Source organism: Saccostrea echinata, unplaced genomic scaffold (assembly GCF_033153115.1).
Source record: "Saccostrea echinata isolate AGI-Se365-2 ecotype Australia unplaced genomic scaffold, CSIRO_AGI_Sech_v1 ptg000009l, whole genome shotgun sequence".
Classification (NCBI taxonomy): Eukaryota; Metazoa; Mollusca; class Bivalvia; order Ostreida; family Ostreidae; genus Saccostrea; species Saccostrea echinata.
In genome coordinates this window covers 40,050,418-40,122,506 of record NW_026889758.1, presented here as the reverse complement: position 1 = coordinate 40,122,506, position 72,089 = coordinate 40,050,418, and the positions used below count along the sequence as shown (strand labels likewise).

General features: G+C 32.3%; 1 protein-coding gene and 1 long non-coding RNA gene across 2 annotated transcripts; both read right to left on the bottom strand.

Moving 5' to 3' along the window:
• Positions 1–15,197: 15,197 nt before the first annotated feature.
• On the bottom strand, positions 15,198–15,680 carry LOC133183710 (uncharacterized). The gene is made up of 3 exons (XR_009720706.1): positions 15,555–15,680; positions 15,424–15,456; positions 15,198–15,249 (listed from the first exon to the last, which is right to left on the bottom strand). It is a non-coding gene; the product is annotated as an uncharacterized LOC133183710 (long non-coding RNA).
• Positions 15,681–19,554: 3,874 nt separating this feature from the next.
• On the bottom strand, positions 19,555–56,233 carry LOC133182718 (uncharacterized). The gene is made up of 29 exons (XM_061317567.1): positions 53,059–56,233; positions 50,641–50,745; positions 49,113–49,217; positions 48,685–48,747; positions 43,940–44,044; positions 43,512–43,574; positions 43,029–43,145; positions 42,786–42,845; positions 42,609–42,671; positions 42,209–42,271; positions 41,962–41,985; positions 38,804–38,863; positions 38,380–38,484; positions 37,939–38,001; positions 37,354–37,416; positions 37,044–37,106; positions 30,722–30,817; positions 30,354–30,449; positions 30,196–30,258; positions 29,574–29,636; positions 29,380–29,463; positions 27,564–27,677; positions 26,916–27,029; positions 26,339–26,464; positions 26,112–26,153; positions 25,006–25,185; positions 23,230–23,271; positions 23,091–23,135; positions 19,555–20,453 (listed from the first exon to the last, which is right to left on the bottom strand). Exons 1-29 carry the CDS (start codon positions 56,231–56,233, stop codon positions 20,422–20,424), a joined length of 5,394 nt encoding a protein of 1,797 aa, XP_061173551.1. The 3' UTR covers positions 19,555–20,421.
• Between the last annotated feature and the right edge of the window lie 15,856 nt (positions 56,234–72,089).

Sequence of the window (72,089 nt, the reverse complement as noted above, 5' to 3'; positions counted from 1 at the left end):
ATCCAGATCAAAATACAGCCCAATTTTTAAAGGATGGATTTTTAAATGGTTTTAAACTCCAATACTCGGGGCCAAGGGTTCATGTGTCTTCTAAAAACTTGCTATCATCGCAGCATCACCACGTTGAGTTGATGGAAAAAATACAAAAAGAAATAGGGTTAGGTCGGGTATTAGGACCATTTAGTCAACTTCCTATATCAAATCTTCATTTGTCACCAGTTGGTATTATTCCAAAATCTGATGGGGGTTGGAGAATGATTACTCATTTGTCATACCCAGAATCAAATAGTATAAATGATTTCATTGATCCAGAGCTATGTACAGTAAATTATTCGTCATTTGACAAGGTGGTAGACATGATTTGTGGGTTAGGGAAAGGGGCTCTTTTAGCGAAAGTTGATGTTAAGAGTGCTTTTAGATTAATACCAATATATCCAGGTGATTTTGATTTGTTAGGGTTCTCGGTAGATGGGCTTTATTACATAGACAAATGTTTACCAATGGGCTGTGCAATAAGTTGTAAGATATGGGAGACATTTGCAACATTCCTTCATTGGTTAACAAAATTTCAAACTGGTTAAGAGACTTTATATCACTACTTAGATGACTTTATTTTTGCTGGAAAAGGGGGAACGTCAGAGTGTATTCGGCTTATGGAAAATTTCAAAAGAATTACGACTGACATTGGTGTCCCATTAGCCGAGAATAAAACCGCAGGCCCTACTACAAGACTTACATATTTAGGATTAGAAATTGACACTATTGAAATGGTTGTAAGAATACCACAACCCAAAGTTATCATGTTGACAGATATGGTTAAAGACATGTTAGGAAAAAAGAAGGTTACCCTTCGAGATTTACAGTCTTTAGTAGGGATGCTTAATTTTTTTGGTAGGGCAATTAGGTCAAGCAGGGCATTTAATAGGAGATTTTATGATGCAATGAGTGGTGCGTCTAAACCTCATCACTTTATTAGAATTTCAACAGGCATGAAAAGCGACTTGGAGATGTGGTTAAAGTTCTTACAAAATTTTAATGGTGTATCATATTTTCCCGAGTCTGAGTGGACAAATTCCAATGTCTTAGAATTTTTTACTGATAGTGCAGGTGCTAATAATTTGGGATGTGGTGCATACTTTAAAGGTAATTGGAATTTTCTAGCATGGCCTGAGCAATGGAAAGATCAAGATATAATGAGAGATATAACTTTTTTAGAATTAGTGGTGCCTGTTGTATTATCAATAGAAATATGGGGAAATTGCCTTCAAAACAAGAAAGTTTTGTTTCACATTGATAACATTGCACTGGTTAGTGTTACTAACAAGCAAACCTCCAAATCAAAAAGGACAATGGATTTAGTAAGATATTTTGTTTTAAAATTAATGAATTACAATGTTATTTTTAAAGCTAAGCATATACCAGGTATATTCAATAGTATAGCAGATGCAATTTCTCGTAAACAGTGGAGGCATTTCAGGACTTGGCACCGAGTGCAAAAGAGACACCACAAAGTATACCAGAGGAATTCGTGAGAATGATCTACAGCTTGAAGTAGAAAAATTACTGGAGGCATCTTTGTCCACAAATACAAAATTGTCGTACAGTACTGGATTAGAATCATTTCAAAAGTTTCGTTACTCTTTTAATTATGAACAAATCTGGCCACCACCATTTTAAAATCATATAGTGCAGTTTGTGGCATTCTTATCATGTTCAGGCTATTCATATTCAACAGCTAGGTCATATGTTGCTGCCATCAGTTTTCAGTGTAAGTTAAAGAATCTTCAGGATGAAACAAAAAAATTTATTGTAATAAAGCTATTGGAAGGTATGAGAAGGATTAAGAGCCCTCGAGACACAAGATTACCCATTACACCCACATTATTATCAGAAATTGTGCAAGTTGTGCCCACAGTATGTTATAATACTTATGAATCAAACCTTTTCAATGCTGCATTTACATTAGCTTTTTTTGGTTTTCTACGGGTGGGAGAATTTGCTTTGTCAACAGGAAATAATGTACATAGCAATGTTCAGGTTTCTGATATCAAAATTGAACCTGACCAGAGGACATTACTCTTGAATATTCATCGATCAAAGTCTGATCAACATGGAAAAGGTGTTACACTAAGAATTCAAAGGGTGGGCAACAATATATGTCCTGTGGGATGCATGTCTAAATATTTGGCTGTTAGACCCAAAATCAAAGGGTCATTGTTTTGTCATTTTGGGGGAAAGCCTATCACTAGATATCAGTTTACTGCAATTCTGGAAAAACCTTTAAAAGTTATAGGGGTGGGGTGGGGGGGGGGGGAATTTAAAGCACATTCCTTTAGAAAAGGGGCAGCCACTGCTGCATATGAATTGGGTTGTTCTTCAGAGATAATAAGGAAGGCAGGCAGATGGAAGTCTCAAGTGTATAAGTCATACATTCAGTGTCCGCTTGTTAAACTCTTCTAAAGCTTTATCAGTGTGCAAGTCATGAAAAACATTTCATGGGTGTAAATTTAATTTGTTTAAAAAATAAGTCTGATATGCAATGGAGTATTTGTTAATGGCATATTGAGATAGTAAATACAAGGGGTTAATCCTCTAACATAAATCGACACTATTTTAGCTCCACTAAGTATTACAGAAAGATATCAAGTTTGGTGTGTAGGCTCTTCAACCCTAACCCTGTGGCAGCACGTAACCGACCAGGAGGCTTGAATCTAGGGCTGGAAAAAATAGGACAGAGAATATGGTGGCAAGGATACTCTGGGTGAAAGATTACTGACTTAAAAATGAAATTGTTTTGTTTGAAGCGAATAGAAATGCCACCACAGTTTATTCTGATTCATTGTGGAGGAAATGATTTAGGTAGGAGGGATAAAAATCTGTGTAAACTAATACATGAATCAAAAAATGACTTGAAAGCCTTTGTACATCACTTCCCAAATTCCAATTTTATATGGTCTCAGGTCCTTCCTAGGTTAGAATGGAGGTACTCCCAAAATGATCAAGCAATGGAAAGAGCCCGTGTTCGTTTTAATAGAGCTATCGCTAAACATGTCCTTAGTTTGGGAGGTTGTAATATAAAAAATCCAGAACTCCTGCGGGATATATTTCCCTTTTTGTTAAAAGATGGTGATCACCTTTCTGACCTGGGAAATTCTGTATTTCTTAACACAATTCAGGGGGGTCTAGAATACTTCCAGCTAAAATTAGGAACAGTCTATCCAGAAGGAAATAACTAAGAGGGTAGAGTATTGTCGTGGGTCAGTTGACTTGGTGCTCCCTTGCGGGGTGACTGCAAACTTTGACTTGTTTGCAGCCATTTGGCGTATGCGCACACTAAAGTCAACTGATATTTAAACTAAGTATTATTAATGTGAAATAAGTTGAATAATGGTTAACACTGAGTCAAAATTTTGTGCTGATGGGAACTGCATTGTTTGTGACTGGGTTTGATAACTTTTATAATAACTGCATTTTATATTGAGATGATTGTTGTAGGTTGTGTATGTAGTAAAGATTAAGTAACTGTCCGCGGATATTTATATAATTGCTGAATTTGATTGATGATTGATTGATTTGTTGTTGATGCTCAAGTGGGTCTGCCAGTATTGTGTTGATTTGTTCGGCGACCCACGAATATTGCCACGACAATACTCGCCACATACAAATAAATAATTGTTAACTTTAGTGTTGTTGCATTTTCTCTATATAAATAATAGCATCTATTTAATTATCAAAAATAGATGCATTTATTTTATGAGAAAAGAAGTCGGGTTTGATGAATGATGTACAGAGATTCCATAATTAACATCGGGTTCGGGCTCCCTTTTAAATCTGGTTGCTGAACGGTGAACAGACGCAGATCTATCAAGAGCATAAATTAGTAAAAATACAAATAATCGACTGGTAACAAATTGTTATTGCCAACCCACCCATCCCATTCTGTTAGGTGTAGGCTAATAAATGTATTTGAAGTTTTTGATGTTAAAAATTTTTGCAACTTCTGAAGTTCATTTGAGATAAAAATACGTTAGTAGTTTAGAATTTATTTTGTTTAGGCAATAGATACTGCTCTTTTGGTTTAATTTGTAGGAAAATTGTCATAGCCTTATTGATGTGGATGAACTGGTACAATCAAGACGATGTCCGAGAGGCAATAGCAATAAGGAATCTTAAGGAGGAAAAGATCCATTCCTGAGCGTCGTGGCGTATGCGCAAACTAAAGTCAACTGATATTTAAATTAAGTATTAATAATGTGAAATAAGTTGAATTATGGTTAACACTGAGTCAAAATTTTGTGCTGATGGGAACTGCATTGTTTGTGACTGGGTTTGATAACAGTCAGCATTTACTTTTATTGCAATCAAAGGAAAATATAAGGAGATGTGGCATTTTAAAGACTGAAGATAATAATCCACAGATGAACTTTGCTGTACTTAGTTGTATTGAAATTGAACAAAAGGCATTGGAGGGATAAAATTTTGAATAATTGCAGATGGAAGGACAACGTATATTTTATCGTTACGATTATCGATACAATCGTTATCATAACAAAGCTCTTCTGCTTTACGATCAGTAGATTTAAATGAACAAAGATGTACACTACCTATTCGTATATTATAATTTAAGCATTTCATATATAATGAATTAATACCAGTTTTATGATCGTTTTCTCTGGTCAGTTGTTCCATGTGTGCTTCGAAAGTTTTCATTTTTTCTGTAATTAAAATAATTTATGTAGATATACGTTAGTAAATTTAAGAAGAAAAACATATTATACTAGTACCTTTTATCATATTATGTACAAACCTTGTTGTAAGTGTATCTCATTATTCAGCTTCATTATATCCTGTTCATACGATGTAAAATCTATGAAAAAATGAACAGATTCAGAAGTAATTAAGCAGTGTTTTTATTTCTACCACGTATTTAAACTTCAATAAAATCTATTTAAATTCTACCACTCAAAATGAGTGTTGATGTTGATAAATTAATGGCATTATTGTCAACTAATTATTTATATTTACTAAAGAAGAAACAATCTTTAAGAACCTCCATTCCTAGATCCTAGCTTATGCAAATCTCTATCAAATTCATTGGATTTCAAATGTTCTGTGTCATGATTTCCTGTTTTAGTAATCTCTATAGAAACAGTTTCCTTTTTATCTGCGGAGTTCTGATTAATAGATTGCTCTTTTGTATCCTCATTTAGATTACTCTCATTTGAAAACATTTTTTCAGCATCTTGACCTTTTGAATTAACCCTCTGTGAGTTAAAATCCGTTTGGTTTGGGTATGCATAAGTTCCATTCCTACACAGATCTGGCTCTTGTACATCACTACTTGGATTATACTCATTTGAATTCATAACCATATCATTTTGACACTCTGAATTATCCTCCTGTTCAGAATCTGTTTTATTAGAGTCTGCAGAAGCTCCATTTCTCTGCTGTTCTGGCTCTTGTTTATTCTTACTCAGGTCACTCTCGTTTAACTTAATATTCTCAGTAACTTGACCCTCTGGTTTATCGTGCTGTTCCAGATCTGTATTGTTTGAGTCTTCAGAAGCTCCATTACTTGACTGCTCTGGCGTATGCATGTCTGTGTCACCCTTAGTGTCTTTCATATTCTCTTGTTGTGTTAAGGCAACCATATTTGTATTCTGGTTATCCACTCTGTACCCACCCTTCTGTAACTCCTCTGATTTTGCTTTTTCCTCCGATTTGTCATTTCTAGTGTTTATTTTTCCTCTTCCTTTTTTGTTTTTCTTCTCTCTTTGCTTTTTCGATTTCGGTGGCATTTTTTTCCGGATCAATGATAAAAAAGAAATGTCAAAATGTTCTCCTCTCCTGTAGATGATCCTGGAAAGATTATTTAAATATTGAATAAGTGGATAATGTTCCAGAATTTTATGTATTCATGATTATCTTAGAATTTAAGCACCTATATTTAACCGCAAAGATTTACTTTTCTATACATTAAAATATCGACCACTGTAAAACTATTTCTTGGCTTATAGAATATCAAAGTAAGTCTCCAAACAAACAGATAAGTGCGTTTGTAAATGAGATACTTTTCACTTCAGGATACATAGAGCACAAGCTTGCCTATCTGAGATTTTTATACACAAGATGCATATGATACTAGAAAATGAAATATATAAAGGACTACATTCGGTTAATGACCAATATTTGCCCAAAATCAAACTTTGACGGAGAAATATATAATTATGTTCTAAAACAGGGGAATATCTGCAGACTTCAAAGCACTGAATATTTTCATAAGCCATGCCGCCATATGTTAGATATGACGTCAGAAAGATGACGTAAATTCAAAATTTCCATGATTTATACAGAAAAAGTGTATATTACGTTGATAATTTGAGTAAAAGTCATCGAGCGCAGGTCTGCTCCAACTCAATATTTTGATATAATGTATAGAATGATAATATCAATGAAATATGTTAATATTGTTCTTGAGCAGGCCTGTGCTCTATAAATTTTATTGTAAAAATTGAACAAATTTTGTCTATTTTTTTTCTTTTTTCTGAAAAATAACACAAAATCCGAATAGTTTGTGACGTCATAGAAACAAAAGTTGGCGATAATCTACTTCGAAACTATAATATTTTTTGTTAATTTAGATTTCTCACACAATATATACAATTCAGCACATTTCAAGAAATTTTCAAAATATGACTTTTGTGGGGGCAAAAATCTGCATATACCGCATATAGTTCTTTGACAAAATTCCACCAGAATTGAGGAAATTCGGGAAAATGTCCCACTTCTGCACCCTGTTTTGGCCTCCGTGTAAGCTTTGAATCAAAATTAGGGCTGGTTTTAAAACAAACATCATCTTAAGTTATTAACTACAAACTATCATAGTTTTAACTGTGTTGATTTTTACATCAAATAAGGGGCCAAATTCGGCCGTTACCATATCTTGTCCTTTGAACACACATTTAATTGGCAGATTTCAAACGATCGATGGTATACCCTAGGATATAAAATAAATAAAAATTCAAATATGGTCCGGAAAGGTTTTTATCCCAAAAATGCAAAAAAGCCTAATAAACTGACCTGAGATCAATTGATTATTTATTAAATACTTCCATCATGTATTTTATCCATCGTCAAAAATACATCACATCATCAACAGATTTGTACCAAGCAGATAATGTTGGGTCTCAGCTTTTTAACCTTTTCTTTCTGGATACTTTGCTCCAATTGAACGATTAGGAACTATACGCCATTATACTGACAATATGTATATTTATCTTCCTGTTTTTATGTTAATCACGACGAGATTAAAATATTGTCTTATTGCAAACTGCATGTCAGTTCATGCTAAAAAAGAGGACATTTTAAATGATACGAATAACTTTCACACATCTCATAAAACAGAGGAGTTTAAACCTCACAGAAAAACTTAAAATTAATACCGAACAAAACAATGTAATACAGTGGATAGAAATGGATCAAATGATCTATAGTTTTCCTCACAGCTTTTGATGTATTTTTATCTTTAATGTGTATCGTACTAAAACAATGTTCAATACAATGAAAGGAAGATTTTTATTGTATATACGATCATCCTCTGTATTTTTGTCCGGAGTTCAGATTGTACTTTACAAGAAAAAGGAAATCTGACTATCTTTATGATTATCGTATTACCATTACACCTGAAACATTTGAATGACATCACACGAGATTTAGCGGGACTTCTTGAAGTTCCGGCAAAACTAACAGGAAGCGGTTTGAAGAAAATATCAAAATACATACAAACATCTGACATGTTATTGTCAAATCACCAACAAAAGCTTTCAAAGTCACGATGTGTTTTTATAAACTTTAGAGTATAAAATAGGCAAATTGATCCTTGACCAATTAATTGTATTGGTACGGTTTATAAATTTTAGTAGACTGATTCTATCTTATGAATTACATTTGGGCCTGGGTAAATAACATCTTTGTTTTGCGTCTCTTAATTTTTCTAAAATAAACCCTCTGTTCGACTGCCCCCCCCCCCCCCAAATCAAAAACATCAACAACGAAAGCAAACACATTCCAAAGAATACAATCAATAATAACCAAAATATCGACTAATTAATTGGAAATACAGTTGATATGTGTCTTCTTAAATTTCCAATATTTCATCAAGTAAAAAAAAAAAGAGATTTCACACAATGGACTCGATCGATCACATGCAATAAAACATTGAATTGGGGTTTAATATTTCAGAAGTCTAGCATTCAAACACTTATGAGTAGGAGACATTAGCAAGCCTTTAAACTTCAACAATATATCGATTTTTATGATATTTTTTCTAACTCGAACTAATCTTAGATACGAACATTCTTTGTGTATTAATATTGTGCTTTGTTGGTATTTATATATCCGAACTCCGTACTCCGAGTACCCGAACTCCGTATTCAAACACTCACCGAATTATTTTTGATTTTTTTTTATTTCGATTGTAATATTTAAATATGACCTTTAATATCGTTTTAAGTACAGTTGACAAAAAGATCCCTAGATATGTTTCATGATATAATACAAATACTGACTAGGGTTGAGGGCAACATTGATTATGTTAGCCGCAAAGGGATGTAATATTGCCCGACGGGGAGCGGGGGGGGGGGTGGTAATATTTTCGTCCCGAGGGGGCTAACATAATCAACATTGCCAAAACCATAGTCAATTGTTTTGTAATATAAAAGCAAAACGAATATATAAAATAGTATTTTTATTTCATTCATCAGAGTTCATCAACTCATTTTCATCCAATGCTTTATTCTAGAAGTTGATTGTAGTGCTAGCGAATCTTCAAGCCATTCTTTTTTTTTTTTTTTTTTTTTTTTTTTTTTTTTTTTTGTGAGGTTATGTTTTTTGGATGTCGCGACAATATCATTACGTCACAGTAAATCAATCTACTAATTAGAATCAAATATTTTGGGAAAACTCTCCTTGCCGGTCAGTAGTATACAGTATGGAATGGATATGAGGGAAATAATTTGGGTTTATTTTGTTTTAAACACTGTTAAATCTAAGAGTCAGTTAAAGATAAATTATACAAACAAACTTTTTCCGGAAATCAGCAATATATCTCATAAATTTATATTCAAATTGATAATTTGAAAAATATTTGCCAGGTAAAGTGGGGGAAGATTTTGTCACAATGTTAAAAATTTGTGCAAAACTTTGTATATAGAATTACATAGAAAACGAAACAAAGTTGCATGTCTAAGCACCAGAGGAAACTTACCATTTCTTTATATTTCAGGGATTTATCATTTATGTCATTTCTAATCAAAATCAGTCAAAAGTCAAAAAATATATATGCATCATTTTTTTGTGTGTTATATATCCTTAAATGGCGCTAATTTCAATTTATTTTACAGATCCGCAACGGTTTCAGAATGGGGGGGGGGGGGGGGGGCAACCTAACAAAAAAATAATCTGACAAGCAAAAAACAAACAAACAAAAACATAAAAAAAAAAAAATGAATAAATAAATAAATAAATGTAAAAAAAAAAAGGGGGGGGGGCAACTTCCCAAAATATCTGACAAGCAAAAAAAATAAATAAATAAATAAATAAATAAAATAGATAATAATAATAAAATAAATGAACTGTCCAGATCATGGAATTTGCCAGTACTCGACCTTACAGCAACATAAAGTGGGGGAGGGAGCAACCAGCAATTAATTAAAATTTACTATATATAGGATCTCCCATGATTTGTAGTTGGATATGATTTTTATCCAACGAGTTGTGTGTTATTTATCTCCGAGCCTTGGCGAGGGGATAAAAAAACACACAACGAGTTGGATAAAAGTCATATCCAACTACAAATCATGGGAGATTCTTTTTATCCCATGTTTAATACTTCACAACCAATGTTTTACACTGTTTTATATAGGACTCCACTTTATTTTACTTCATCACGCTAACGCAAAAACCATTGTGACGTCACAACTGTGGGTTATGAAAAATTTAGCCAATGAGTCATATCCACGGGATAAAGGGGTAAACATGGGATAAAGCAAAATACTATACTTAGAAAAAAATACCCCCCCCCTCCCCCCCCCGCGTTCTACGGACCCGTTTTATTTTAGCAATTGCCTACCACTGTATTCGTTTTAACTTGGCGATGTACTAATCAAAATCTTCGAAAAGGCTATGACGTACCATTCTATATATTATTTATCTTAAATTCATATCAAAACCTTCCAAATGCAAGTTCAGCATCTTGTGAAAACAACGTTTTTAAGATATTAGGTTATATATAGATCTTTCAATATCATATGTTATTTCCTCCCTGTTACTGATTGAAAGAAATGTTGTACAGAAAATGAAACTTTAGTTTTGCTTACCTTCTTACCTGTTTAAAGTCGATACGAAACTGGAACAGCTTATATCCTGTGGAGTGTCAAGAAAAAGAAACGAAAGTAGACAAAACAATTTCAGGAAATGGACAGGATTTAGAACACTCTACAAAGTCATTATTATCGGCTGATGAAGATCCTATCATACAGATTTTTTTCCCAATTTCTCATTTACAATGTATTTATATCTTTAAATCCCGATTTCAAAAAACACATATATATTATATAATATATTTTTTGACGCTAACAGAGGGAACTGGCGTAAGTTGCATATTTCCAGTCCTGCCAGTTAATAAATGTTCCGTTGTCTTATCACCTAATCTTTGTTATTAAAAAAAAATAATAATAAATAAATAAATAAATAAATAAATAAAAAAATCACCACCAACAAACTTTTTTAGGTTCTGTGTGACATTTAAAGGTCATTATTTTTTTCTACATCTCTTCCTTTTGTTTCCCGTTTCATTCTTTTTACAAAACAAAAATGCCGTTGCAAGGGAGATTAAATGAAAGAATAATCAATTTATTTTTTATAAACTTTCTGTACTGTTACAATACAGACCCCACTTCACTCAAAATTTTACCCCAAGCCTAACCTCGAGTTCAGTAATCAACCTGTTTCCCAGGCCCTAGATACTTTAACGAGGTTGGATCCTGATATTTAAAGTCTTAAACTTTTTTTTCTCAAGTATATTTTTAGTTTCTACACACAAAACTTAATTAAAAATCAAAACAAAAAATGGGGGTCAATATGCTTCTTCTGGCGCTACAGTACATTTAATATGACCTTTTTGCACTAAAATTTGTGTCTAAATTAAAAGTCACATCTTCGACATTTTCCCTCCAATGTATTTATCCAAATAAATCATGGGACAAAACAAACTATATCAGCCTGTTTTAAAAAAAAAGACACATTAAAATTGTGACTAAGAAAAAGTTTCAAATTGCTTAGCATAATCAATTGTTTGACCTTTCTGACTCACTAAATGTGATTTTTCTGGCATTAAAAATTTAACAAGCAAGAAAATTATTTTAAAGTCTTAAACTTTTGCTGAATTTAAACAGACTGATCAAAGTTATCTTATATATTCAAAAAAGGAAATCAAAAGTGGGGATCTATGATGTAAATTATTGGATATTACTAAAAACAGGTTTATGATAATAAAACATTTATGGGTATTGATCCTTGCTATTTTGTATTTGCCACATTTTCTTTAAATAGAAAAGTCGTATGTGTCCTCTGCGCATGCGCAGTTTCTAGCGTCAGTCGCCATTTTTATTAATTCACAGAGGAATTCCCCAAGAAAATAAGTAACCACCACCCACCCCACCTCCTTATTTTTTGAATATTGTGTAAATTTATCCAATAACATGTAACTTTGATTGTATTAGTATTGCGGATGTGCCCCATCTTTTCAATCACATTCTGTATATTATGTAAGAATATTGAGCCTACTTCAGAGAAATACTTTATTATGTACATCACATTTTTGATAAATATTGCATAATGGTTTGAGAACTATGTTTAGTATGTTTTGCTTTGTCATAATTGTTGAGAACTATGTTTAGTATGTTTTGCATTGTCTTATTTGTGTTTACATATACATGACTTGTTTGATTATCCTGTCATTTATTTGACTAAATAAATGACCTCTTCTATTCCTATACAGAATGTTATGTGTTGTCTTTATTAAGGAGGTTATGTGTAATCAGGTACCCATAAAAAGTGTTAAATGTTAATATTGGCTCAATTTTTTCCTGGACTTTCAGAATATACATGTATTAACTATATATTTGTCACAATATGATGAAAAAATTCATAAGAAATAATTTAATAGATATTTCAAAACCAGCATAAAACATTTCACTGCAAAAAACAGCTCTGTGTGCAACCAGCATAGAAAAATAGGAATCTAAACTTAACAATACTGTATATATTTCAAAAGGGAAAAATTGATCATTTTCTTCTAAAAAAAACCTTCCGCCACAAAATATAGTTCCTGGCTTAATCCTATTTGAATGGAATTTAATCGCAGTTTTTTCATTGGATATAGTTTAATTTGCATTGTAGAATCCAGATTTAGTGTTAGAATTTAAAAATGATGCAGAATTTTAGAAATAAAGGTCCAGATCAAAATCTGCTCAAAGCTCAGGATCGAACCTCCTTAAGGTCAGACTATGGAACGCCATTATCACATTACAAAAGTACATTACTTGGTGTGCAGCTAATTTTACATGATTTAAAAAAAAATACATGATGACTTAAATGGTGTCTTTGGAAAGTTTAAATTCCACACTTTTTTTTGATATTCTTATTTTAATTTTGTGTGTGTGTAGGGAGGGGTACCCAAACTAATGGAACGCCTTGCTGTCTTAAGGTGTGGTACATCATATTACATGGTGTGTTGTATATTATAAAGGGTTGATTCAATATAATTAAATGGTCACCACTACTTGTTCAAGGGTGAAGGACACATAATACATGGTGCTTTCTATATAATAAAGGGTCGGTTCATTATCATGTTGAATGATCACCGCTACTTGTTATAGGGTGACAACATAAATGGTGCGTTCAATATAATGAAGGGTCGGTGTACTATGTTAAATGATCACCACTACTTGTTATACGGTGATTGGTGTGTTCAGCATAATAAAAGGTCCGTTTAGTATGTTAAATGGTCATCAGTCCTTGTTGTGGGGTGAAAGGTACATAATTTAAATGGTGCGTTCAATATAATAAGGGGTCATTTAACCACCGCTATATATTTGTTATAGGGTGAAAGGCACAAAATACATGGTGCGTTCAATATAATAAAGGATCGGTTCATTATGTTAAATGGTCACCGCTACATTTTATACGGTGAAGGGTGTATAATTAATTGTGTTCCACAGAATGAAGGTTTAGTATGTTAAATGGTCACCACTCCTTGTAATAGGATGAAAGGTACATAAATGGTGAGTTCAATATAATAAAGGGTCGGTTTACTATGTTAAATGGTCACCGCTATTTGTTGTAGGATGAAAGGCACATAACAAATGGTAATTAACACATTTAAAAATGCGTCAAGTACATTAATCAATGTGCAGCTAATTTCACATGGTTTTAAAAAACCACAGTTCTCTTTCAGTATTCTTATTTTAATTTTAATTTATTGATTTTCCAATTTTATTTTAATATTTCATTTATTTTTTATCTTAGTTCTAACTTCGTGTTTTTCCAATTCAATTTTTCATTTCATTTTGACCTTTTTACAGACGTTCCAATTTTGATTCTTTTAGAATTAACCTTAAAAAATTTATTTCACTATATACACCTGCTTTTATTTCAGTAAAAAAAATGTGTAAAAATACGAATGTTGGAGTTAGAAAGTAAGAGTAAGTAAGTTAATAAAAAGTTAAAATATAAAAGTTAAAATGCATACTCCCGATGAAATTTTCTAAGCAAATTAGGACGAGAGGGGGCGCTGCGACCTCTTATGCACAAGTTGAATATACATTGAGGTCTTGTGCAAACTATCAACGAAACGTACCGTAAAAAATATTTTCCCGGAACATTTTAGGAGTCGGCCATTTAATTCTGAAAGGGAAGCTGGCAAATTTTTCAGTCTCAGATTATTTATTTTTATATCAGTATCGGACAAATTAATTATTTCAAAGATGATCTGGGACAGATTTAATTTTCCTGTTCATGTTAAGTTAAAAAAATCTATTTCAGGGAGGTATCCAAACTCTTTATTTTCTGGGGGACACAACAAGATAAATTTATTTATTTTCTTCCCAATGGGGAACTATTATTTATTTCTAGAATCTCCCAGCAATATTAGATAGGTATTTGACGTCACAGTTGCATCATTGGAAACGTGGATTCAACCTGAATAATAAAGCAAATTTTAAACTAAATTTATGTTTGGAGGTGAAATATTAACCCTGTTTTTGAATAACCATATCATTATATAAACCAATCATTATTTGTTGAATAATATTCTTTAGTGTATCAGTTCTAAATATTTCACAAGGGTTCTTAGCCGATATCCAGATGCTACGGGAGATAACTCTTGAGTCACAAAATTTCATAAAAATGGCGGTCTGTTTTGCAAGAAAACTACTATTGAAAATATTTTTCGCACTGATTTTATTTTTTAAATTGAAAGATGAAAATTTTTTTGAATTAGTTCGGAGTGAATTATAGATTTGTTGAAAATGTATTAGAATTTACAGTTCTTTGTTTCCGACCTACATTCAATGGTTTATATAGGGGAATTCAAGAACACAAAACAAAACGATATTTTAGTAAATAAACTATTTTCAAACAAATCTTCAATTACATTATTTCACATGGACTACATTGATATCGTTTTCAATAAAATATCAAATATTTGTCACATTTGATGTGCCGCCTATTAATACAATTCTGCCTGGTTTTCTGATGGACTGCCTCTTAATAGATCTATTCAAAACCTCTGGTAATGCATGCTGATTTTTTTGTCTGCGAACATCTGATGGTACTATAATTTTAAATTTTAAGAATATCTTGAAAAATTATCAGTAGGTAAGGTACGTTGCGTATGTCCTTAACATCAGTATTTCAATGGTTTACTTTTGTTGTATATCGATTTCTTTTAAATCTCATTATGTACAGGATCAGAATATTGAGTTGTTTAATAAATAAGCTGAGAACCCGGACTTCTCTCTTAGCCTCAACCCAATAAAACCCCTCAGTATCAATTTTCCCTTCGAGACTTAAGCCCAGTTCACATGCGCTTAGAGGTGTAAATATTACATTGCTTATTAATATTATTTGAATAAAATCACCTGCATAAAGCCTTGCTCTCACCAAAAGACTCAGCAGATGTTCATATATCTGGAAATTTTTTTTTTAAAAAATTAACAAACATTTTAGAAGGAGATGATAATTTCTTGTGTCTTTAAAATGCTTTCCAAGAACATACAAGTGCAACTTTAACTGTTTATGATCAATTTATGGTTATGAGAGTACATTTGGATATATATACAAATCAGGAAACTTCATCATTACCTGATGGAGAACAATAATGGCCTCAGTTGACATCTGAAATTAAAAGAAATGATAATTAACATGAACAAAAAAGGACAACAGAAAAAAAACCCATTCATTTCTTTAAAAAAAATGTCTGAAGACACACATACAGTCATTTCTTTATGTGGACTGAGGAGGTTCCTGGTCTGCCTGAAGGTGTTTCTGAAGTGAGTGCTGGGTACAAGAGATGTCAGTAGGCAGGCCGCAGCACTCCTCACTCTAGCACTGTTATTGGCCAGGAGATGTCCATCTGACTCAGGACCCACTGACTGGCCAGTCTGTTTCCGGTCACTCGTACAGACATGCTGAGAACAACACTTTGTCAGCTGAAACATAATATATAGAGAATTAGGTCATGATTGTCCTTACATTCAAAGTACAAGTATGTCCAATAACAAAACTCTAAAATCAACTTCACAATCATTTTGTCTGTGTAATACTAATACAGTTTACTATAGTTTACAACAGTTTGCTACATACCTCCCAGAATTTCTGCAGTACATATTGAGTGAAGGGAGGGAGGCCTGGGGGACCAACCTCCAAATTCCACCAACATCGATATTAGCTTGAAAAATGGCTGCGAGTGCTGGACATTGAAAATCTTTCATGCATTAAGACTCAAAATCTCAGATAAAGTTGAACTGAAAGCAGTAAATTGAATTTAAAATTAAAAAATGTTTACTTTAAATTATTGATTGGTACATCTCCACAGCTAGTTACTTGTTTGACTCTAATAATCATTGATATTGAACAACATATTATATAAAGATGTGAAAGTTATGGAATGAAACTTTGAGTTCCTTACCTCGAAATTTAATTTCTTAATAGCATTGAAAACCATCTGAACCAACTGAAAAAGTATATATGAATCAAGTAAGAAAGAGCATGACGACTTCATTAATTTCAAGCTTTAGTGCTGTAAATCTCATATTTCATGTGACTTTAATTTAACAAGACAATTATTTGCGATACATGATTTGTACTGAAATACCTGGGGTAGAGTGGGGCCACAAAGGGGAATCATTTTTTTCATTGAAATATAATGGAAAAATCTTTAAAAATCCTCTTCTCTAGAACCACTGGGCAACAAAAGCTGAAACATATTTCGAAGCATCCTGGGATAGTGTAAAATCTTTATTGTTCAATTCATGGCCTCTAGGATAGGGTGGGGCCACAATAGCGAATCAAAGTTTAGCATTGAAATATATTGGAAAAATCTTTAAAAATATTCTTCTCAGGAACCACTGGGCCAGAAAAGCTGAAACTTATATGGAAGCATCCTGGGGTAGTGTAGATTTTAAATTGTTCAATCATGACCCCTGGGGGTAGGTTGGTGCCACAATAAGTATCACAAGGGAGAAAATCTTGTGAAGGACAGTAGGGCCAAAGTTACTCAGGTAAGCGTTGTGGCACATGGGCCTCTTGTTAAGTTAACCCTTGGTTTAGACCACGAAGGGTACATTCTATTCCGTAGACAACATCAGATAATTTGCAGTTCAGATTTTCCTAAGTTTTGGTATAAAAGCTTTCTCCAGTATGATTGCTACTAAAAGAACAACTTGTAATCAAAAGATCACAATTTTTACGATTTTTGGCAAAAAATCTCAAATTTTGAATAAATACAAACTGCGCTTAAAATGTGATTTGATTGATTCTTATGTTTATACCATTTAAGCAACGGATTCAGTTTTCCGTCATTGCTAAAAATAAACCGTACTGTATCGTTGATATTTTGCAGATAATGTACAATTTCTGTACATTTTCATAAGAAACGCCCGCTAAAAGTGTTCTGTATCGCAGTTATTTTTTGGTTGCCTTCAAAGGAAAACTCGCCGGGTCATGTCACAAAAGTTACTTCCTATGGTGTTTGGATAGGGCCATTTGCAAAAGCTCAACAGCGCGTTCAGAAAAACACGACATCGCGCTAACACACAACACGCCATCACGCTAACACAATTATACAAAACACGTCATTGCGCTTATACACAACACGCTGTAGAGCTAACACGCTTTCAAACAACACGCTGTTGCGCTAACACAACTTTACACAACATGCCGTCGTGCTGTCACACAACACGTCGTCGCGATAACGCAACTCTACACAACACGCTATATCCTCATTGTGATGCCACTTTAGCGCGAGTTTCTCCGTGTATATTTACACAAAAATGGCTTTCAAACCAATTTCCCCGCCTGGCGAAGTGGTTAGAGCGTCTGCTCTAGAGTCGCAAAGTAAGACGTTGATTCTTACGTCGCGGGTTCGAATCCCACTGTGGGACGTGGAGACCGGTCCTTCGGATGAGACCGTATAAACCGAGGTCCCGTGTCGCAGTAGGTGCTGGCACGAAACAGATCCCTCACTGCTCAATGGCCGTAAGTGCCGAGTATAGGACAAAATTTGCAGCTCTCCACCGGCAAGTGGTGGCGTCTCCATATGAGTGAAAAATTCTCGAGAGGGACGTTAAACAACATACAAACAAACAAACAAACCAATTTCACAGTTGGCTTAGTAGAGAAACACAGCAAATGTAAATATTCAATGATGTGTTAGCGCGATGGCGTGTTGTGTGTTAGCATCACGACGTGTTGTGTGTCAGCGCGACGGCGTGTTTTCCTAAACGCGCTGTTGAGCGTTTGCAAATGTCCCTATCCGGACACCATAACTTCCACTCATATGTCGACTCGATGTATCCCACTGAACTTGAAATAAAAGACACTGCAGAATCTGCCACATCTGTCTCATATTTGGAGGTATTACTGAATATTGACGACAACGGCCAACTATTAACTAAATTGTATAATAACCGAGATGATTTCAGCTTTTCCATCGTCAATTTTCCTTATTTATGTTGTAATATTCAACTATCACCTGCATTTGGTGTTTACATCTCTCAACTTATTCGATACTCAAGAGCATGCTTCGAGTACGAACAATTTTTAAACCGATTAAGGCTTCTGACAGATAAGTTGATATAACAGTGATTTTAACAACCAAAATTGTGAAATTCCTAGCCCCAGGGTCATGGTGTTAGGGCGGGGCTCTATTGATCATATAGTGAAAATGCATAAATTCTTTAAAAAATCCTCCCCTGTACATAATGCAGATAAACTAGGTGCATGGTTATAATGATCAAGGGTGCCTCTTCCAAAATAGTGAAATTTGTGGCCCCAGCGTGAGGGGTTCTGTGGAAGGGGGGCTCAATTGATTATTTAGTGAAAGTGCATTATTTCCTAGAGAAATCATCATCTCCTTCTTGGTATTTAGCAGATAAACCAGGTATATTGTTATGATGAGCAAGAGCACCTCTTCCAAAATTATGAACATATTGGCCCCTGGGGCAGGGATTCTGGTGTTAGGGCGGGGCTCTATTGATTATATATTGAAATTGCATTCTTTGAAAATCTTCTCTGTCCCTGGGTATTTAGCAGATAAACCAAGTATATAGTTATGATGAGCAAGGGGAACTCTTCCAAAATTGTAAAATTTGTTATCCCAGCGTGAGGGGTTCTGTGGAAGGGGGGTTCTATTGATTATATAGTGAAATGGGACAAAATTTTAATAATAATCTACAAAGATTAAGAGAGGCAAATGTGAGGGGGAATGAAATGTGTTAACTAATAGTACTCTAGAATTATTGTACTGTTTAGTCCGCTTGAGGATAGTGACAAAGGGGAAAAGTACAGGCAAATAAATAGATCAACTTTAAGTTTTGTTACTGAGAACTAAATTAATATTTTGCTGATCCCTGATCATCCTATTTCTTTTGCTTTTGGTCGACATAGCTTTATTTATCAGCTTATTTTGTTTTAATCTATGGGTCTTTACATTATATCAGGTGACCATTAAGGCCCTTGGGCCTCTTGTTTATTGTATATTTCATTTTTCCACTGTGTCATATTGTATCAATCAAAACATATTAATATCACTGTTATACTTTCACTTTATTAGTGAGAAAAATAAGAATCTAAACACCGCCAAAAATGCGTACATAAAATACAATTTATTTTTTGAAAAAAGTATCTTTTTTGACAGTAGGAATATTAAAAATTCAGTCGAAGCTGCCACGTTTATTAAAATGAACGTAAAAAATTGGCAGTAATGGAATAAAAGTAAACATTATAATCTACATGTATGTAAACAATCACAAAAAACACCTCTAAACTTTGTATAAATTGAATTAAATGCACAGGAATAAAAATTAAAATTAAATAAAAGCATAAAATATTTCTTTTCAGTAAACTTTTAAAAAACTGAGCACACATAGGAAAAATATGCCTAAACACGTACATTCAAATCAAAATTTATGTTCTCTCTCGCCATATAATAGCTTGAATGAAAAATTACTACCTGAAACATTATCATGAGTTTTGCCAGTCTTGTGGACATTGTTTTTACATAATGATTTCGGACATGTCTAAAAAAAAAACAACGCCTTTAATCACCCTCCTTGCTTGATAAAAAATGCTAAAGAATTATATAAACTAAATCCAGATTTCATTTTTTCTTTTTTTTTTCTTTCTTTCTTTTTTTTGGGGGGGGGGGGTGTTTTTGTACAAAATTATTGCTGATCGTTTCATAGACAAGACGGCGGAACATTAACTGGGAAAATAAGGAAATGGGTGGGTACGATTCGGTCCGGGTGAATGAGAAAAATGAGAAAAATGGATAGAAATTCAAGTTTGACATTTTGACTTTAAGAGATGGAAATGACATTTATAAGTTGCATATTTCCAATCTTGCCAGTTAATGTTCCATGGTCTTAAGGTTCACTGTAACTAGAGTTAACATAATGAATAAAAATAACATGCGAATTATTACATTTGTCACATAATGGTTATTATTTTTTCTTTATTTATTTTATAAGTTAACTTTTTTCAGAGTTCATTGTACACAATTAAACAATACAACAATAATGTGTAAAGCCAAGTTATGGAGGCAGGGAGGCATCAGATGAATACATTATATTACATCCGCATCTATTTTCTTCGGGATCCAGAGCCACCACTTCCTGTAAAAATTTTTAAAAATATTTTAAGAGAGCTCTGAAAAATAGTCTCTGTACCAGTATGGTTATTTTAAATTCGTAAAGCAATATGAAAAAGTCAACTTGATTCCCCGTTTGACAGCCAGTTTTTTAAGTTATTGTACCAGCATTACTCTTCGGTTCTGCAGACTGGGGCCTTGACAATTTCAATATTTATTTGAAAATATCCTTATTAAAGTATATGGTCTATTGCGAAAAAAAGCGGTCTTCCTTTATATCTTGTAGTATTCATACTGCTTTAAGGTATCCGATCCATAATAGCCTCAGATTCAATGAATCTGAATGCATAACAGATATATTTGGCTGAATACTCAGTATATGTAGACATAATCTTCATGTTTTAGTGTCAATATGTAAGAGCGGAATGTGTCCTAATTTTTGACCTTGTCCTGTCCTTGGAGAGTTATCCCCCTTTGCTTTTAATCAATAAAAATCAATTCTAACAAAAAATCTATCGGGTAAAAAATTAGTTTTCAATCGTTTTTCTATTCCTAATAATTGAATAAATCTTTCCACCACAGCATTTTTTTGATATTCTTAGTATTTAAATTTTTATTTTCAAAAATTTACTTGTCCCCATAGACCTCAATGCATACTTCATTAATTGATTACTGCTTAGTTAATTATATTTTTGAAAATTTCTCCTGGTAAATCCTTTTCTACTCTAAAATGCTTTGAATTAATTTCCGAGTATTTAATACAGGATGGATATTTAAGGTTAGAAAATGAAATGGTTTATTGAATGCCGAAGCTTTCCGCACAATTTATAAAGAAAATATATGACTCAGGTGATTCAAGGTATTGATATTACATTATATCACCTTGTAAAACCTGATATCTTTGTATATCTCCACCCTGCTCCGGGGACAAATTTGAACAAACCTAAATCAACTCTTCACAAAATGCCTGCAATTAATTTTGTCATTTTGATTATTTACAATCTATTTTAACCTTTTTGCTGTGATGTATCATCAATTTAACCATCAAAAGTATTTGTCAGTATTTTGAAATGAATTCATTTTTATTTTAATTAAAGTTCTTAATAAAATTTGCTAATGTCGTTTAAACTAGTAAAGTTATGTGAAGAACTTGGGCTGGTCTGACATCAGTATTGCCTGCCCAATGATTGTCAGAGTAATGAAACTGATCATATATGCCATGCCTGTCAATAAAGAACAAGGTTCACTTGGGGCCTTTTTTGGCCCTGTGAATTTACGAAAAATCAAAACCGCTCATATCTAGTTGAAAATACAATAAAGAAGATGGGTGAACAAGGCGTGCAGAATGCCTATAGCTTCAGATATTTTAAAAAACATCAATTTGTAAATTAAGTATTTAAAGTAAAGTTCTCATTATTGAAATTTATGAAATTATGATCAACAAAACTTTTCTGAGAAAAGAAAGATCTCGGAAAAAAATATTCTTTTATTAAAAAAATAAAATGGTATTCGTGGAATTAAAAAACAATAAAAATCTGGAGTATCATTTTGCTTTAAGACTAACACGCTAACCACTACGCTACACAGCTTCTGATGAATAGTGGCATTTAAATCATGTTTGTGATATGACCCTTAATGGACTTCAAGTATTTCTCGGAAAGATGCGAATGCCCTGTCATAAGAGTGTACTTTTAAGGTTAAGTGGGCCTTTGCTCCATGTTTTTTAAACCAAAAAATGTATATTTTTATGTAAACTTTTAGGATTAACTTTCAATTTGTTTAAGTATGAGAAAATGATCCTTTTTGCCCTCTTTAATATGTGTATGCTATTTCGTAGGCAAATAATTTCAGTCACTATGAGATTTTTGTAAATTGTAAGAATTTTACATAAAGTATACTTTAATGTTAGATGAAATATCAAAGAAAATTTCGATATAATTGAGATTTTATTTTTTACTTCATGTTTTTCGCACTATAGGCACTTCGCCCGCCTTGTTCACCCATCTTCTTTCACTTGGACTCTTGGTAACTGCATATCTATTAAAATTGGCGTAATTTTCTCACTAGTCCATGTATTATGGCATCATTAATTTCGTAATTATCCCCAAATTCTGAATTTATTTTTAAAAATGGCCACAAATATAACCTGTTTTTCAATATTTTGCATATACCCCAACCTCTGATCTAACATGTTTAATTATATAATGAAAGAACTGTTTCAGAAGATTATAATCCATCTTTTATTTTTTGGATCACAGGGTGGACACATATTTTAATTCTTTATTGAAGGTGCTCAAATACACCCATTTTCTTCAAAATTAAAAAAAAACCATAGCAATTTCACAAAGCCTGTTTTCCAATACCTGGACTCTCAGGGGAAACTTTTTTTATAGGAGATGAGAGGACTAAGTCTCTACATAATATTGATATTTGAAAGGGGACATTGGGACTTAGTCAGTTAATCGGTATATGGGCAGGGCCATTCTATGGATGAAGTGAACCTAGCTTTTTGTCGATAATTACATGCAGAGTCACGACCAAAACAACAAAAGCTAGTAGATACATAAATGAGGATGGAATGTCGAAATACCCCAACATTTGTTTGCAGATGTTTAAAAGTGCACTATGTCCTGTAACCGTGATTGTATGAAAGTAAACATACCTTGTACAAAATATCCGGTGCCTTGAAAACTTACATTCGGAGGACCTGTATAATGTAATAGAATTATCAAAACCAAACTTAAACATTAGCAATGAACAATGCAAAGTTGTAATTCATTAAACAGAGTCAATTCACTTACCTGCACCTGCTGGAGTACTAGTTAAAAGATTTGGAAAATGAACTGAAACAAGAAAGTTTTATCTTGTTAGCATTAATAAAAGATTTACCAAGTAAATCCTATCACATTATTTTCTCTTTTTTCCCCCTAAAACAGTGATATTTATCGGCGGTAGTCATTCCATTCGATGCGTAAGATTAAAGTATCAAAATATATATAAACCTCATATTACTTCCCATTCATAACATGCGTCCAACAGAAAGTAGCTTCTAAAAAGAATAAGTAGGAAATAGCAAAGACTTTACTTTTAACTGAGTACATGTCGTTCAGTAGACTAAAAGTTACTTGGGAAATTATTAAGGCGCATCATTAAGTTGATTGCTGACCGACGTGTTTATACTAATTATGGGTTCTATTAACTCAATTTATAATTTAGCAATGTTTTGCCAGTGATAAAAACTACCTTAATTGAGAGTTCTGAAACAGCAATTTTTACGCCATAAAAAATCCCCTGGTTCACTGAAACAAATTTTGTCTGGAAATTGTAATCTTTACAGCCGGTGACCCTTAACTTGATAAATTATTTTAAATCAAGATATACTTTAGTAGATCGAGATCATATGCAATTGCTGACTTCTACAAGACGGCTAGACATAAAAGTCTCATATAAGCTTTTCTCAGTCACCTCATCCTGAACCTACTTCCAATATTTGTTTAATGTAAATCATATACGGTACCAATTTTTATGCACTAGATGCGTATTTCAACAAATTATGTCTCTTCAGTGATGCTCATGCCGAGACGTTGGAAATCCGAATTATTTGAATAAAAAAGACTTTGAAGAGCTGAAAAAAGGTGCCAAAAACTGGAGACAAATACGTAGAAGGATCAGAGGTATGCATGAAGGAGATAACCATTTAAATACTATATAATGATTGAAAAAAAAGAGACAATTTACATTTTTCACGTTTAATTCTATACAAAAGACCTTTTCATTCCATAGGTCCTTGCACACTCATAGTTTTTGTACAGTTAGTGAGTAACATATTTCCCCCCTTGATAGTCAGTAATTTTACTGACCTTAATTTGGGATTGATCTACTTTTACAAACCTTAATTTGGGATTGATCTATTTTTACAAACCTTAATTTGGGATTGATTTATTTTTACTAACATTAATTGGGGTATTTTTACTGACCTTGATTTGGGATTAATCTATTTTACTGACCTTGATTTGGGATTGATCTATTTTTACTGACCTTGATTTGGGAATGATCTATTTTTCCTAACATTAATTGGGGTATTTTTATTGACCTTGAATTGGGATTGATCTATTTGACCTTGATTTGGGGATGATCTATTTTACTGACCTTGACTTGGGATTGATCTATTTTTACTGACCTTAATTTGGGATTGATCTATTTTTACTGACCTTTTTTGGGTATGATCTATTTTACTGACCTTGATTTGGGATTGATCTATTCTACTGACAATGATTTGAGATTGATCTATTTTGACTGACCTTGATTTGGGATTGATCGCTTTTTACTGACCTTTTCTGGGAATGATCTATTTTACTGACCTTGATATGGGATTGATCTATTTTAACTGACCTTGATTTGAGATTGATCTATTTTTACTGACCTTGATATGGGATTGATCTATTTTAACTGACCTTGATTTGAGATTGATCTATTTTTACTGACCTTGATTTGGGATTGATCTATTTTAACTGACCTTGATTTGAGATTGATCTATTTTTACTGACCTTTTTAGGGATTGATCTCTTTTTACTTACCTTGATTTGGGAATGATCTATTTTCAATCGTACCATCAGCAGCATCAACTTGTTCCCTCAGTTCTCTACTTTCATTTCTTGTCTGTTCTAGCTCTTCACTCAAATGTTGGCATTTGTCCTTTAGGTCAAAGCTTTCCTGGTGATATTTGTCACGTTCTCCTTTTAATTTTTCATTTTCATCTATAAAATTAAAAATATTATCTTCTATATAAAGAAAAGAAGTGGCGATATAATTTTTTACTAAAAAATTTCCACCCTGCCATATCATTCAACGGGTAATTTTTAGCATTTTAATACAGTCTGTATCAAAACAATGCAATTTGCGATTGTACATGTTTTATACGGCAAATCCCCATGCTAATCGATGGAATTTTACTAAGCATACTTTTTTAAAAGTTATAAACGCCTTTAAAAAGTTATAAGCACCTTTTGAACATAACTTGATATAGTAAACAAAAATTTCTAGCGTTTGCATAAATATTTTCGCAATGTCTTTGCGTTTACATTCATCAAATTAGTTTAAACAGGACTTAATCATTTGATCATTAATCAAAGCGGATGTGAGTGAATTTCCAACTAGGGGGAATATGGTAATCATTCTATTGTGTAAAAGTTGAACCAAAGGATATGTAAAAAGATCCCTCACTGCTCAATTGCCCTGAGTGCCGAGTATAGGTCAAAAATTTGCAGCTCTCCACCGGCAAGTGGCGGCATCTCCATATGAGTGAAACATTCTCGAGAAGGACGTTAAACAACAAACAAATTTGCAGGATGGGACATAAAAAAACCGAGGCCCCGTGTCACGGCAGGCGTTGGCACTATAAAAATTCCTTACTTCTCCACAGCTCTAAATGGCAAGTTGAATCAGTGAAGAATTCTCGAATGGGACATTAAACAATATACAAGCATTAAATCAATCTCGGTAGACTTGTAAAAAATGGGACTTTAAATCAACAATAAATTATCAATCGATCAATCTCGGTAAAGACTTTTAAAATGAGTCTGAAAAGTAATCAGTATAAATTAAAAAAATATATTTCCTGAAAACAATTTGAACCTTATTCATATACCTTAAAAACTGTTTCCACATTACATATTATACTTACAAGTAAGCCGATCTACCTGCCGTTGAAGATCATGTGCACAATCTTTAAAAATAAGTAGTAAATTGATGAACATATTTTATTGAACTTAAAAATTATTTTTTGTGGGGAATTTGACGTCTTTTATTAACATATCACATCAACAATTCTTTAAATGGAGATGATCTTAAAATAAAAAAGAGAATTTGAATCATATTTTCATCCTACATTGAAAATTGTTTTTGTTTTACCTTTTTTCTCTTCCAGCAATCTCCTGTTGCTCTCCGCGAGAGAACGGTAATTTCTTACATCTGCTGTCATGTTTTCTAAACGGTGGCCATTAGAAGACAATAATTCATTGATATGTCTGTTTTTCTCTAGATAATAAAATATAGTAAAGGTATTTAATTTAGCAATGGTATTTAAGAGTATTTACTTTCAAATATGGTAATAGGCTTTATTATTTTTCAAAAAAATTTTATATCTTACGCCAAAATACAATATCGGTCGGCAATAAACCCGTTTGTCTATACATTTTTTTAATATTTTTGTTGGTATATTTCGTACAATTTATTCTATCTTTCACTGCACTGCAGCTGAAGTCAGATTATTCTTAATACACTTTTCATGATACTTGCTATTAATTCGATAGAATTTGGCATTCCATACAAAATTAAGCTTTGTTTGATATATTACATTACAATGTTATGCAATTGACAGCAAAAAGTAATCGAGTAAAAACTTTACCTTCGTTTCACTTTGATCAAGAGGTAAAGTATTTAGATTAGTGACACGTATGTTCTAACTTATCGTTCGCGAGGATCTTACCTTTTTCCCTCTGTAACTCTAAATTTGTGTCTTGCAAAACTTTATAGTATTCCTGCAAATGATCGCGTACGTAGCCTGATTCTTCCAGACATGCACGCAGACGGGTGTTTTCATCTGAAATGGAGTTTTATCTTTTAAGTTTGGTGACATAAATTTTATGCATATTTGTTTTGCAGTTAAGACACTTATCATAATATCTCTTTGTCCATAAAACATAGATTTCAAAACTATTGCATATATATCATTAAGGGAAAAAAGTGCAAGTTCAGCAATAAATTTTTATTCACAATTGATTTTTTATATTGAATAGATCATGTCAGCATCAACAATTTGTCTGTAGCTTTCGATCAGTCTTATATAAATCCTATTATATCCAACAGAGTATCAGAATAAACGACAAGTGTTTTATGATTTATAAATGGATTAATTAGTGGAGTTTATCAAGTAAAGCATGAAATCGAAGCTAAAAAAAATGATATATACTCAGTATTTCCTTCAGTGCTGCCCCCTAAACTTTAAAATTGTATGGTTATTAGTTTTTTAAAAGATATGACTTTTCCCCAATAAATAAAAAAGGTCCCATGTTGAGCATTAGTTCGCTCTAATTTTATCAAATGTAACCTTTGATATATATAAAAACATAATCACCTAAAAGAGACCGCCTGTCTTCTTCTGCTTGACGTTTCTCCATTTCCACTCTTTGTAAATTTAATATTCGATACGCCATTTCCTGTTGACTTTGAATGGCCTTTTGCATGCATTCTGAAAATGCAATATCTCTATTCAGTATAGCAAATGAACAAAATAAGCTAAAAACTATTCAAATTTATTAAAAGTATATTTCTGAATCTTAAGAGCGATCTTTTCTATCAATATGGTTTGAATTCGAAGAACTTTAAGAACAGATTCAAGAATTATTTTGCAAAACGAAAAACATATTCTAAGTTATAGCGTATCGCCATTGCAATTAACGTTCATGGACGTCATTATTTTAAAACGTTATTTCTGAACCATTAAGGAAAGTTAAAATCACACAACTTAGTTTATTTCAATCATAAGTTGTGTCATTTACTTTTAAAAGCATTACATACTTTTATTCTTAACAGAAACTGACAAACAATAGGCCCATGGGCCACAACATTCATCTGATTCACATTGGTCCTGTTGCTCTTAGAAGAATATTATCTAAAAGATTAAAAGGTTTTCTTTCCTTTAAAAGATTTGTTTTTATACTAAAGTTGAATAATGAATATTCAGTCTACCTGATCAATACGCAGGGCTCACTGAGGGTTAAACCGGTCAACGGGGGATTCTTACGCCTCCTAGGCATCTGATCCCACCTTTGGATTTTCCAGGATTCCGTGTTTTATGCCATGTTCACAGATTTGTATGGTTTGAAGTTTTATTTTTGAGATATCACTTTCGATATCTTTACCTTTTTTATTGTGGTTCAATCCTACCCCCTTGGGGTCATGATTTGAACAAACTAAAATACTTGCATATTTTAAATATCACAAATCATGGCTCTGGTATTCTTGAAAAAATTTAAAAGATTTTTTTTCTTCTGTGACTCTAACCTTCCCAAGACAGGGAATTGTACAAATCTGAATCTGAAATTCTAAGGATGATTGCATATCAATATCACTAATTATTGCCCTACTGATCTTGAGAAGAAGAATTATAAATAAATATATTTTTTCCTATATATTTCTATGTAAAATTTTGAAATCTTATTGTTGCCCAACCTTATCCAAGAGGCAATGATTTTAACGTATCTGAATCTGTACAACCTGAAGATGCTTATAATATCAATATGACTGATCAAGATCCAGAAGTTCTTCGAGAATTTCTTTAAAAGACTTTTTCCTAAACATTTTCATGTAAAATTGTTGTCAACTTTACTCTCAGGAGTCATGCTTTGAACAAACCTGAAATCTCTATTACTGGAAGATGTTTGAAAATTAAAATGGCTGATCATGGCTCTGCTGTTCTTGAAAAAAGTTTTTTCTCTATTTATTCTTATAAAACAGATTTGAGCCTCTTATGGGGTTCCCCCGAATACCCTATACAGCATCCTATTTTCACTATATCTCAATTACTTTCTCTTGAAAGATTGTGTACCTCATCGTTTTAACACTGAATACCTTTTAATAATAATGGTTTTTGGCAAGTTTGATTGAAATTGACCCAGTAGTTCTGGAGCAGCTGAAATTATGAAAAGTTTACAGACAACAGCCGTCAGGAAAAATACTGATCAGAAAAGCTCACATGAGCCTTTGGTACAGTTGAGTTAAAATGTGAGGACACTAGATATAAAAGTTCTCTGACAACAAGTCTTGTACTATATCCTGTTTTAGATAAGCAGAAAAGAAAAGAATAAACTTAAAATTTTATAAGGACGGACAGTAAATGTCCTTTCTTGTTTATGCAAAATTTAATTATGCTAAAGTCAACATATTCGTACCATTGGCATATGTTTTTTCGGCCTCCTTCATTGCTAAATCGGCGTTAAGCTCCATTATCTTCTTATCACGCTTATTTAAGTCTCCTGTTGATACAGTAATATATAAAGAACAAGTTAACAATGAATTCTTCCTCTGATTCATGTAAATTTATGCTGGATAAATTTGCTTTTGTAAGTACATATAACAGATTTACCACTTAAATGAAGAATGTGGTCTTCAACCTGTTTCTTCTCATTCATTATGTCCTCCAGTTCTCCTGACAATGAGAAATGATAGAAAAATACGTCTATATTTCTCTTGAAAACAAAGAGTTTATATACTAGTTTACAATGATAATTATTAATTATGATTAAATATATCTTGAAATCCATTTTTTACACCCTGTCCCCTTTCCTTGTCTTTACATTATTCTAAAACAGAGCAAATAATTTCTCTGAAATCCTTAACTGATTTCTCAACGGAAAGTAAGTAAGTGTCAGTCAAAATGGCTCCAATTTAAATATTCATTTAGCTTTTAGACAGCCTTGACTTGGTATACTAGTATTCTGATTTTTTCAATTAGATCTAGTAACTAAATTCATTTACACACACTAAACAGACTTTTCTTACTTATATTAAAATATCTAATAATTTACACTCACAAACGTTTCCTTTCTTTAAATTTGTTCATAATATGATTACTGATAAATATCCAGCATCTTGGGCTCTCGTTTAACATATCGTTATTTTATTTATATATATACTAATCGTCATTAGATGTATTTAAATCAATAACACTTATACTAATAAACAGCCATTACAAGGTAATAACTTACGCTTAGTTCGGGTGAGTTTAGATTCCAAACTTTTATTTTCTACTTTTTTTCCTTCCAACTCACCTGCAAAATTTATATTGCATCATATGTATTAGATAAAATATATGCAAACTTATTATTATAATGAATAATGATAGGATATATACAGAATTACACACTTATTGTTTGCGCATTTTGGTTCCGTAAACGCCGAATATCATCCGTCAGTTTATTTATTTGTTGGTGTTGGTTTTCTTTTTCTTGATTTGATTGAGCTGAAAAATGAAATTAAAATGTTTAAATGCAAATGCATTTTCTTAAAAGGAAGAAAATATAAAAGTGAAAGCAATGGTAATGTTAGAAAATACAAAACAATTCGTTTAATCTACCACTGTAGTGCTCATTAAGTTCTGTTAAAAAATTCAATATTTAAGTGCATAATTGACGACTAAATCAAGTCATAATTTTCTCTTTTTGAATAGGTCTACTTGATATTTGTTACTAATGTGTTATTGATTAAGAGCATGTTTTTATTAGTAAGCTTTACCTGTCAGCATTTGTAATGCTTCGTGTAGTTTTGATTTTTCTCCTTCGTGCTGTTCTTTCGTTGCTGTCAGCTCACTTTCTGTTTGAGCAAGTTTTTCTATGACATAAACAAAACATTTTTATATTTCCATCCCTTTTCTCTGTGATAACTCTGAGCAAGTTTAAGTGTGTTGATTTCTCGATAATTACAACAGAACGTTAATCGCCGAGTGAAAGGTCAACTGCCTAATATGAATGTTAATTTCCCGCGGTTGCTACTGTGTTCGACATCAGTGGGCAGTGACTTTGGAAATTAATATTGAATGCCTTCTGTACTTCATATCTATTACCCATCTGATACCTTTTGTATTTATATTTAATTTTTAATTCACATATAATTTTAAATATATATTTGATGGAAATGCCATTTACGATAGTTGGAAACAAGGGATAATTTATGAATAACGGGCTTCGACTATTTTGCAAATTATCCAATTTTTCAACTGTCGTTGATGCCTTAGCATACCTAACAAAGTAAACAATGATTCCTTAAACATTTTCAAACAAATTCTATATAAAGCAGTGTAAAATTTAATTGTTCTCTTTCTTCTTATCTCTCTGAATCACGAATAATACTGGCATTATATTTGTAGGAACTCATATTTTACTTTGAATACTTCAACTTAGAAAAAAATTAACCCCTCCCCCCTTCCAATCCCCAAAATGAAAGAGTAAAGAAAAAACAAAGCAAACAAACAAAAACAAAACCAACAATCTTTCCTCTTGGAAATCCCCATACACAGGTCTTTTATCTAAGGTTTACAAACCTTTGGATAAATGGAACTGTCTTTCTAATTGCTCTTTCTCTTGTCCCAATTTCTCCAAAGAAACTTTCGATAGAAAAAAACGAATCAGAATTAATAACATAAAAAGAGATGTCAGTAAGTATTATAAAATGAATAAAAACTGGGAAAAAAATTATTAGCAAATTTGAAAATAGTTTTTAGTTTAGAAGTCTCTGATGGAATACTGATGACAATGTGGGAAACTAAGAAATGTAATAAAGAAAAAAAGTTGTTTTTTTTTTTAAATAAAAATCATTTTGCTTAGTTATTTTATTTAAGAACAAAAATCATACCTTTAATTTTTTTTGCCGCCTCTTCTTCTTCCAAATATTTGTGAAGAATACCACCGTTGTCTGCTGTAATCATCAACAGAACAATACCTTCATGCATTATTATTAAGAAATCCCAATCCCAGCTCTTGAGAAATTCAAAGCATTAGCTATTTACTTCAAAGGAACACGTCAATTAAAAAAGTTCATTTGTTGTAATAATATTGTATCTTTGGACTCTCTTGAAATTGTTAATACGTTTATGATGCAGTACACCATGACATTATATCGAAACAATTAATAAAACTTAAGAAGTACTAGTAGATGATAGGACATACAGATCTATCAAATCAATCCTTGGAAAAAAATCCTTCGGGAAAAATATTTTTAACAGTGATGGAAGACGGAAAATCCAAGAGGATCAAGTGTATAATACTCGAAATTTTAAAACAAATTCTTCATTCTACCTTCAAATTTTAGTAGTACGGTATGCAATTATAATATGAAATTCCTCACCACATTGTTTCTCAATCTGACTTTTCAAATTTTCCATTTCTTCATTAGCCTCCTCTAGTCTCTCTAGAAATTATAATCAACTTGGGAGATTAAATAAACTAGAAAACTCCTTTTCTTCATCAAAGAATTTCACTTCTACTTATGGTAATATAAATCAAATACTAATTGAAGAACACTTTAAAATAAGTATTTATATTCCATATTTTCTTTGTATTCAAATGTACTCAGTCTTTGAGATTTTATTACTCGATATGGTTCAAAACATCTTGAAGGCGTAAAAAATGAGTAGAAAACCCAAAAGAGACTAACACACAAAGAAGTACTCAAACGTGGCTTTTTTGCCTTTAAAACAGGTTAAATTAGACATAAAAATTGTAATTTATGAAGGCAGCAAAATATTCTAAAGCAAATTTAAAATATCATTTAAAGCGAAAACATACGCTGAAAATTTTCTTCTCTTGTTTTATGATTATGTAAATCCTCCTTCATCTTCTGAATTTCTGTTAATCTTTTTTCTCCAATGCTTCTCTCTTGGCTGAGAGTATCTGTTTGTATTGATAATTAAAAAACACAATGTAGCTATTTTGTCAAAAACAAGATTATTGTTTACTTAAAAACCTGAAGAAATATACGAGTTTATATTAATGATTAATGTATACCTGCTATTTGTCCCCCCTTCTCTCTCTCTCTCTCTCTCTCTCTCTCTCTCTCTCTCTCTCTCTCTATATATATATATATATATATATATATATTAGGGATGTCAAATCTGTCAATATTTGATAATCGGTTACTTGGACGATTTTCCGATCGAGTACCCGGGTACTCGGAAAAAGTGTTTATACATGTAAAAGTTTGAGACCTGTTTACCACATCGATGTTTTCTTTCGTTTATAACATGTTATAATGCATGTACATAAACATGAAGACCAAAGAAAACGATTTTTTTTACTTAATTTATTTATTAAACAAACACAAAAGATATGATCAATTAATACACCAATAATTACAAATGCTTTACAGTTCTTATTTATGAAGACAATTTGGTCAACGGAAGAGAAGGACGCAACTTTGTAATGATTAGACTAGCGAGAGAGAATATCTTTGGGAACAGTGGGGAATGGACTCTGTCGTGATCGCGAGTCGTATATTATTTACGTTTGCTAATGTTTTCTTTGTGATAACTCTGAAAGATAAGTACAGTTGTATGTTAATTTCTCGATATTTACATCTCCATCCGTTATGCATAAATTATTCCACGTTTCCAACTGCCGTTGATGCCCTGGTATGCACAGCAAACTAAAAAGTGATCAATTCCTTTGATTCCTTTAATATATGGTTGTTTCCACCCTATACGCTAAATTTACTATGCACATGCAGGTGCCTTTTAACATTTTTTTTTAATCTTCGGTTATTTATAAATATTTCTTCACTTTTGAACAGTCTGGTGAATTGGTAGCGGTATTTCTATGTATGTCCGATTTCGTTTCCGTATGCTAATTGAATAAGCATAGAATAATTAATAGATCATAATTAAACGATGTTCATTGAATACAAATAAAGAAAGCCATCTAAAAATTAGGGTCACAAGAGGTGAGAATGGCTGTGTGTAGTGTCTAGTGATTAATTACATGTACTGTATATACACGAACACAGCCACAGGCGATAACGGGTATTAACTGGTGTAGGTGACGGTAATTACTGTGTAGACATGGACAATGCATATTTAAATCACATTTTTTGATAGGTTTTTAATAAATATATGCACTTTGAAATATGAAAAATATACATCGGAGTAACCGAGCACCGATTTTAGTATTCGATACTCGGACGTTGACATCCCTAATATATATATTCAAGAGGCAATGATTTTAACGTATCTGAATCTGTACAACCTGAAGATGCTTATAATATCAATATGACTGATCAAGATCCAGAAGTTCTTCGAGAATTTCTTTAAAAGACTTTTTCCTAAACATTTTCATGTAAAATTGTTGTCAACTTTACTCTCAGGAGTCATGCTTTGAACAAACCTGAAATCTCTATTACTGGAAGATGTTTGAAAATTAAAATGGCTGATCATGGCTCTGCTGTTCTTGAAAAAAGTTTTTTCTCTATTTATTCTTATAAAACAGATTTGAGCCTCTTATGGGGTTCCCCCGAATACCCTATACAGCATCCTATTTTCACTATATCTCAATTACTTTCTCTTGAAAGATTGTGTACCTCATCGTTTTAACACTGAATACCTTTTAATAATAATGGTTTTTGGCAAGTTTGATTGAAATTGACCCAGTAGTTCTGGAGCAGCTGAAATTATGAAAAGTTTACAGACAACAGCCGTCAGGAAAAATACTGATCAGAAAAGCTCACATGAGCCTTTGGTACAGTTGAGTTAAAATGTGAGGACACTAGATATAAAAGTTCTCTGACAACAAGTCTTGTACTATATCCTGTTTTAGATAAGCAGAAAAGAAAAGAATAAACTTAAAATTTTATAAGGACGGACAGTAAATGTCCTTTCTTGTTTATGCAAAATTTAATTATGCTAAAGTCAACATATTCGTACCATTGGCATATGTTTTTTCGGCCTCCTTCATTGCTAAATCGGCGTTAAGCTCCATTATCTTCTTATCACGCTTATTTAAGTCTCCTGTTGATACAGTAATATATAAAGAACAAGTTAACAATGAATTCTTCCTCTGATTCATGTAAATTTATGCTGGATAAATTTGCTTTTGTAAGTACATATAACAGATTTACCACTTAAATGAAGAATGTGGTCTTCAACCTGTTTCTTCTCATTCATTATGTCCTCCAGTTCTCCTGACAATGAGAAATGATAGAAAAATACGTCTATATTTCTCTTGAAAACAAAGAGTTTATATACTAGTTTACAATGATAATTATTAATTATGATTAAATATATCTTGAAATCCATTTTTTACACCCTGTCCCCTTTCCTTGTCTTTACATTATTCTAAAACAGAGCAAATAATTTCTCTGAAATCCTTAACTGATTTCTCAACGGAAAGTAAGTAAGTGTCAGTCAAAATGGCTCCAATTTAAATATTCATTTAGCTTTTAGACAGCCTTGACTTGGTATACTAGTATTCTGATTTTTTCAATTAGATCTAGTAACTAAATTCATTTACACACACTAAACAGACTTTTCTTACTTATATTAAAATATCTAATAATTTACACTCACAAACGTTTCCTTTCTTTAAATTTGTTCATAATATGATTACTGATAAATATCCAGCATCTTGGGCTCTCGTTTAACATATCGTTATTTTATTTATATATATACTAATCGTCATTAGATGTATTTAAATCAATAACACTTATACTAATAAACAGCCATTACAAGGTAATAACTTACGCTTAGTTCGGGTGAGTTTAGATTCCAAACTTTTATTTTCTACTTTTTTTCCTTCCAACTCACCTGCAAAATTTATATTGCATCATATGTATTAGATAAAATATATGCAAACTTATTATTATAATGAATAATGATAGGATATATACAGAATTACACACTTATTGTTTGCGCATTTTGGTTCCGTAAACGCCGAATATCATCCGTCAGTTTATTTATTTGTTGGTGTTGGTTTTCTTTTTCTTGATTTGATTGAGCTGAAAAATGAAATTAAAATGTTTAAATGCAAATGCATTTTCTTAAAAGGAAGAAAATATAAAAGTGAAAGCAATGGTAATGTTAGAAAATACAAAACAATTCGTTTAATCTACCACTGTAGTGCTCATTAAGTTCTGTTAAAAAATTCAATATTTAAGTGCATAATTGACGACTAAATCAAGTCATAATTTTCTCTTTTTGAATAGGTCTACTTGATATTTGTTACTAATGTGTTATTGATTAAAAGCATGTTTTTATTAGTAAGCTTTACCTGTCAGCATTTGTAATGCTTCGTGTAGTTTTGATTTTTCTCCTTCGTGCTGTTCTTTTGTTGCTGTCAGCTCACGTTCTGTTTGAACAAGTTTTTCTATGACATAAACAAAACATATTTATATTTCCATCCCTTTTCTCTGTGATAACTCTGAGCAAGTTTAAGTGTGTTGATTTCTCGATAATTACAACAGAACGTAAATCGCCGAGTGAAAGGTCAACTGCCTAATATGAATGTTAATTTCCTGCGGCTGCTACTGTGTTCGACATCAGTGGGCTGTGATTTGGAAATTAATATTGAATGCCTTCTGTATTTCATCATCTATTATCTATCTGATATCTTTTGTATTAATACTTAATTTTTAATTCACATATAATTTTAATTATATATTTGATGGAAATGCCATTTACGACAGTTGGAAACATTGGATAATTTATGAATAACAGGCATCGCCTGTTATGCAAATTATTCCATGTTTTCAACTGTCGTTAATGCCTTTGCATACCCAACAAACTAACCAGTGGTTCCTTAAACATTTTCAAACAAATTCTATATAAAGCAGTGTAAAATTTAATCGTTCTCTTTCTTCTTATCTCTTATATGAATTACGAATAATACCTGCATTATATTTGTAGGAACTCAATTTTTACTTTGAATACTTTAGCTTAGAAAAAATATTACCCCCCCCCCCCCATTCCAAGAAAAGAAAGAGTAAAGAAAAAACAAAGCAAACAAAAAAAAAAAAACCAACAATCTTTTCTCTTGGAAATACCCATACACAGGTCTTTTATTTAAGGTTTACAAACCTTTCGTCAAATGGAGCTGTCTTTCTAATTGCTCTTTCTCTTGTCCCAATTTCTCCAAAGAAACTTTCATAGAAAAAAAAACGATTCACAGTTAATAACACAAACCAAACAGATATCAGTAAGTATTGTAAAATGAATAAAAAATGGGAAAAAAAATGATTAGCAGATTTGAAAATAGTTTCTAGTTTTAGAAGTCTCTGACGGGATTTTGATGACAATGTGGGAAACTAAGAAAAGAAATAAAGGAAAAAGAAGTTTTTTAATTAAAATGATTGAGCCAACTTATTTTATTTAAAAGCAAAAATCATACCTTCAAATTTTTTTGCTGCCTTTTCTTCTTCCAAATATTTGTGAAGGATACCACCGTTGTCTGCTGTAATCATCAACAGAACAATACCTTCATACATTATTATTAAGAAACGAATTTGTGTTCAATACAAAAATATCTATTGCTTCCATTAAAAAAGTATTTATTTTAAACAAATATTCAGTCAATAACCTATATTTTACTTTAATAGTGCACACAATCGCAGTTCTTAGGAAATTCAAAGCACTATTTACTTTAAAGGAACACTCAGTTAAAAAAAAAGTTCATTTGTTGTAATAATATTGCCTCTTTGGACTCCATTGAAATTGTTAATACGTTTATGATTCAGTACACCATGACATTATATCGAAACAATTAGTAAAACTTAATAAGTATTAGTAGATGATAGAGGCATACCTATCAAATCTTTGGAAAAAAAATCCTTTGGGAAAAATATTTTTAACGGTGATAAAGGACGGAAAATCCAAGGGGATCAACTGTTTAATACTCGAAATTTTAAAACAAATTCTTCATTCTACCTTCAAATTATAGTAGTACGGCATGCATTGATAATTTGAAATTCCTCACCACATTGTTTTTCAATCTGTCTTTTCAAATTTTCCATTTCTTCACTGGCCTCATCTAGTCTCTCTAGAAATTATAATCAACTTGGGAGATTAAATAAACTAGAAAACTCATTTTCTTCATCAAAGAATTTTCACTTTTACTTATGGTAATATAAATCAAATACTAATTGAAGAACACTTTAAAATAAGTATTTATATTCCATATTTTCTTTGTATTAAAATGAAATCAGTCCTTGAGATTTTATTACTCGATATGGTTCAAAACATCTTGAAGGCGTAAAAAATGAGTAGAAAACCCGAAAGAGACTAACACGCAAAGAAATACAAAAACGTGGCTCTTTTGCCTTTAAAATAGATTAAATTAAACGTAAAAATTGTTATTTATGAAGGCAGCAAAATATTCTCAAGTGAATTAAAATTATCATTAAAAGCGAAAACATACGCTGAAAATTTTCTTCTCTTGTTTTATGATTATGTAAATCCTCCTTCATCTTCTGAATTTCTGTTAATCTTTTTTCTCCAATGCTTCTCTCTTGGCTGAGAGTATCTGTTTGTATTGATGATTAAAAAACACATTATAGCTATTTTGGCAAAAACAAGATTATTGTATACCTTAAAACCTGAAGAAATATACGACTTTATATTAATGATTAATGTATACCTGCTATTTGTTCCTCATCTCTCTCTCTCTCTCTCTCTCTCTCTCTCTCTCTCTACATATATATATATATATATATATATATATATATATATATATATATATATATATATATATATATATATATATATATATATATATACACTTTCTTATAATTATTGTTACAAACATTACTTTAAAAAGGTATGTCCCCTGTGGAGTTACGTACCATTCAAAGAACGTAATTCTTTTTGTAGTTTCTCTATTTCAGCCTCCTTTAAACCCTTTTCTGTTAAAAAAAAAGAAAGAATGAGAACCTGTGAGATCAGAAAGATCAACATTTTATTTAAGTACGTTTGTGTATTGTTAAATGTGCATGAATGCATGAATATACCTGGTAGTCCTCTTAAGATATACCCGGTAGTAAAATATGTAAAAACAGAAGAGGAAATACACTAAATACTAGTAGTAAATGGTTTTGTAAAAGAATTGAAGTATAAACATTTGCTGGCTTTTTAAACTTAACCCATTAGGAAACAAATTTGAAAGCCATTTTCGTTTAGAGTCATGCATAAAAATAAACACGGAAAAACGATAAATTGATGTAACAGTGAGGCGACCGAGATGTAAACACTAGAGTTCCTAAGGAACGCGAATGGACTATTTTATAGCTTCATTCAAGTAATAACTGTCCTTTTTTTGTTTTATGATATGATCAATAAATTTGCTCATGTGATAATTTGCGTAAAATTATCACGCCAGCAAACTGAGTGAACATCATTAAAAAAAACAGACAATTTTTCCTAATATAACATTTTTACCTGATCCTTGATTCAATAAAAAAAAATATTTTTATTCCATTATAATACATGTAAATCTCAGTATTCCCGCCAGTAGTATTACTAAAGGCCCTTTCACAATTGGCGCACGAGTAGAAGAGATAAAATATTCGTGCGACTGAAAAATTTTAATTTGGATCGTAAACTGTTTCCGAAATAATCGCATATGAAAAAGTATTCATACGAAATTCGCATGTTGTGCATTAAATCTTGCGATATATCTTGCGTCTATATGCAACTGGTGTACAATGAAAGCGAGTGTTGTAAGATAATGCGATAGGATCGCGCGAGTGATCAGGTTATCGGACGGTTGAACGAGTGCCAATGCGATTGTACGTGCAGCGCTCGTGTGCTCATGCGTTCCATGGTACGAATGCTCGTGCGAGTCAGAGAGGATATATATACCGCCCGTTTCCGGCGCTCTTCAGTTGATATTATTGAATGCAAGAGAAGATGCTTACACAAGGTATATATACTAGTGGCAAAGCATGATAAATTATGCAATCATAGTAAAACGTTACAAGATTACATGAGACACGTTGGGCAACAGTCTCATATTCGCAAAACACACGCATACACAGCTGTGATTCATCTTATGACCTTTAAAAATCGTGCATCACTCTTGCGAGTACACCAAACGTTGTAAGACGTTCGTACTAATGTTCGTGCGCTGCATTGCGAAAATTTGGATCGCATTCGGTCGCGTCTGAATAGTGTGCACGTCCACTATTTTGAGGAGACTTAACTCGACCTCTAAAAAGCATGCAACGAATGCGAGACCTCGCACAACGTATGCGAGAGCTCGTGCGAAGCTAAAACATTCCGATCGCAAAGTGTTGTAAAGTGCTCGTGCGCCAATTTGAAAGGCCTTAAGCAACACACAGCGAGAAATCATTCAGTTCTGTTCATGCTGAGCAAATTGCTTTATGAGGTAATAAAGTTATTACCTTACTTGTGGTTTTATCTCGGACAAAGACATTGGAACATGTAAACATCAACAAGAGGCCCAAGGGCCGTAATGGTCACCTGAGTATAATACAACACTGTTAGTATCCATAGAAGTATAAAGCAAAATTAACTGAAAGATGAAGATATGTTGCCTATGAAATTAAACAGATATGCTTTATCACTTGCCTTGTGCTACAATTTACACAGTACACTTGGCTATTTTGCTACATTAATAATCTCTATATCAATCTTTTATATTGTTTTGCAGACAAGAATCCGACTTTGAGCATGTGTTGCTCATTTATTTTTATTTTGTCCATATATAAAACATTTTTTCTTGTATTCTCATTCAATCAAATACATATGTAACCTGCTAATTAAATTACATGTATATACTAAGATGGCTTGATTAATACAATTTAGCAAAGGGGAGTAACTCTCATTTGTTTCATTTATTACAAGTGTAAACTATGTTTTTCTATGATACCCAAGAGCAGAGAAGAGACACATTTATTTATATTTATACATTTACATTAATTTTTTTATTATTGCATTTAGTTTGCTTAATACTCAGGATGAAAGGAAATTTTCAGAGCAATTAGGCATTTTCGCAATCATCAGAGCCCCGCTAAAACGCCAGGACCCCTGACCCCCGGCTATGAAAATCACAACTTCGGAAGAGGTATCCTTGCTCATCCAAAACATGCCTTAGTTCATCAGCTTAAGACCCAGGAGCAGAGAAGATTTTAAAAGAATCAATGCATTTTTACTATATAATTATTAGAGCCCTGCCCTAACACCAAAAAATCAAAGCAGTAATTCATTTTCACTATATAATAAATAAGCACCCCCCATGGAACCCCTGACCATGGGGTCACATCCTTAACGATTTTGGAAGAGGTGCCCTTGTTCATCATTACTATGCACTTACTTTCATCGACTTTCTACCCAGGAGCAGAGGAGAAGATCTTCAAAGAATGCATTATCAATATATAATCAACAGAGCCCTGCCCTGACACCAGAACCCCTGACCCAGAGGCCATGAAATTCATAATTTTGGAAGAGGCACCCTTGCTCATCATAACTATGCATTAAGATTGTTTGCTTAATACCCAGTAGCAGAGAAGAAGATTTGTTTCATAAATACTAAATAATGCATTTTCAATAAATATTCAACAGAGCCCCACCCTAGCATCAGAATCCCTGACCCTTGGGACATGAATTTCACAACTTTGGTAGAGAGCTCAATGTTTATTACAATCATGCCAATAGTTTGACTTCTTGATGTTCGGAAGTAAAGATGAAGATTGCATTAATTTTGTTGGTTTTAGCCCCCACTCCTCAGGGGGCATGGGCTATGAATTTCACAATTTCGTTCCCCTTCACCAATACATGCTATATGCCAAAATTGGTTCAATGATTGAAGAGACTAAAGTTGAAAATGTTCAAAGCTGAAAATATTTAAAAGTTTACCACCGACGGACGACGACGAACGAAATCAGATAGCAATAGGTCATCTGAGTGACTCAGGTGACCTAAAAATTCATGGACCTATGCATCACCTGTGTGTTAAAAAGGTTACTTTCGTATATTTACATACCTTCATGTGCCTTGGTCTTCATTTCTAAAAACAAATGATACATATCATTTCAAACATAAAAATTATCATGAGATTATATATGTTTTGATCTAATGCAATAAAATGCACATATAGCAGATCAAATTTGCAAGATATATTAGCATACCTAAACATCATAACACAATAGATAATAAGCAAATATAAGTAACACACGTCAACTAACTATTAATTGGAATGGGAACTCGGTAAATAATGAATCTCTACTTACCATTTAATTGTGTTTCAGCTGTTTCCAGCTCCAGAATTCTATGCAGTAAACGGCTATTTTCATCTAGACAAATCAAAATCAATTTCCTATTTTTACACAGATGAGAAAATATCTTCTGAAGTCTGTTACATATCGTAGGATTTATCAAAGGATAAGCATTTATTACAATCATTTATCCACATGTAGATTGAAAATTGAATTAACAAAGCGATACTGTTCACTGAAATCAAAAAATAGTGTGCCAGATTTTATTGAAAATGAAAAAAAATGTTGGAAGTGATGTATTTATAAACAGTCAGATGGACATTTTACTAAAGTATATACCGGAAAAGTCAATAATTGAGAATTGTGTACAACATATCATAATTTTAGTATTTCCATAAAAAAAATGAATCAATACCAGTCTTTTTATCGTTCTCTCTGGTAAGTTGTTCAATTTGTAATTCATAATCCTCCATTTTTTCTGTTATTAAAAAAAAATACTTTTTAAGTGTAAGTAAATTTGTAGACTTGATAGAAAGTACAAAGAAGGGAAAATTTTCATTATTTACTTAAATTCAATCATACACGTACATACCTTGCTGTAAATTGATATCGTTATGCAAATCCCTTATAACTCTTTCGTCTGAGGTACATTCTAAAAAAACATAAAATAATTATTTTAATGAGGTTTTTTCCTGACTTTATTTCAATAAGGTATTCAAATTTTAATGAACTGTAAGTGCGCATTTCATGTGGATGCTTCTATTGTCTGTGTGTATAAACGCTTCTTTCTTTGTCCAAGTTATTAAGAGTCGTTGAATTTAAAAAAGAATCTCACCACGATCTTTGTTTTGTAGATTATTCAATTCCTGTGTCCAAGCAGACATTGCATTATTCTGAATGAGACGATCTGTTTCCTGACTTGGTCCATGGTCAGATGCGAGGTAACTCATACCTGCATTTGTATATTAAAAAATATATTATTACTCTCAGCAGTGTGGCTTCGACTCATAGGAATACATGGTGTGGTCGCTACGACCAATGTATTACATGTAAATTTGTTTTATAGGCTATACCTATATACATATTTATGGTATACGTGTTTTATTGTTAAGGACGACAGAAATTCTCAAAGCGTGAAATGTAAAAACTGCAGTGCACTACTTGAAATATCAATTCACAATCATGAGCTTTATTTTTTAATATGTACATGAACCTTTATCAGTTATATGGGTTATTTCTTTGTTTACTTGTTTGTAAGAGATTGTAAGAGTATTGCATTGATAATATATCATGATGATGGTGATACAAAATTCCTCACCACATTGTTCTTCAACCTGTCTCCTCAAAGTTTTTATCTCTTCATCGGCCTCCGCTAGTCTCGCTATAATTATAATATTTTTTTCAACTTTTACTTTTGGAATTAGTTATGATTATCAACAATCTGAAACAAATCATACAATTATTGAAGAAAATCTTTATATCACTCATAGTCCCGATTCTCATCGGATGCAATAGACCTAACCATTTTGTATTATTACTTGTTGTATTTGAAGAAAAGTTGAAATACTGAATAGATGTAGTTTAGAAAAATGATATCCAGAAAGAAGAGGACCAGCTGTGATACAAAACATATATTTTTTTCGTTATAAATAAAATTCAGTGAATTTACGTTGCTGTATATATCCCGAAGGCTGCATAATAACCTGGAGTTTAATATCAAATTCAAATTTTAAGGCAAAAACACACCATAGAGTTCTTCTTCTGTATTTTGATGTTTTAGTAATTCCTCTTTCATCTGTTGAACGTCTTTTAACCTCTCTTCTCCACTGATTCTTTCTTGGCTGAGACTATCTGTTAAGTGTGTATATGAGAAAACTACGATACAATTATTTGTCTAAAAAAGACTAAAAAGTTGAACTATGGTATATCGAAATCAAACATCTATATCTCCTTTACCATTAATATGCATATAATCAATAATTTTGTTCTGCGTTATTATAATTGTTATAATTATTTTAAAAACAGAATGTCTGCTGAGGAGTTAATACCTTTTAAAGAATATATTTCATTGTTTAATTTTTCTATTTCATCCCCAACGAGAATCTCCTCTGAAAAAAATACCAGAAGTTAAATTAACTGATATCCATATATATGGATATACAGTAAAATTTGACTTATTCGAAATAACTAACTGCAAAGAATTGGCAGCAGAATTAGACAACATTCCAGATAAGACAACATTTTTAAAGGACAGAATTTACTTAATGAGACAAATGAGACAAAGTAAACATCGTGTTTTGCAAGACTTTGGAATATAAATCATACAATTGAGAAAAGTTTTACTGTAGTTTTGTGCATTAACAAATGTTAGAATATTTAAAAAAAAGAATCAAACTATCAAATAGTTATATAAAGAAGTCATTTAAACATAATATTTCACCAAAAAAAATCCACATAGGAATCAATTTCTTTAATATCTTTCGTTTAAAACTTTTTTAATCGCTATATTCTTAAAATCTTTTTATTCATTCAGATTACATGAAAATTAAAGAGGTATCTAAGAAAAATAATTTTAAGGTTCTAGTTTTTACTGTTTTAAGGGAAAAAAGGGGGAGTTTCGATAAGGCTGTTTTTCGGCCCCTCAAGAAAAATAATGAAATTGTGATATGTTGTAGATAAAAGCGTTATCTTCCTTAAAATATGAAAAAAAATTATACTGCACATTTTCTGGTCACGTGATAATTAAAAATTTAAGTATACCCTCTTCCCCATATTTTTGGAGGGGTGATATTTAAAGGGGGTAATGAAGTTTATTTAACGTCAAAATCATAAATGAAATATTACGAATGTGAATAAAAACATCAAATAACCAATTTCAATATTTGAATTTACAGAAAATTAATGATGTTAATTTTATTTGAATGCGTTTTAAAGTGCAAGATTTTTCTCGTATTTTAATTGTAACTCTTCTTTCAAAGAGGATGAATGTAACATATAAAACGTATATGAATAATAAAGACAGGAATTTTCAAAAAATGAATTAATCGACAGTTTATACTTCCACTGAATAATCAATATTTTACATTTTCCCGTACGTAGAAAAGCAAATGTAAAGATATATAGACAAGAGATAGATAAACTTAAACTGTCATTGACAGGTGTTTGACACTGCTTGCAACACATTTTTATCAACTAAAGTTATTGTGCTAAATATAGTATTAATAAAATGTACCGTAATTTCATTAAATTGAATTTTTAAAAAAATCTTGAAATTAACAGATTTCGGAATTCGGTACGATTAAAAAATGCAGTTATTTATATTTTTAAAGTATATTTAAAAGAATCATACTGCAATTTACATTGTATTTAATAATACCAGGCGTATTACTACCAGTCAAAATATTTTATCAAGCTAGTAATTATTAGTCCCATACCGGTGAAGCCGGAGGGGTCTATAAGTTTCCTCATCGTCTGTCCGCCTGTTTGTCCGTCCGTCTTTCTGTCTATCTGTCAGTCTGTTCCACTTAGTTTTTTGCACTTTTCTCTAAACTCTTGCAGATATTGAGCTGGTTTTGGTATTTATAGTGTATCCTGATGAGAAACAGAGTTTGAAATTCAAGTTTGAATTTCGTTAAATTCTGCTTCATTGATTTTTGACGGAATATTACAAATTCAAAAAAAAAAAAAGGGGGGGGGGTCGGCGTTTTTTGTTTTGTTTTGTTTTGTTTTTTTTTAAATCGCATATATTGAGCTGATTTTTGTTTTGGTATATGTGTTAAACTTGGGTTATAGATCAAGTTTGCATTTTCTTCCGCTTCAATGATTTTTTTAAATAGGGCATTTTCAATTTTTTATGGAAACCAGGTTATACTTGGTGTGCCGATAGTGGACTATTATTGCTAATGCAATGCTTACAGAATGTATGAATAAATAGCCAAATGATAAAAAAACTAAAATACATTGAGTGCATGTCTTCTATTCATTCTTAAACTTAAAAATATTTACGCACATAAAGAGGTGCATTATGTTTTCAGCAAAATGAGACAATCCAGGCAAGCGAGGACCTACATGTAATTCCTCGCGCTTCCCAACTACCTTTTGATGCTTATGTTGTTTCACCAACTCTAGTCACTATTTGATTTTCTAGACCATAGCCGCAATTTGTAAATACCAAATGTATATGTTAAATCATATCCTGCAGAAACGTACAAATCAACATCAACATCCAGTCTTAAAATTAATCTACGCTCCCTACATGTAGACCACACGGAAATATATATGAACCTTCTCTAACAGATTGAAGCGATGAGAGTTTCTATTCAAAGGAATGGCTATAACCATATCCATGATAAAGAACGTTAATGAATGGACTTATTCTTAAACTTCTCTTTAGTTCAGTCAGTCATTCGGAAAATGTCAGATCCGGCATCTGTTACAGTTCTGGTAATGTGTAATGCATCATCGGTGCATATTTCTTCAAGATAGGGATTATAGTTACATGAAAATGAGACATGTTCCAAAATATATACCCTGAGCATTCATCAAGAAAATGTAAGTCAGATCTAGCATCTGAAGGAAGTCTGAAAGTGTGCATCCGAAGATGCATCATGAAGCACGTCTTCTCAACAAGTGCTATGGCTGCACTGCTCCATAAACATTAACCTGCTTTAAAAACATTAACCTGGACATTCTTTAACTGAAAATGCAGCATCTAAAACCCTACAGATGACAAGAAAACACACTAAATCAGGCGACTCTGATGATATGAAAAAAAATGATTAAAAACTTTTAATAACCTATACGCCTATAACGATGGTATTACAAAAGCTCCCCCAACTTCGTGTAGGTGAGCTAAATATGTGACGTTAACGTTATACGCGAGCGACGAAATAAGTAGGGAAATAACTATAGGATACGATTATTTTTTCTTATTTAATATTTTCGAGAGTTCTCTTTGGTTTAGAAAAAATATGCTACTTTTGGCTTAGTATTTTAACACGGTGTCAGATCAAGTAACCAGGAGCTTCTAATTTTAGATATGCAAATTTTAGACAATTTTCAATTTTTGGATATGAAGTGCACATGCGACACTCATCATATTTTAAGATATTAGTGTGCAGAGTATATTCTAATTACTGAGCAAAACTAGGTGAGTGTCCCTCATGCACTTCATATTCTAACCATCGATTTATAAATGCCACCCTCTTATATTTTCCCATTAGCCTAATGTTAAAGCATTTGAGGGTACATCTAAGAATGTGCCAACTCTTGAAATATAAATAACAAAAATTAACATATATTTCTTGAATTCTAAACAATTTTGAAAAAATAAAACGAAATTTATTTTTATGAAAATAAGTGGGCCGATAAGCGGCCTTATCGAAACTCCCCCTTTAGGATCCAATCATTTCATATTCCGTATTAGATTTTAACCGAATTAATACAAACATTTGTTTTGCTGTTATTTGATTAATTGATGAATTTATTCATTTATTGGTGATTGATACGAGAATGTTATCCATAAGATTTCTATTTTTGGTGTTTCAGGGATAAATAGTTGGAATTTCTCAATATGCATATTTTGATCGTCAATAATATGAACCAATGCTCTGACGTTATAAGCATTATAAATGGTCAAGCCAAATATATTTTTGTGTTTACAAAACGGATCAATTACTACACATATTAAGCGTCAAATATTAAGTCATTCACAGTTTATCCGAAATACTAGTATATTGTACGGAGCGATTCTCCATAATGACTTTAATCTAATAAAGGCACGCATACATTAAAGTCCTGGAATTTCTCCAAACGTCATGACAAAAGTCTTAAATACCATAAACTTAGACCAAAACAAAAAAAATGGTTGCTATGCGTCATGGCAAGATTGAAAAAAGCATTTTAAAACAAGTTTAGAATCTATTAAGTTTGAAGCTATGCAGAAAGTGACAATGACTGCTTCTTAGAGTTTAAGACCTTATGTTTTAACTACACGGTAAATGTATCCTGGAAACCAACTATCACATATGTTACTATGGAAATAAAGTATTGAAAAATAATAACTTTTTTCACTTATTTTGATGAAATCATACACTGAAAAAAAGCAATTATAGGTTGAAAGCTCCCAAATATTAAAGAAAGATTCCTGTAACATATTCAAAGGAAAAATGTGATATTTCTCATTGGTTGGGATTGGTTGCTAAAAAGGTGAATTTCTTTGGGGTGGGGGTGGGGGGATATGCATGTAGATTCCCAAAACTTTTACGATTGATATTAAAATTTGTATCGTTTCATTGGTCTTTCGAGAATGAATACTATTCGTTATCTTCATATTTCATTTATGAGTTTAATTATTAAATATGTACATGAACCTTTATCAGTTGTATGGGTTATTTCTTTGTTTCCTAATGTGACTCAAATTGTAAGAGTATTAAAATGATTATATATAATGATGTTGATAATGATGTTGATACATGTATAAAATTCCTCACCACATTGTTCTTCAACCTGTCTCCTCAAAGTTTTTATCTCTTCATCGGCCTCCGCTAGTCTCGCTATAATTATAATATTTTTTTCAACTTTTACTTTTGGAATTAGTTATGATTATCAACAATCCGAAACAAATCATACAATTATTGAAGAAAATCTTTATATCACTCATAGTCCCGATTCTCATCGGATGCAATAGACCTAACCATTTTGTATTATTACTTGTTGTATTTGAAGAAAAGTTGAAATACTGAATAGATGTAGTTTAGAAAAATGATATCCACAAAGAAGAGGACCAGCTGTGATACAAAACATATATTTTTTTCGTTATAAATAAAATTCAGTGAATTTACGTTGCTGTATATATCCCGAAGGCTGCATAATAACCTGGAGTTTAATATCAAATTCAAATTTTAAGGCAAAAACACACCATAGAGTTCTTCTTCTGTATTTTGATGTTTTAGTAATTCCTCTTTCATCTGTTGAACGTCTTTTAACCTCTCTTCTCCACTGATTCTTTCTTGGCTGAGACTATCTGTTAAGTGTGTATATGAGAAAACTACGATACAATTATTTGTCTAAAAAAGACTAAAAAGTTGAACTATGGTATATCGAAATCAAACATCTATATCTCCTTTACCATTAATATGCATATAATCAATAATTTTGTTCTGCGTTATTATAATTGTTATAATTATTTTAAAAACAGAATGTCTGCTGAGGAGTTAATACCTTTTAAAGAATATATTTCATTGTTTAATTTTTCTATTTCATCCCCAACGAGAATCTCCTCCGAAAAAAATACCAGAAGTTAAATTAACTGATATCCATATATATGGATATACAGTAAAATTTGACTTATCCGAAAACAACTAGCTACAAAGAAATTGGCAGGATTAGACAACATTCCAGATAAGACAACATTTTTAAAGAACAGAATTTACTTAAAGAGACAAAGTTAACATCGTGTTTTGCAAGACTTTGGAATATAAAGCATACAATTGAGAAAAGTTTCACTGTAGTTTTGTGCATTAACAAATGTGCATTAATTAAATTATTTCCAAGAAAGAATATTTAAAAAAAAAAATCAAACTATCAAATAGTTATATAAAGAAGTCATTTAAACATAATAATATTTCACCAAAAAAACCCACATAGGAATCAATTTCTTTAATATCTTTCGTTTTAAATTTTGTTAATCGTTATATTCTTAAAATCTTTTTATTCATTATTGATTCAGATTACATGAAAATTAAAGAGGTATCTAGGAAAAATAATTTAAAGGTTCTATGTAATTTAAGCTATAAACATTTTATATTACATATTAGATTTTAACCGATTGATACAAACATTTGTTTTACTGTTATTTGATTAATTGATGAATTTATACATTTATTGGTGATTGATGCGAGAATGTTATCCATAAGAATTCATATTTTTTGGTGTTTCAGGGATAAATAGTTTGAATTTCTCAATATGCATATTTTGATCGCCAATGTTACTCGCCAATGCTCTGACATTGTTTTTTTTAACCTGTCTCCTCAAAGTTTCTATCTCTTCATCGCCCTCCGCTAGTCTCGCTAAAATTATAATATTTTTCAACTTTTACTTTAGGAATTAGTTATGATTATCAACGATCTGAAACAAATCATATTATGATTGAAGAAAATTTTTATATCACTCATAGTCCCAATTTTCATAGGATGCAATAGAGCTAACCATTTTAATTTGAGTTATTACTTGAAGAAAAGTTAGATAACTAAATACATCTAGTTTAGAAAAATGATATTCACAAAGAAGAGGACAAGCAGTGATACAACACATGGAAAAATTTAATAATTTATATTTTTTCCGTTATAAATAAAATTCAGTGAATTTATGTTGCTTTATATATCACGAATGCCTCCATAATAACCTGGTATTTAAAATCAAATTCATATTTTAAGGCAAAAACACACCATGAAGTTCTTTTTCTGTATTTTGATGTTTTAGTAATTCATCTTTCTTCTGTTGAACGTCTTTTAACCTCTCTTCTCCACTAATTCTTTCTTGGCTGAGACTATCTGTTAAGTATGTATATAAGAAAACTACAATATAATTATTTGTCGAAAAAAGGCAAAACAGTTGAACTATGGTATATCGAAATCTAACATCGATTTTCCATTACCATGAAAATGGCATACTAATCTAGATGTCCCAACAGTTTTTCTTTATGCATGTTATTAATAATTTTGTTCTGTATTATTATTATTGTTATAATTATTATTTAAAACGTTTAAAAACAGAATGTCCCCTAAGGAGTCAAATTCCTTTTAAAGAATATATTTAATTTTTCTATTTCATCCCCAACGAGAATCTCCTCTGAAAAAAAAACACCAGAAGTTAGATTAACTGATATCCATATACTAATATATGGATATAAAGTAAAATTTGATTAATCCGAACGCCACTATTGCAAAGAAATTGGCAGGATTAGACAACATTCCAGATTAGACAACATTTTTAAAGGACAGAATTTACTTAGAGAAAAAGTTAACATCGTATTTGACAAGACTTTGGAGTATGAAGCATACGATAGAGACAAGTTTCACTGTCGTTTTGTGCATTAACAAATGTGCATGGATTAAATTTATTTCCGAAGAGTAGAGTATTGGAGAAAAAAGTGTCTTTTTTACATCTTCCTTTTTTTAAATCGCCATATTCTTAAAATCTTTTTATTCATTATTGATTAAAATAACATGAAAGTTAAAGTGGTATCTAAGAAGAATAATTTTAAGGTTCAATGTTTTAACTATTTAAAAGGAATAAAAATTCTTGCAGCAAACATTTCATATTCCATATTAGATTTTAAGCAATGAATACAAACATTTCTTTTGTTGTTGTTGTTTAATTAATTGATGAATTTATTTATTTATTGGTGATTGTAACTAGAACGTTATCCATAAGAATTAATATTTTTGGTGTTTCAGGGATAAATAGTTTGAATTTCTCAATATGCTGTTTTCATCATCAATGTTACGAACCAATGCTCTGACGTTATAAGCATCAGACATGGTCAAGCCAATTATCTATTGTGTTTACAAAACGGATCAATTATTACATCTATTAAATGTGAAGTATACTAATACGACAGGCTTTTGAGAAGATCCACAGATAACAATATCACTGAAAACGGCTTTTAAATATGCAATTTTTACATCGATTTGTACAGCTATTTTAGGAATGACTCTAATTCTTGGCCAAATTATTCGAGTTTAACCTGGTTTGGGTCAGTTTACGCTTTATATTCCGCGAAGCGGATTAGAAAACAGCGTAAACTGACCCAAACCAGGTTGTACTCGAATAATTTGGCCAAAAAGTAGAATCATTCCTTATGATTTAATTTTAAAATCATTAAATAACTATGGGTGTAAAATTTCGTTGCTTTTTATTAGTTCAAATTTGCCGCTCAATAATACAACCGTTGTAACGGAAGTAACGGAAGTGATGGGAAGCGAGGGGAGGTAAAAACTGATACATAGGCCTAGCAGCTTTGTTGTTTGTTTACATGTGGTAAGATCGAATTATTGTTTAAAGTTAAAGGTGCATTTATTAAATCTGGAATTTTCCATGAATTCCGAGGACTGGAAATGAGAGGATTGTATGGATACAGATGATTCAGCTGGTTGTCGGGGGTGGGGTGGGGGTGGGGGGGTGTCCCCATACCAAACCAGGTTATACAGAAATAATTTGTGTTCCTTTTTGGATATTAACCAATCAGAGGCTAGAATACAAAATTAAATTATATTTAGGTAAAACCATCATGATGTACATTCAAGCTAAAATGAGACCTTTTTTACATTCAACTAGAATACAGTCAATGACTAGGTTTTGAAAAAATATACATTGCTTAACGATGCTTAATGATGATTTTTTTCTCTCCTAATATGCTCAAATTCCTGCCTTATTGACATCTAATGTGTCCACTTTCTTTGAAATCACAGTTACATATTCTCAATTTTGAACCATTTTTCATTTAAACAAATGAAAGAGCTTATAGGAGAAATTGTATTTTAAGAATAATGAAAATTAGTAAAACGCGTTAAAAATGTATCAAATTTAATCCTCGATATCAATTTAGAAGTAGAAGAAGCATTTAAATATTCAAACCATTTTTATTTTCAGCAACAACAGCTACACAATTTATCAAAATTAAAATAATATTGTTAATCATGAAACTGGACGTAGTCAAATTATATAAACCTTTATTCATAGGTCAATGCTGATACGTTAATGAAAACATCGACAACTTATTTATATTTACTAAAGATGAAGTAATCTTTATATTTTGCATTTTTATGACAAAGACACATGACTAGACACTGTATAATACATACCTTCATTTGTAGTGAAATTTTTGGCATCACTCCCAGTACTAGGCTTATCATTTGTTGCAATGTGTGGTTTGCTCTCTGATGGTATATTAACTTGGTCTGATCGGATCAATGTAGATTTTCTATCTGTTTCCTCTTCACTTCTTGCACTGCCTTCTTCATCATTACTAGGTTTTGTTTCTTCAAGAGAGACTTCAAATTTTTCACGTGTTACAGAATTGTGGCTGTCAGAATTGTGGATGTCACTTTTGTCTTCTCCACTTACCTCCTCCTTTTCAGAAGTTTGAGACTGACTGGATGTCAAATCTCCTGTGTCACGATTTCCTGTTTTAGCATTACCCATAGATACAGTTTTCCTTGTATCTTCAGAATAGTGATAACTAAACTGCTCGTGTGTATCCCAATTTGGGTCACTCTCGTTTGAATTCATATCCTCAAGATAAGGGCCCTCTGAATTATCCGTCTGTAATATAAGGCTTGTTTTGATTGAATCTGCAAAATCTCCATTCCTAGGCTGTTCTGGCCTTTGTATATCCTTACTTGTATCATTCTCATTTGATTTCATATTTTTAACATCTTGACTCTCTGTTTTATCACCATGTACAGAATCATTTCTATCCGAGTCTCCAAAAACAGCTGTTTTATCTGAATCTGCAAAAGCTCCACCCCTAGACTGCTCTGACTCTTGCAAATTCTCACATGGAGCGCTCTCAATTGCATTAATATTCTTAAAATCTTGACTCTCTGTATTATCTTCCTCTTGTGTATCCCGATTTGGGTCATTTTCAGTTAAATTCCTATTCTCAGCACCTTGACCCTCTGAATTATCCTCTTGTTCAAGATCTGTTTTGTTAGCGTCTGCAGTAGCTCCTTTCCTAGACTGCTCTGCCTCTTGTGTATCCCCATTTGAATCATTTTCATTTAAATTCCTATTCTCAGCACCTTGACCCTCTGAATTATCCTTCTGTTCAAGATCTGTTTTGTTAGCGTCTGCAGTAGCTCCTTTCCTAGACTGCTCTGCCTCTTGTGTATCCCCATTTGAATCATTTTCAGTTAAATTCCTATTCTCAGCACCTTGAACCTCTGAATTATCCTCTTGTTCAAGATCTGTTTTGTTAGCGTCTGCAGTAGCTCCTTTCCTAGACTGCTCTGCCTCTTGTGTATCCCCATTTGAATCATTTTCATTTAAATTCCTATTCTCAGCACCTTGACCCTCTGAATTATCCTTCTGTTCAAGATCTGTTTTGTTAGCGTCTGCAGAAGCTCTTTTCCTAGACTGTTCTGCCTCTTGTGTATCCCTGTTTGGGTCATTTTCAGTTAAATTCCTTTTCTCAGCACCTTGACCCTCTGAATTATCCTTCTGTTCAAGATCTGTTTTGTTAGCGTCTGCAGAAGCTCCTTTCCTAGACTGCTCTGCCTCTTGTGTATCCCCATTTGAATCATTTTCAGTTAAATTCCTATTCTCAGCACCTTGACCCTCTGAATTATCCTCTTGTTCAAGATCTGTTTTGTTAGCGTCTGCAGTAGCTCCTTTCCTAGACTGCTCTGCCTCTTGTGTATCCCCATTTGAATCATTTTCATTTAAATTCCTATTCTCAGCACCTTGACCCTCTGAATTATCCTTCTGTTCAAGATCTGTTTTGTTAGCGTCTGCAGTAGCTCCTTTCCTAGACTGCTCTGCCTCTTGTGTATCCCCATTTGAATCATTTTCATTTAAATTTCTATTCTCAGCACCTTGACCCTCTGAATTATCCTTCTGTTCAAGATCTGTTTTGTTAGCGTCTGCAGTAGCTCCTTTCCTAGACTGCTCTGCCTCTTGTGTATCCCCATTTGAATCATTTTCATTTAAATTCCTATTCTCAGCACCTTGACCCTCTGAATTATCCTCTTGTTCAAGATCTGTTTTGTTAGCGTCTGCAGTAGCTCCTTTCCTAGACTGCTCTGCCTCTTGTGTATCCCCATTTGAATCATTTTCAGTTAAATTCCTATTCTCAGCACCTTGAACCTCTGAATTATCCTCTTGTTCAAGATCTGTTTTGTTAGCGTCTGCAGTAGCTCCTTTCCTAGACTGCTCTGCCTCTTGTGTATCCCCATTTGAATCATTTTCATTTAAATTCCTATTCTCAGCACCTTGACCCTCTGAATTATCCTTCTGTTCAAGATCTGTTTTGTTAGCGTCTGCAGAAGCTCTTTTCCTAGACTGTTCTGCCTCTTGTGTATCCCTGTTCGGGTCATTTTCAGTTAAATTCCTATTCTCAGCACCTTGACCCTCTGAATTATCCTTCTGTTCAAGATCTGTTTTGTTAGCGTCTGCAGAAGCTCCTTTCCTAAACTGTTCTGTCTCTTGTGTATCCCCATTTGAATCATTTTCATTTAAATTCCTATTCTCAGCACCTTGACCCTCTGAATTATCCTTCTGTTCAAGATCTGTTTTGTTAGCGTCTGCAGAAGCTCCTTTCCTAGACTGCTCTGCCTCTTGTGTATCCCCATTTGAATCATTTTCAGTTAAATTCCTATTCTCAGCACCTTGACCCTCTGAATTATCCTCTTGTTCAAGATCTGTTTTGTTAGCGTCTGCAGTAGCTCCTTTCCTAGACTGCTCTGCCTCTTGTGTATCCCCATTTGAATCATTTTCATTTAAATTCCTATTCTCAGCACCTTGACCCTCTGAATTATCCTTCTGTTCAAGATCTGTTTTGTTAGCGTCTGCAGTAGCTCCTTTCCTAGACTGCTCTGCCTCTTGTGTATCCCCATTTGAATCATTTTCATTTAAATTCCTATTCTCAGCACCTTGACCCTCTGAATTATCCTTCTGTTCAAGATCTGTTTTGTTAGCGTCTGCAGTAGCTCCTTTCCTAGACTGCTCTGCCTCTTGTGTATCCCCATTTGAATCATTTTCATTTAAATTCCTATTCTCAGCACCTTGACCCTCTGAATTATCCTTCTGTTCAAGATCTGTTTTGTTAGCGTCTGCAGAAGCTCCTTTCCTAAACTGTTCTGTCTCTTGTGTATCCCCATTTGAATCATTTTCATTTAAATTCCTATTCTCAGCACCTTGACCGTCTGGTTGATCCTGCTGTCCAAGATCTCTATTCTCTGAGTCTTCGGAAGCTCCATTACTTGACTGCGTGTCTGACCCACCATCAGTGCATTTCTTATTCTCTCTACGTGGTTCCATTAATACCTCCTCGTCTTTATTCTTCTTATCCGATTCACACACAGCCTCATCTAACTCCTTTGATTTCGTTTGGGCGTTTTCTTTCGATTTGCCTTTTTTGTTTATCGTATTTCCTTTATTTTGATTTTTTTTATGTTTATTATGTTTTTTTTTTGGCATTTTATTTGCCCGGATCAATGAAAAAAGGGAAATTTCAAAATGAAATGTTTTCCTCTTCCTGAGATAATCCTGAAAAGATTATAAATCAAATCTTGAATAAATGGATAACCTTACAGATGTTTCTGTATGAATAATTTTAGAATCCATGCATTTATGTTCAATCATAAGATTCTTTATACATGCATATCAAAATATTACACAAGTGTAAAACTATATAACATAAGTCTAAAAATTTCAGAGTAAATCTCCAAAAAAAAAAAAACAAAAAAAAAAAAAACAGACACTACGCTTCTAATTTTAACACATACTAGTATTCTACTGACAAATCTTAAAACCATGGTAAATCTTGAGGTACAGAATAAAACTTAAGAAAATATAATGAGTAAAGGTTTTCTTGCACCCCCCCCCCCCATAAAAAAAGTCTAATGAATTGAAATGGAGATCACAAAAACCATATAACAATAACTAATAGAAAAGTTAAGACCTGGATATGACTGTATCAAAATGAATACTAGTATCAATATCGTCATACGATAAACAACAGTCATGTATTGTACGTCACCATAGCATATGCACGTCTGTATATTTTCAGTGTACCTGTGTCAAAATAATGAAACCTTTCTTTTAAAAAGTTGATTATTTATTAAACACTTCCATAAATTTTTTTCATCGTCAAACATCACATTGAAGATCAAATATTTGTACCATATTTGTGCAAGATGATACTATTGGATCTCTGCTTTCCAACTTATTATTCCTACTAGAAACTTTGCTTCAATTAGATTAAGAGAGCAGGAACTCTACGCCATTATAATATATGACTATACAATATTAATCTTCCCGTCAGCGTTTTTTTCCCTTATATAACTGGTACCGATAAACGGTACCATTCCCAATGCCAAAATACGTTAATTCTTCCCAATTTTGAGACTAAAATTTCCCAATTCAACTGCCAAGCAACAGACTACGATGACATCGTATTTCTTTGTAAATGAAACATTGTACAAGTTGACTTATAATTTCACTTCCGCTGAAATCGAAAGTAGAGATTAGTCGTAATATGGCGGGACCTGTGGTGTAAACAGTGTAGTGTCATATATTTTGACAAATTGAAAGCATGAAAATGCAAAAACAAAGGCAGTTGATATGAAAAACAATAAATACTTGTTGTTTATTCTTTGAAACACGGAGTATTAGGTGATGAGGTTGGAATAAACGCAAAATACGTTTCATTTGTTTAAATCACAGAAAATTCTCCTTTTTTCTACTTCGATGCTATTTTTCCCAATTGAACCGGTACCGGACCCTTTCCCAATGGGTAGAAAAAAATCGCTGCCCGCTTTTTAGATTAATAAGGTGAGATGACTGCATGTCTCGTATTCATGCCAAAAAAGAGAGAGCATTTCAAACGTTGCATAGTAAATTTAATAATAAAACTGGGAAGTTAAACCTAGGAGATTAACTTAAAATTAATATCAAACAAAACCTGAATGAAATACAGTAGAGAAAATAATGGATCAAATGACCTTTATTTTTTCCTCGCAGCATATACTACATGTGTACAAGTCTATGCTTGTATATTAATCTTTAATGTTTATCGTAATTAATAATGTACAATGTATGAAAAAAATCGTTTAAGAAGATTTTTTTCATTGCACGAGACATACTATCATCCTCTGTATTCTTGTCCAGGGTGCAGAGTGTACTTTACAAGAATAAAGAAATCTCACTATCTTTATGAGTATTGTACCAACTTTCGAATAACATTACACGAGACACAGCGAGACTTCTTGAAGTTCTTCCGGCAAAACTTATACCAACCTTTACACAAGACACCTGACACGTTATTGCAACAACATTCTCATAACGTCAAGGTCCTGAGCAAACTCTATACAGTGTCAATTCTCCGGGACTACTTCCCCAAGGAATAATGCTATGGAGTTGTAGCGTAACGTAATACTGAGCTGTCTGGAGTTTGGGTCCTGAGTCAACATGTTGCCGTTGGACCCCTGACAAATTTCATTCGATATCTTCGGACTTGCTTCTCTCATTGAGTAGCACCAATCAAATTGAAGTAGACAGATAATGTAAACAGAAAGGAATCAGTTGACATGTACACCTAAAATGCAAGTGTTACGCATTGTTTATCATCGAAAGGTTGAGAGATAGGAAAAACAAACAAAATTTGTAATTTTCCCGACAGACGTCACTGCAATCAGCCTGCAAGATAAGGAATGAAATTTGTCAGGAGTCCAACGGCAACATGTTGACTCAAACCCCTGACGTTTAGAATATAAAATAGGCAAATCGATCCTTGACCAATTAATTGTATTGGTACGGTTTATAAATTTTAGAAGACTGATTCTATCTGTTGAATCACATTAAGGCCTTGGTAAATAATATCGTCGTTTTACGGTCTTTCATTCTTCTAAATTATACTCTCCAGTCCGGCTACCCCACCCCCAAAAAACACACAAAAAACCACCATCAACAAACAAATTCCAAAGAACACATTCAATAATGAGTAAAGATGTCTGTCTTTCTTCTTTTATTTCAAATACAAAAAAAGAAAAATTCAGGACTCGATTTTTTTAATATATTTTTCTAAATCAAACTAAATAAATGTTAGATACGAACATTTTTGTGCATTAATATTTTGCTTTGTAATGCTATAAAATCTTCAATAAACAAAGGTTTTCATCAAAACATTAAAAAATGATACCTCATTCTATTTTTACTTTGACCTTAGATTTCACTGAGATATATGCAATACTTTATGAATTATTAAAATAAAAAAAAGATGTTAAAGGTAACATAACGACAAAACTTTAAGATAAACTTGATGACTTCATCATTTCTATCGTCAACTTATCATATTTATGTAGCAATATACCCTTATCACTTGCATATATAATGGAGCCTCAACTAAATTTTATTTGTCTTAATTATATTTTGATTTAAGATCAATGTTTTAGGTAATGTGGAAAGAAATCTTGGCTTCTACTACCAGAGTGAATGTAATTTAACGAATTTATGAAGGAAGTTGTTTATGATTACAAAAGTATCCCGGAATACATTTTATGGTTTAAATTGCCCATTTCCAAATTCATGTGATAAAAGTCTTTAAGGAAATATTGACTGTGTTCATTCAATTTTTTGCAATTTTCTTCTCAGTCTGATATGAATTTTATCTTAATCACATATGCAATTGAAATTGTTCTAAATGTAATAGATATATATATATATATATATATATATATATATATATATATATATATATATATATATATATATATATATATATATATATATATATATATATATTATAGTTTATGTCTTCTAGTTGATTCGATAGGCAAGAACATGCTCTACAAACGAACATTTTCTAAAACGAGGCAAGTTATTGACAATTAAACAAGTTGATGAAACAAGGATATCAAGAGTCTTGTTTAAAGTCAACATTTAGCAAGTTCTATGTTCGAAACAATGACCTTGTCAGCAAATACAATCTATCATTCAGTCGAATGCTTACTTAAGTTTTTGATAAAAATTGTTGTCATTATTTACACACTGAATTGTCTACGGCTTTTTCTGTTTGCCCGATCATGACAGGGTGCACACGGTCAGTGAGACCGGTCGACAGGAGATGCTTACTCCTCAATGGTACCTGATCCCACCTCTGATGATTTTAGAGGTCCAAATTAGCTCTGCTCCCGATTTGTATAGCTTCAATGGAATTTTGAGCTTGATTACTGTTCGTTATCTCCATATTTTATTATTTTAATGCAGTTAAAGTTTTGATATGAGTAAAGTATAATGTTTAAAATCGTATTCCATTGCAAATCTTGATGTCGCTTCATTCATTTACAAGAAATTTTCGGCCGTATAAGCCTTCCGAGTAGATTGCAAGGAACGTTTTAAAGAAAAGTTTTTTTCCTATGTAAAAAGAAAACAAACCATTTCTCGCAAACAAATGCATGGATCTTCTTTCATGCGAAATCATAACATGTCGCTAAAAATCAATTAACGTCCGTTACGATTTTGTTTTAAATTGCACTGACAGAATGCAGATTTTACAAAGAATTGAAACTTACCTGCAAGTGACCATGAAACCTAATATCATCGATTCTAGTTGCGAGTCAACTACTTTAGACAATTACATTTTCGACATAACAAATTGAATTAGACAAAAACAGTTGTCTCTCTTAAAAATTAACTTCCGTAACGGTAATTCAGGAATGTTACTGCGTTAAAGTTATAAAAATTTTAATTGTTTTGGGAGCGAAATACTGCATACTTTTGATTAACATCTTAAAACAAACTTAAATTTTATCTATTGCCGAGCATTTCAACTTTTCTTACTGGAAATTAACTTCCGTAACGATTAACTTCCGTAACTATATTTTCTCCATAATTTTAACTTAAGGGGGCCTGGACACATATTTGAAGTTAATATTTTCTCAAATTTTCTGTATAATAACATTACTTTTATGTTGCTATAGCATTTCACGCGGAAATATTATTAAAAAAAACTTATTTTATCAGGAAATTATTGAAACGTAAACTGTTTTTGTAAACAGGGCACGAGCTCTGTTATTGTCAATGTTTAACGTTTTACCGGGCGTGTTTAATTTGTTAAACTCTGCACACATCATTAACAATACTGGTGAGTTGGTTTTGCTTTCGAATTTTCTGGATTATAGTTTTAATATTTTTCATTAATACACAACAAAGTTTCTACTTGTCTTAAGTATTAAGGATAAAGTTAACTTTGTGAAAGTGCATAGATGTGTCAATCAAACGCGTCCTGAAATTCGTAGTTTCAATAATTTCCAGATAAAATAAGTTTTTTATTATATTTCCAAGTGAAATGTTATAACAACATATAAGTTGTGATATTATACAGAAAATTTGAGAAAATATTAACTTCAAATCTGTGTCCAAGCCCCTTTAATATCGGATTCATAAGAGACTACAAAAATCATACTTTAGCGTTCTATATGAAAATCATAAAAAGAACAAGATGTGTTTGTGAAACACTATGCACCCGGCGGCAACAAAGTTCGAAAAAGCTATTTTTAGCCTATAGGTCACAGTCAAGGTGTCATTTGAATGAACTTAATTAGTGGAGTATGCATACCAAATATGAAGTCTCTATCTCCTATGGTTCAAAAGTTATGGCGAAGGTTAAAGTTGACAACAGACAGACAAACAGACAGACAGGACAAAAACAATATGCGCCCCCGATCTATCGATCCGGGCGCATAAAAATGGGTCAAATTCAGCTTTATCTAAAGATATAATAAGGCCTGTTCAAGCATTGAAATTGTAGTAAAAAAATTAACGATACGAGATTTGTAGATCATTATTTTTTTTTCAAATGCACTGATATGTCCCTTAGTGAATCATGTAGTTCAACTGGCTATTTGAAACAATTATTTTTAAAAAAGTTATATACCCTGAATTGGTCCTTTTATCGTAGAAACCAATGCATGCATTTAATTCGGCAATTTACTTATCAAATACTTGATATGTCTAGCGAGGAAAATACGTGGCTAAGGCGTACCATCACCCTCCTATACACTGTGTATCGAAATAAATAATCACCCCCCCCCCCCCCCTAAAACAGGTTCAAAATCTTTTCAAAATAATGTTGTTGTTTTTTTAAATTAAATCTATATGTATATATTATCTCCACTTTAATGCTAGTATACAGTATTATTATTTTCATTATCATATAATTATATTATTGAAAGAAATATACAGAAAATAAAACTTTCGTACTGCTTACCTGGCTGGTTAAGTTGGTGTGATTGTTGGGTATGGTCGTGTATATATAGTCGCAAGTGTCGATATGTATATAACAGCATGTCGAGAAAAAGAAACGAAAGTAGATATAACAGTTTCAGAAAATTAACTGGCCGAGAATAATTTCCTGATATAATTAGTGCAAAGAGTATAATAATACATTGTATATACAGAAAAGGACTGGTTCGATGTTGCTTTCAGTGCAAATAGAAACAAAAGTAAAACTAAAAGTTATATAGTTCTTTCGAAAAAAAAAAGAAAGAAGGAAGGAAATATGTCCTTACAATTCTTTTTGTTGATTGACGTACTTATTTTTTTTTTCTATACATCAACAGAAATAAAACTGCATGCTAATAAAATTCTTCAATATTACAGCATTTTCCTGTATGTCGATTATTAGTTTGTCTGTCAGGTACGCTTAATGTTCATGAGGGAATTTTGAAAGTGAACATGCCATAATGGCCTTCTGAAGCAAATAAAAAATGACTTTGGACCCCCCTCCCCTTTAGAAAACGTGGACCTCACCACCACCAGCATAAAATAGGTTTTGTTTTGTTTTGTTTTTGTTTTTGTTTTTGTTTTTTCGTTTTTTTGTTTTGTTTTATTTTGTTTTGTTTTGTTTTTTTGTTTGTTTGTTTGTTGTTTTTTTGTTGTTGTTGTTTTTTTTGGCATCACACGAAATTTTCTGGGTTTGATACGTTTGGGAAAGGAGTTAAGGTTTTTTTCTTAGAATTAGAGACGTGTTTTCTCGGGTTTTTGGTCTAACCCAAAATGGGAAAAACTTGAGCTTGACGATAATTTTTAAAGTTTTGATCCTCAGCATGTGCGAATCCAATTGCAAGAATCCAGGAATTTTTCCAGAGGGAGAGAGAGAAGGGTGTGGGGGCTTCAAACTTACAAGAAATAAATTATTAATTCAAAAAAAATGTCAAGAAAAAGAAACGAAAGAAGACAAAACAGTTGCAGAAAATTAACAGGATCTACAACGCTCTGATAACTTTCAGGTGTCCTAATGTGGTTAATATACACTTTATAAAAAGTCTTGCCCTTAGTGGAAATAGAAACGAAAGTGAAAGTAATATAACAGTGGAATGACATATTTTTCTGTACTTAGAAATTAAAATGAAAGTAAAAATAATCATGAAGGAATTGCAAATAACCGTTAAGGTATTAGAGGTGTAATAAGCAAAGTTATAATGGACAACACTTCAGGCAGTATCTCCTTAAGTTTCGTGCAATTCTGTCCATACATATTTTTTGTATACTTATTTATACTGTACCCTCTTGCCAATGGTGCACCCTTAATAGAAAAAAGGGTACAGATATAATTTTTACTTCTACTCTAGTTAGTTACAGAACAGTTGAATGTTTCATGTATTCAACATTTACACTAAGCAGTATAGATTGCATATAATTATGCATTCTTTTTAGTTCAAATTCATCAGGTATGATATATGAATACTTGTAATCAAGAGAATTTGCCTACTTTGAGTGACATTTGGCAATGTTTTGTTACGGTTTATAATATTCTGCCAAAGAAAAATATAAGTTCAGTAATTGTTTTTTTTTTGTTGGTTTTTTTTGTTTTTGTTTTTTTTAATTTTGACACAAATCAACTTTTTCGTTCTTGACAATTTTTCGAGGGAATAATAGTCATCCCAGAGAGAGTACATGTATCTCTTTTATCAAAAGTCACGAAGCTTAATCGTACACGTAAACCTTAGTTATTTATGCCATTTAACTAGAGATGCGTTATAATATTTACATTTCCAATGTCTTTGTCCGAGATAAAATTGCAAATTGTAAAAATACTTTATTTCTACATAAATCTACTGGTTCATCGATAGGCGCGGTTAAAAAAAAATCACGTGCGGGGCGGGACAAATAGAGACAGAAGGGGGGCTATTAGCACGGGAATTTGCAGAATCAGGAGCATGTAAATATAAGGAATAACTGTCAGATTTTTCGGATTCATGACGATGATCAATCGATTGGCTTGCGTGATAATTTTATGCATAAACGCCTTCGGCGTTTATGCAAATTATCACGCAAGCCACTCGATTGATCACATCATGAATCCAAAAAATAAGACAGTTATTCCTTAAACGTTTTCACCCCCTCATAGTTTGATCTTATTGCAAAGGAGGATCTAGTTCCTCTCCCCGATTGAGACTTTTTTCCGTTTGTTTGTTAACTTGTATATATGCTCTTAATTTAGTCCCCAATTAATATTCTGGCACTTAGGATAAGGGCTTATTCAAAAAGTTTTCCAAAACGTCTACACCCCCCCCCCCCATTTTCCACGAAATAGGTTTAAGAATAGATAACACAAACCAGCATATTTTCAGAAATCAGCAAAATTTCTCATATATTTAAATAGGTAACCTGAATAATGTTTCCAGGTAAAATGGAAAAATTACGTAAGATTCTTTCACGACGTTGAAAATGTGTGCAAATTTTGTACAGAATTTCATAGAAAAGGACAAAGTCGCATTTCTAAGCTTCAAAGAAAACTTACGATTTCTTTCTATATTTTAGGGATTTATTATTCATTTCACCTCTAATCAAAATTAATCGCACCGATTCCCTGTTCGCCCTGAGTGGGTTCGCCCCGCCCCGTGTGGTTCAATGTACTTGATGTTTATTTCAGCAAAAGCTGTTTGATAAGCGCAGGTTTAAATAATATTAATTATGAGCACTTTAATTAAATTCAGTTATAAGTTGCCCATCAATTATTTCAGACTTTACGACAGTCAGATGATACGAACTTTTTCTTTACAAAATCATGAACACGGGGAAAAAAATAACCTAATCTTTGTTTAAATATGTTTAAAAATATGTTTAGTTAAATCGTTTCAATTTTATTCCAATAAACTCCATTTTCCCCTAAAATTTTGAACAAATATTTTCTTTATTAAAAACAGAATTGTGTAGGTCGCTTTGGATACAATAAAAACATTTCCCATAGCACACACGCAAAAAAACAAACAAACAAACAAAGAACATGGCAAACTGCCAAAATCCTTTAGTTAGAGGTTACAGGTATAATTGGGGCGAGCCCACTCAGAGCTAACATGTAATCGGTGCGAACCCATCCGTTACCGTTTATCGGACCCCCCCCCCCCCCCCCCACACACACATAAACGATAAATACATGTGCATATACCAGCAAATGTTAGCCCCAAGACCCCACTAAACGTTTCTTCTTTTGTTGTAAGTGACCCCCCTCTCTCTCTCTTTAACTAAAGGAGCCCCCTCGTCAAAACAGCTATTGAATTATTTGCCTGCAAGGAAATGTGGGAATTAGATTTTTTGTTTTTCACAGTTCCTAAATTCGCTATTTTTTTTTATCATTGTAAAAAAAACTACGCACGCTAAATATCGATTTAATTCAATATTAATGGGAATTTGACTATTAAAATTTGTTTGAATGCAAAGAAAAGTTCATTAAAATTGAATAAATAATTCTAAAACCAGTGAATTGGCAATGGACCTCGCACATCATTTTGAAAGATGTATACTGTAGACAACGTGCGTGAATATTTCTCCAATCAATAAAACTGTGTCCCATAGTCATGCTGTTGAAGCTATATCCAAGACATTCCATTGAGTCATTCAATTTAGTTGTTTCAATCAAATCTGGGCCACTACTTAACATTACAAAAAAAATGAACCGAAACAAGTATGTAAAAATTAACTTATTAAAACAAAACTTTATTTGCCATGACATCGCCATTTAACTAAATAATAGCATTATGTCTTATCAGTTTTAATGTAGATCACATTATCGAGGAAAACAATTTAAGATCTGCATGCATTTAAAATAATACTCATGAAAATCATTCTTATTATCTGTTACACCTTTGGGAAAAAATATATAAAGAACTGCAACACTCTCTTTGGGTGGTCTCAATTTCAGGCTTAATGTCAGACAACACGTTCCTCAATAATATCATGATTTTCCCCAAGAATTTGTTATTATAGTTTTGCTACTCACAAAAAATCGAGGTACCTTACCAGATATTTGCGCAAGATACAAGAGGACGGTGTTTCCTACATAAACCTGTTGGAAATCACAATAATTGTCAATATCATATTTTTTGGCGGTATTTCTCTTTAAGACATTTTGAAGTAGTTTAGAAATCACAAGATGATGATAATTATTAATATCTTTCCAGGGATTGTCTGACTTTTTTTCTCATTTTTATTAGTTTTTAAGACATAGAACTCTTTTAAAAATACTTATAAAAATGCCTAGGATTAATGAATCAGGTTGAAAAGGAAACTTCTAGCAATAATTTCTTTTTGATGATATTATCATAATAGAGAAGTATACAGAGCACAATAATATTCATACAACAAACAAAAATGATGATAAAATAAGTAAAATTCGATAAGATTCTGGAAGGGTTACACTAAATACACATAACTAAGAGATACAAAACAGTTATTAGACGTGTCCTCTGACCTTAACAATGGTTATGGGAAATGTTTTGTTTTGGGAATAGTAAAAGAATATATTAGGAAACCGCGGTTATTAATATTTTTAGATGGCAGTTTGAATAAACGCAGAAATACTTAGAAAGTCGAGAGACAGCGCACTTTTTGTGCGTAATAAGTATACACTTTTTACAAAGGATGGCATATCACTGTATATACTATACTATATTCCTTGTCTGAAGTTAAAGCAAGTCTCAATTTCTGAATAGCCGTTGTATTTGATATATTTGTCAATTAATATTAATGTATTTCATATGATTAGCTATATATTAAAAGCTGTATACATATGATGTAATAAATTTTATGAATACACTTTTTTCAATATTAGCTTGAAATCTAGCAAGTCATTTCAAACAATATTATTAAACACATACCTTGTGTCCTGGTGTGGTTATAACTAGTGCAAAGAGTATAACCAGTACACTGTATACAAAGGGATTGGATATTGAAATCGAAACAAAATTATGTAATAGTTCTTAGAAAATGATTACGGTTTGCGCTTACATTTCTCTTTGTTGAGTGACCTATTTTCTAAACAAATTACGGTGGCTGCTATAGGACATATGCTTGAGATATTTTTTTTTTTATTTAAATCATTCCTACCAAAAAAAAATTCGTTCGTAAAAAATAAAATTCGTACGAAATAAAATTCGTTCGTAAAAAATAAAATTCGTTCGCACGAAATTAAATTCATTCCCGCGAAATTAAATTAATTCCCACAAAATTTTTTCCCACGAAATGAAAGTTGAATAAGTATGTGGCGCTGTGATATTGTTTTTCAGTAATACTTTGCGTTCGAGAAGGTTGGTACCTTCTAAGAAATAAATCATTGAATTACTGTATCATCAACTCCTCTCTCTTTTTGGGAAAGTCTTCCATTGTCATCTGAAAAAGATTAGATTTTTAATACAATGCATGTGTAAGAAATACTAAAATAAAATGCACTGTAAATGACAATTAAGATGAAGCGAGTACGACATGTAATGTACGATACCAGGGATCTGATCCGAAGTTTTGGAACTGTGGCTGAATCCATTAAAATTTGGAGATTTTTAAAAATTGAAGCTGGTCAATAAAATTCAATTTAAGGATATCAATTGGGAAGTACATATTATATTTCTAAAATTACACATTGACAAATGTCTTGGTCTCTAACTTATATTTCAATTTCAGAAATAAAGTATCATTTTTGATGTGTATGGGGATATGACTACAATTTGGTCAATTGATCAAAATCCCACAAAGCAGCAGGGGCTTGATATTTATTTAAAATAATCATATTTTTTTTCCTTTATAACTTTTAAAGATATATTTTTAGCATCAATGTAGACTTCATATCTAAATCGAGCTCTGTTACATACCCTTAATTACACGTACATTAACAATGCAAATCTAAATAAGGCCAATTTTTTTTTCTTTTGGTGTACAATTACGCCTACCCTAATTTTCACCAATCATGAAAATAAAAATAATGTCTTTGTACCGACATATTTTTCCGTATTTTTCTCAGCTGAACTGGTGTGTTTTAAATTTTAGAATGCATCTTAATCAAATAAGCGAGGTATAATATGTATGCTAAACAGCATACATATTATACGTCTCAATAAGCGCATATTTATATTATGAGACCTTTATAAACATTTAGGTGACCGTAAATAAACACATGTGCAAACCAAAAATGGTGGTTCTGTCATGTAACAAGGTAATTCCTCACTGAAAGCAATGACACACACTTAAAGAACTTTTTCTGCATGGAAAAGTGAATAAAATCTTGGATGCATGATCTCTTTCTCCAATTGCAATGTCTCAATTGGCTAAATTCAAACTGTAATATGTTGACGGTATGACCGTTAGGGCGAGCGCAGATACCTTTAAGTTTTAATAGCGATTCTCTGTAACCACTTAAACTTCTTTGCCACGCATGGTCACCGATTTTGATGAAACTTTGCCCATTATTACAACTTGACACCAGAAACATATATCAAATAAAATTTCGTTGCTATGTGTCTTGGTTGTCATGGTAACAGCCAGAAAAGTTGAAAAAATTGAGATTTTCAGCTACTTTAAATCTTTATTAAGCCTAAATAAAGACTAAGAAAAACAAACAAACCATTCTCCCAAAAACATGACACCTTGTTGCCACTTATGCTATAAAGAAACTATTTAGAATTTATCTCTAAGTAAGTGGTTACCATGGGTACATTTGGAATACATTTTAGATGCTGAAAAATGCTGAAAAACGCTCTATAGTCACAAAAGATAGATGTTACATGATCAAACTCAATCAACAACGTAAGAAAAACAATGAAAAATATTTGACCTCATGTAATGAGGTATTGGCAATATTATTCTAAAAATAACTTTCATGGTTGCCATGGTAACACAGTGTCACCATGCAAAATATGTTGTTCTGATTGGGTTAATGCTTCTATCGTGAGGAAAAACAATAAAATTCATGACTGGCACATATGCATTCTTAGGACCTTGCGACACCGACAACATAAGAAAAATTGAGATCAATTGTTACTTTGTAGTGTAACCATGGAAACAACGTACTAGTTGTTTAAAGTGATATTTTTTTGCTGCTTTAGGAATTTACTAACCTTTTAATCAAGAAAAATGTTATTTGAATCACCTTGAATAGTACTTATCTCGTAGAACTAAAGTTGATTATCATATATTGATAAAGGTTGTTGAAAAATACAACACTGTTGCTATGGTTACCAAGAAGAGAAAATGTTCGATTTTGTTAATTTTTTTGTCAGTATTAGACCCATGTGCCAGCTTTTTGCATCCAGTTAGAGATTGGGTGATAGTCAAAATTGAAAGTCAGGTTAGTTGTTCACATATATCAATCATTAAAGTTTTGGGAATCTACATACAACAGTACGTATCCAAGGAAACAGAGTATTTTTCAGATTTTTATGCATGTTTTTTCGCCTTATTTCCATAGCAACGCACTATTTAAAGAATTGAAATTGAATTTTTTGAAATGTGAAAATTAGGGTCACACCAAGGCCTTTAAAAATTGATCATCAGTTATATAGAAATATGCTTTTTAAAAAGATAGGATAAGATTAAAACACTAAGAGAGTAAATTTAAAATCCCTTCGTGGTATTAAAACCATGGCAACTATTGCCAACCTATAAGAAATATCATATTTTGTCCTTGGTATATGTTACAAGGATCTCTTCTCTATTATTTGCTTGCATTTCAACCTATAATTGTTTTTATTCTTAAGTGTATGACTTTATAAAATTAAATGAACAAAATTATTACTTTTGAATACTTTGTTTCCATAGTAACGTATGTTATAGATGATTTACCAAACATGTTTATCATGCATTTAAGATACCAGGCCTTCAACTTTCAGAAACAGTCATTGTCACTTGTTTGCTTTGCTGCAAACGTTATCTGTGGGACTCTGAATATGTTGAAAAATGCCATTTTCCAAACTTTAGGACATGTTGCTATGGTAACCATGACACGTAGCAACCAATTTTTGCCTGATTTGAGTTTACGGTATCAAAGACTTTTATCATAGAGAGTTTGGAGAAATTCTGAGACTATGCGTGCCACAGCTCCTATATAAAAGTTCAAGTCATTACAGAGAATGGCTCTTAATTTAGATCGGGCTCGTCAAACCGCACGTGACATTTGCTACGTCTAGACTCTGACGTCATATGACGTCGTATGTATGTTGCATTACCAAAACGAAGTCTGAACAGTGCTATTTTTAATCAAAAACGTTTAATCTACTTTCTGTCTGCTATATATCCATTAAATCAAGGTGATTTTATATTTTGTTGAATTTTTGTTGCTACCGCGAGAACGTGGTTTGCGGCGAGATGCAATTCGCTAAGCATTATGGGACCACAGGTAACTGCGGAAAAAAATTCACTTGGATCAATGTGCAAAGTCCGAATATTTTCTCTTCGCCCAGGCGTTGCTTTAAGAGCTCGCAGTGACGAGCGGCGGCTTCGCGCCGCTCGCTGCGCTCGCTAGTATTGGCATGGCCTAGAAACCGGGGGGGGGGGGGCACGAAAAATACTAAAAATAATTATTTTCCCGATATATAGATACCTATAGAAAATATAGCTACTACACTAGCTTGTGCCCCCTCAATAAAAACGTCTGGTGACCTTTTTCTTTTTCTTTTTTTTTTTTGCTTGTCAAGGATTTTTTTGTAGTTCATAGTGCCTCCCAACTGAAAATGTATGGCTGTGCCTCCCCCCCCCCCCCCCCCCCAACTGAAATTGCTTCCTACGGGTCTGATTGGAGAGTGCATCCGACAACAAATTCACAACGAGCGAGTTTATTGGTCTGTAGAGACGTCTTTAGAGAGTTAGGAGGTGGATAAAATATACAGGTTGATTATAGAATATGTCTTGAATTGGGGAATGAAAGGTCGTTGATTGACCAATGCTGGAAAGTGGCGAAATACATCCCCAAAGTGCGCAGAAAATCTTGCTCCGTGAAATGCACAATATTTGCATTACGGAATCTGTAGCGTTATGGTCAAAGACTAAATTATAAAACCATAATGCTACAGTTCTGCAGCTAATGCCTAACCCAGACACGGATACACCTATAGACAATCAATAGTTAGGTCAACTTTGGTGTTGAGAGACACATCTTAGTAGAAGTAACATTGACTGGTATTTCACTGGTTAAATTCAAATACATGGCCGTAGGAACCGGGGGGGGGGGGGGGCACGGGGGGGGGGCGTGCCCCCCAATAATTTTTCCGATATATAAAATACTACAGAAAATATAGCTACTATATGCTTGTGCCCCCTCAATAATAACGTCTGATGACCTTTTTTTTTTTTTGCTTGTCAAGGAATTTTGGTAGTTGATAGTGCCCCCCTCAACTGAAAATGTATGGTTGTGCCCCCTCAAAGTGAATTTGCTTCCTACGGGCCTGAAATATGTATAAAACATTTGTTAATTTATAGAAGTACATTCAATATACAAATCCTTGCAAATTTGATACTCAACTGAGATCAAAGCCCTTTGAATTACTAAGTAAATAATGAGCATTGCCTACTGTACAGGTACATAACAAAAATTTAAAGAATGACTTAATTGAGAAATTATTAGGATTTTGAGCCGCAGGTTGAACAAATTGGATAGCTGCATGATCAAATTATTATAACCTTTATTTCAACGTCAATTACTTTTAATATTGTTAAACAATTAAAGTGTACTTTTCTTCAATCTAACTTTAGCTTAAATTTGGACCCTTATTTTTAGTTTGTGGGGATACCAAGGTTTATAACACATCACATATCACTGAAGAGCACATAAAGAAGTTGAACATCATGAACCAAGCACTGATTGACAAACAAAAATCAGACATTCAGTCTAAAGTTAGAAATGAAATAA

Excerpts from the sequence above, each read along its gene's own strand:
- LOC133182718 (XM_061317567.1), bottom strand. The coding sequence starts at position 56,233 with ATGGAACCACGTAGAGAGAATAAGAAATGCACTGATGGTGGGTCAGAC. Across the intron at positions 44,045-48,684 it reads ACAGGTTGAAGAACAATGTG|ATAGTCTCAGCCAAGAAAGA; the intron begins GTGAGGAATTTT and ends CACACTTAACAG. Across the intron at positions 20,454-23,090 it reads CACCGGATATTTTGTACAAG|GAAGTGGTGGCTCTGGATCC; the intron begins GTATGTTTACTT and ends AAATTTTTACAG.